The sequence below is a fragment of the Eptesicus fuscus genome, chromosome 6 (assembly GCF_027574615.1).
Source record: "Eptesicus fuscus isolate TK198812 chromosome 6, DD_ASM_mEF_20220401, whole genome shotgun sequence".
Lineage (NCBI taxonomy): Eukaryota > Metazoa > Chordata > Mammalia > Chiroptera > Vespertilionidae > Eptesicus > Eptesicus fuscus.
The window spans coordinates 3,972,958-4,044,283 of NC_072478.1; positions in this window are offsets into that span (position 1 = coordinate 3,972,958).

Here is a 71,326-nt window from a genome sequence, read left to right on the forward strand (position 1 = left end):
TGTCAGAGCAACATAAAGGGTCAGGAATTTATTTCCAGATTGCCGTGGAAGCCAAATTTTGTGAATGCAGCATCTCCCATCATTTTTTGTTTTTAATCTTTACCTGATTTTTAGAGATAGCGGAAAGGAGGGAGTGAGAACAAGAGAGAGAGAAACATCGATGTGAGAGAAATCCATTGATGGGTTGCCTTCCCAGCGCACCTGAATCTTCCCTGACCTGGGCGGGGGAACCTTGACCCAGGTACCTGCCATGACCAGGAATGGAACCCGACACCCTTCAGTCTGTGGGCCAACCCTCTAACCACTGCACCACACTGCCCAGGGCTCTTCCATCTTTTTAATTGGCTTTGAACCATGTCGAGTTCAAGCCAGGGGAACAAGTGGACTGCCTTAGAAACCTTCGTGTAGCTAATGATGACATTGGAGGAGACGCCTTTAACTTAAACTCTGAAGCCTTCTACAAAAAACGGGCAATTTATTCGGCTGGCCTCGGGTGTCACCTGCCTGGGGCCGCAGATAGGCCGCTTAGCCGGCGAGGGGCAGACACAGTTAGTATCAAAGCCGTTCCCATCGAGATAACAGCTCTCAGACCCAGGCTCCTAGACACGGATTTCATCCAGGGAGGCAGGCCGGGCCTGACCAGGTCACTAATCAGGAGATTCTTCGGAGCATCCTAATTTGATATTCTTTCCAACCGTATCTCTCCAAACACTCCCTAGCACATAGTAGGAGCTTTTCAAGTGATCGCTGCATTGATGTCGGTATAAAGTACTAAAAATTGCCCTGACCAGTTTGGCTCAGTGGATAGAGCGTCGGCCTGCGGACTGAAGGGTCCCAGGTTCGATTCCAGTCAAGGGCATGTACCTTGGTTGCAGGCACATCCCCAGTAAGAGGTGTGCAGGAGGCAGCTGATCGATGTTTCTAACGCTCTATCCCCCTTCCTTCCTCTCTGTAAAAAAAATCAATAAAATATATATTTTTTAAAATAAAGTACTAAAAATTGACAGAGAGCAGGCAGGACCCCTTCTGGGCGTCTGTGTGAGCCAGGCCTCGGAAGGTGTGAGTCCGTGTCTACCTCCTGGCCTCCTTGCTGGAGGGCTTTCTCCAGATGTTCATCCAGCTGAGAGCACGTCCTCCCAAAGCCCCCCCTCGGAAGTTTCTGTGAATCCTTCCCTCCAGTACAAGCTAATTCATTTAACATGTCACACACAGACGCAGGGCAGACACGCCACTGTCTTATTTTGGAAAGAAAGAGACTTAATTAGACTGTTGCCCAGAACCCAAGAGGCCTTTGATGTGTCATAGTGTAACTTCTGAAAAACTGACAAATTTGTTTCATGAACTTGAATATTGAAACGATTTTAAGCCTGGCTAAGAGTTCGTAACGTTTATGAGAAAAAAGCAGGCTTTCTGCCGGTCGGAAAGTTGTTGGAAGTCTTTATCCATCACTTCAAGATCCGTTTCTCTCCCACCCGACGCAGCGACAGGCAGGGACAGGAATAACCTGTCTGGGGAAGTGAGCGACGCGGACAGTACTGCGTGGACAGCAGCGCGCACCTGTCCTCCCGCCGCCTTCCCAGGACAGTTTCCCTCGGGGCCAGGAGAGAAGGCGGTTAAAAATAAAGCAGCCAAAGGGAGTGGGAAACGGCTGATGACACCATGAACGAGATCAGTTTAGCTTTGGCTGACCACACCCATACTCTTTTCCAGCAAACACATCTGCCCTCCACCCCGTAAACACCCCTCACTTCTCTTCCCTTTATGAGCAAAGCATGGGGCTTTAAGGGACGTGTAATAGCCGGCAGCTGTTTGGCTGCCAACTGCGGCATCTGAGGGCTGTGCCGTCCACAGGAAAAAGCACACTATTGTTTAATGTTCTTAAAGTGCGCCGGTGTTCTGCATAAAGACACTCGAGTGCTTTGAACACGGGGAGACAGAGGAGCTGAGGTGCGTGTGACACCGGTACCTGCTTCCCAGAAGGCCATGTGTGAGGGAGGCTGCGTTTGATCCTGTTTCACGCATCAGTTTAGCGAGACGGAGCGTTAACGCCAGGCGAAGGCGTGCTTCCTGAGAATCGCACATTCATCTGGCTCTCCTGGGACAACCTCTACCTCAGGCTGTAGTGAGTCGTAATAGTTTTCCTTGCATTTCTTAAGACAAGTGTTAGGACAGGCAAACACCCGCCTTGGAAAATTAAAATACGAGCTGGCATTCTAACGGTGCTCCAAGCAAGGACTCCCCCGGGGCCACAGCCCGCAGCGTGGGGCTGCTTCTCACAGTGTGCTCTGAGATTCCGGTAACGGGGGTATAAAACCCACAACACATTGCATTTACTTTGATCCTCTCCCACTGGGACCCGTCATCTCCTCTCCTTTACTTTTACGGTGAAAAGAAGCTCGGCATTATGACAAGCATATCCGGATGTAAAAGCGCTTAACGTGACGGCAAATGGTACCCCTGCAGAACCAGAGGTGGGGGGAGTTCAGGGGCGACAGCGATGGCAGGAGGGTGAGTCTGCACTGGCTGTTCTGACCCCCCCCTTCCCCCCCGCCTCGCTCTCCCTCTTCCGGCTGCTTCTCCCCTCCTCGCACACAGCGGACATCACGCTAGGTGTGCGTGCCCTTCTCAACACGAGCAGCTAGGACGTGGGGTTCGTTTCTGATTCGTCTCCTGCGAGCAGTTAGGACAATATCTTGCCAATAAAAGGTGGCAAATAAGACGTCAAAGAAATACCGCCTGGGCCAGTGAGAGAGGGAGGCTGGAGAAAAGCAGTAAGAGGTGGAGCGTGTGGAGGGCTGAGGAAGGACTTAGTGAGTTTCTCAGCCGATGCCTGAGCTGAGGGTGAAGCGTCAGGAGAGAAGCTAGAGCAGCAGACACCTTATTCAGGCTGTTTCCTGGGAGCAAAGCTGTGCTGTTCAAGGTAAGGGACGAAGGGCCAGCCTTGTCAAGGGCAATGTACCACGTGCTTTCAAATCAGATCATCTCCGTGGCCGCCGTGGCGCCCACCCCGTGGAGAGCAATGAGAGTGTTCTGTGAGCAACAGCAACGGGAGGAGGGAAAGCAGGACAGAGTGGGCGCCAGCAGCCCGCACTGGGGGCCCCACGGCTCCTTATCGCCTCTGCGCGGTTCTGGCAGACACGCTCTCTCCTGCTGTCACGCGTCACCGGGTCCGAGAGCAGAAGGTCCCTCTCAGGGAACCCGCCTGGCCCCTGCGGAAAGTGTCACATTACCTTTCAGAGTCTGGGGGCTGGTCGGCGAGCATCGCCAGGCTCTCTCCGCGTGTCTCCTGTTTGCTTAGGAGCTGGGCACAGGGAATCTAAGAGGAAAAGCACACACAGGATGTGAGGCTTGCACGTGTCCCCAGGAAGACACTCTGTCCGTGGCGGGAGGAGAACACCGGCTGTTCCCCCGAGGCCACGTTTTTGCTCTCGACGTGTTTCCCCACCGCCTGGCGCACACAGACCAGACTGGCCTCTGCCTCGGTGCGCTCAGAGGCTCAGCAGCGCACACAGACACGCGGCCTGCCGCGCCAGGGAGCATCTCCTGACAGGGAGACACTGCCCGGCAGCGAGCGAGGGCAGCGGGACGTGCGACAGGCAGCGTGGGCTGTGGAGCTGCCAGAAGGATGTGTTTGTGGTCAGTTCGCCCCCGTCCAGGGACGCGTCCTGCAGGAGGGCCTGACCCGGTGACCCCAACCAGGAGCCTCTCTCCAGGGGAGTCAGTGATTATTTCCTCGATTGTCAGGATAAAGGGGAACGGGGAACGTGAGCATTCAAAGAGGAGGACATTTTAGAAACGGTGTTCAAGACGGGATTTTTTCACTTCCCGTGTTTTTCTAATATTGATTGCAACTTAAGCGCCAAACGGTGCTCAAACATTGCACAGACCTCAGGGGACCTGGTGGGGCGTGCGGCGGACGGAGGCCTCTGAAGACCTGTGTATGTCTAAAGAGGCCGAGGCCTGCAGGCACTCCACGCGTTTTCGGCGGGTCTGGAGACCACTCATTGCCACGATCCTGTTAGAAAACGCGGGCGCGTCCCATCTGTGGGAAGCATGAAGCCAGCTCGCCTCGAGTTTTATGAGTTTCTCTCTAATTGTTACAGCAGCTCCCTAAAAGCTGGCTTGGGAAGGTGCGCGGGCCGGGATCTTTTCCAGCGATGGGCACGCTTGCTGTGCGGAGTGTGGGAGGGTGGCTCTTTAATTCTGCCTTGTTGTCGCTGTGGCGGCTGTTTAAAGCCACCCTTTGCCACCATGGTAGCCAGTGACCAGATGAACACAAATGCTTTTCGGGCCTGTGGCGGGACCACCGGCCACCACGGCCGCCGTTCAGCTGGGCCGAACGCAGTGTCCGCTGCTGGTGTGGCCCCGGGAGAGGCCCCGGGTCTGCAACCGCGTCCGAGAGGCAGGCGTGCGAGGCGCTTGCCCCGCAGGGCGTGGCCGGAAGTACGCGCCCACCCTGTGGTTTTAGACGATGAGGGGTTAGCATTTAGTGAACTGATTGCAATCAACGTGTGGTGTGATTTTTAAAAATGTCTCCCATGGCTTCCTTGTGCCTGAAATGACGTTTTAAACAATGCCAACTTCCCAGCAGACCTGCAGGGGCGCGGGCGTCTGGCGGGTGGGGGATCCCAGAGTCGGAGACCTTGGGGAATGCTCTTGAGTTGGGACGCCCTCATCTTCCACGCGAGGAAGCAGAGGCCCAGAGGACCCCGGTTTGGCTGATTCCGGGCTGATCTAGGGTTAGACGGCCAGACACTGGCCTCTTAGCCCCTGACTTGTATTGTTGTCCCGAAACAACATTATACAGATGAAGTTTCAAATTTGAAATAAGGTGAGCTCTAATTTTAATACTAAAACACTGAAAAAGTAATATACACCATTTTTACATTATACATGAAACCTCCTAAGAATATCTGTCTTAGGCAATGACACGGTATTACCTGAGCTCTGGTGGTAAACAACGCCCAAAGCAGTGTGCGGAGAGAGAAACTTCCAGAATTAACCTTCGTTTTACAGTGTAAGACTCACAGATAGTACTTCCTAGACACTGCAAACAGGCAAGACGGGGATCAGTTTACCTAACATTGTGTTCCCTTCCCGAGTGGCTTTGATAGGCTGGAACTCAACACTTGTTAGTATTCTCTCCAGGACGTCAAAATAGCAGCCAGTGATGATGACAAGGGCCACTATCGCAGGCAGAGTTATAATTTCCCATCGTTGGTCCATTTCCGCAAGGCAGGCGAGCGGACAGAGGCACTCGGCGTTAAAGGGCTCTTCTCTCCAGAGGAAGCGAATAAGCCAACCCTGGGGAGAGGCGTTCCAGGCCCGTGACTGCGTCTTTCCTCTCCTTTCCTCTTTTTAGTGTTGGGGATGAACAGCTCAGACGTGTCCTGGGGCGTTGAACTGCCCCGCCACTGATTACACGTCTGAGGACGTTAAACCTCAGATAAGGAATTCTCCGAAGCGCCATCCCTGGGGCTTTTCACCGAGTCCTCCCTGGGGGGCGGCATGGACCCCTGACTTCTCAGTGGTTCAGAGGAATGAAAGCCGGCGAGTGCCTCTGGCCAGACCTGGAGACGCCATCAGGCCCGGGCTCCAGCCGCACACCCCAATGGGCTCACTGATCCCTATACCGTGCCACTCGGACGTTTTTACCTTGCTTGACATTTTAAATATTTGAAACAGATCCTAAATATTTAAAACAGATCCTACCTGGGCAACCACGGCAGGTAAAGGACACTGGACTCCCGTGAGAGCAAGTCGTAGCTGAGCAGGGCTGAGCGAATGATCCGGGAAGAGGGGTCCCTGGCCCCGTGCCACCTGTGCCCAGGAGGGGACGTCCCCTGCTTCATCCTCCAGGGCTTAAACTACAACTCATTGGGCTTCACTGCCTGACTACGGTGTCGGCTGGCCACACTCCCATTGCTGCTGGCTTCGGGTAAAAGTCAGAGGCCCTCGTTTCGCTAATGTCTGCGGCATTTATCGGCAGGGTCCCCGAGAAGCGGTGAGGCCCCGCACGTGGCCCAGGGACCCGGAGCCTTTGCCTGCTGTCACCACTGATCTGAGGTGTGGCTGTAACACAACCACTCTATGCCGACACGGCTACTGCGACAGCCACGGAGGTCCCCCTTCTGAAATTACTTCTAGGGCCCATGCCTCAGAAGTTCTTTTGAAAAACTTGGGAAAGAACTACATGATCAGGTGAGAGTTTGGTACGAGAGGGGAAGAGAGGAAGCTAAGCACTAGCAGTGGCTTCCCGCCATCGCGGGGTGGAAAGTATCAGAGCGGCTTCCCTCTCCTGCTGCAAACCTTCCACATCCCCTCTCTGCATCCGTGGGCGGAGCGGTGTGGCCGGGGAGCGAGGCGCCCCTGCTCCCCAGTGACTCTCCCCTGGGGCGAGGGGTGACAGCCCTTCCGTGCCTCTGCTTCCAATTCGGTAAGATGGGGATGATAATACCAGCCGCCACACTAGGGCTGAATGGTGACTTCAATATGTCACATGTATTAAACATGTATGTAAAATCCATACAGTAGAGCTTGGCATGTGGTTAGTACAATATACATGTCAATGGGTGTCGTTTGAGTGGCGTCTTAGGGGGTAAATAACTGTGGTCAGTGCGCCACCTAGACTGAGGCTGGGGGGTGCCCCCACTGGCATATGGGGGGCAGGTTGGTAGGATATGACTGCTAAGGCCGCTTTCGACTCTAAAACTCCATGGTTCTAAGATTCCAAGTAAAGAAATAGGTGTTTGCCTTCAGAGAATGCATCCCCCTGTTGAGAAAGGTGCCCCTCTGGCCCTCATCCAGGGGTTTTCATTTTCCTGTCCCAGGCCCGGCGTGGCACCTGCCCACCGTGCAGGCCTGATGTGCTGGGAGTAGCAGAGTGCAGGAACGGTGCCTAACTGTAGAGACAAGATGTCAAATGAAAAACACGTGGTATTGACAGCCACGTGTGAGGAGAACAGGACTTACCGTGGCCAGCAGCCTGAAGGCACACACCTGTGTCTTCCCGGGAACCGTGGAATCAGTTTCCCTAACCCCTACACCAAGGCTCAGATACTTTTAGTAGATTTTTATTTTTGCATTATTTTATTTTTGCCTTTTTATATCAAAAATATGAAACCAAGAGGGCTTAAGTTTTTACTTAAAGATGTTTTATAATTTTGTTTTCCTGGGGAAAGACCCGCGTACACCACATCAAATTTGTGGGAGCCAAAGACCTCAGAAGTTAGAGCGCCTAGCTTCTAAGCTGAGAGCAAACACATTTCTTTGTTTCCGTGGTTCCTTTCTTCCTCCTCTTCTTCTCCCCCTGCCTCCCGCTCCTCTTCCTAAGGCTTTCTGACTGCCAAGGAGCAGCTGTTGCTGTTCACTTCACCAAAAGATGGCCCGGAGTGGGGGATGAGCGGCAGTACGGCAGTGAGGATCACAGGCCGTTTGGTGGTTTAAGCAGATGTCTGCACCATCCACAGCCCGGAGCACCCCCACTTTACAGCACAAACTCACTGCGAAGCCAAGTTTCATGAGCTTTCGCCACGCCTGGGGCAGCTTTGCATACACTCGGATTCTGACGTCAGGTTCAAGGGTGAGGGCGTACTACCCATCATAGTCGACACCACAAAAACAGGTTTTACAGACCTTGAGAATGTCCCGTTAAACACCGCCAAAGAATGCTTCTCCCACTGTGTGCGCGTGTTACGTTGGCCAAGGCTGGGGGCTACAGCATGGGAATGTACCAGAACATGCGTGGTCGAAGGCTTGAGGAAGCTTTGCCTAAGCCAGGCACACCCTGGAGCCGAGAGTGCTTTCAGATCAAATGCTCTGCCCTCTGGGGCTTACAATTTAGAACTCGTCTTCCTTATCTGGAAACCCTGTTTCAGTCCAGTGTCCACCTTGACAGAATTCAAAATCAGATGTCAACCAGGTTCGATGCATTGAGGATGAAATGTCTTAGGTAAGTACTGAAAATTATCATCCTTCTGTCTTCATAATGACAAATGTGTTATAAGGTGATATGATCTACACTCACACTTATATATACATAGAGAGAGGCACTCATATTGATTTTGGGGGGGATATTTTGGTGTGTAAATATATAATGGGCTCTGATGGATCACATGAGACCTACAGGTAGTAGGCTGATAAAAAATAAACTGGTTAGAACTGGGACTCGTGAAGAAGAATACATTAATAATCACACTGACGTATGGAAACTTAAAACCCAGAGAGGCCCCCCAGTTGCCACGCCCCTTGTCCAGGTGGGATGTGCCAAGTCCTGCACAGGCTTTGGGGCCAGAGCGAGTCCCCTGGGGATTCTGCTCTCAGCCTCTCTACAGGGAACGCGCATCTGAAGCCGTTTAGGAAGCTGCCCGGCCACAGAGGCTTTTAGAGCTTCGTGATATTTTCCCAGACTTGCACATTTGCCCTCCCACATCCAGTTTAAATTCAGCAATTCACCTTGATTACTCAAGGTAGGCTGGATAGGAAACACAATTCCTCTAGCTTTCTTTGTCCTCATGGGTCATGGGCTTATATCAATTTCATTTAACTTATGTTATTGCCAAAAACAAGTTGATAAGAGTTGGGGGCGGGAGGGCGCGGGGAACAAGACTGACTCTTGGTAAACACACCACTCAGCTCTCCGAGGCAGGAGCAGGCGCCTGAGGCGGGCTGTGGGCGCTCAGCACGCCCTGAGAGCCCGTCTGCGTGCCCAGGCAGCAGGGTTGGTGGAGGGGGAGTGGAAGGTGGGGGAAGAGCGATCCTTTGGGTCAGGCGCCGGAAAGCGCCTGCAGAGTCGGGATCTAACCCAAATTGGTGGCATTAGGTGGCGGCGAGGCCTGCGGTGAACAAATAAATGAAGGCCCTGCCGAAAGGCTTTAAAATTCAATTTAAAGATAAATGAAGGGAACAAACCACAGTGTTCTTTAAGACAAACCCTGGGCCCCGAAGCAGCTGGCGGTGTATTTCCACAGCCTTTGGAACTTCCGAAGCCTGGGCCTGTTGAGAAAGCTGAACAGTCTGAGATCCTGGCTGTTATCAGGGAGAAAGGCAGGCGGAGGGAAAAACCGCTAGATGAGATGTTTGCATGTTTCTGGTCCCAGCTCGTGAATTAAAGAAATGTGTGACCTTCAGCATATTAGTCACTTTCTCTAGATTCCAGCCCTCCTCTGACGGGAGATGAGGGCCTGGCTGGGTTATCTCTGATGCCCCTTGACTTCTAAGCTGTTATGACTATTGCCCTAGCCAGGTGGCTCCGTTGATTGGAGTGTTGTCCTGTACACCAAAAGGTTGCAGGTTCGATTTCTGGTCAGGGCACATACCTAGGTTCCAGATTCAGTCTCTAGTCGGGCACATATAGAAGGCCACCGATTAATGTTTCTCTCTCACATCAATGTTTCTCACACTCTCTCTCCCTTCCTCTCTCTAAAACCAATGAACATATCCTTGGGTGAGGGTTTTTTTAAACAACACACACCTAAGCATATGTTCTAAGTTTTCATTCACTTATTTCCTCTAGCGAATAAGACCCCTCCATCCTGCAGGTACGTCTGGCCCTTTCATCGGGTCTAGGAAGAACGGGAGCCGAGAGGAGTTACGCACCACTCTCACAGTCATGGCTCGAGGGAAACTGAGAGTGAGAAGGAGATTTTGGCCACACGTTGTTTGGCTGAACCGAAAGAAAGAAATACCCAAAGAGCTGCTGTTGGTTTTGTTTTGTGTGGGTTTTCTTTTTTTTTCCATTTCATATTTCTGAGAAAGGTGTCAAGTCAGGGGACTTTTATTGTCTCTTTCCTTCTAGGAAGTCCTTCTGTTTTATGGCAGTGAGGTGACATCCTTTGCCATCCCAGATTCTCTCTTGCTCAGTCACATCTGGGCACCTGCATGACTTCTGTGTGAAAACCTTACGTCTGGGGACCTAAATGAGAAAAGTCCCTGCCCTAGCCGGTGTTGCTCAATGGATAGAGCATCAGCCCTTGAACTGAGGGGTCCTGGGTTCGATTCCGGTCAAGGGTATGTGCCTGGGTTGTAGGCTCAATACCCGGCCCTGGTTGGGGTGGGTGCAGGAGGCAGTCAATCGAAGTGTCTCTCTCACATGGATGTTTTTCTCTCTCTGTCTGTCCCTTTCCCTTCAACTCTCTCTAAAAAATCAATGGAATCCTCAGGTGATGATTAACAACATCAAAAAAACCCGAAAAGTTCCTAAACCCAGAGTCAGGAGACCAAGCTCTGTCCCCGCAGCTGTCACTAACCCTGCGTGCCCCTGGATAAGATATCACCACCATCTCGGAAACCAGATGAGATTGGGCAAAAGAACGGCTGGGGCCCTTTCGACCGTTGGAGGCTGTGACATTGGTCATCTGGGATACAGATCCTGCAACGTGGCTCAGGACATGGGCGTCTCAGGATCTCACTGAAATATGAGCAGTGGCCAGTCCGTACCCTGTGGAGGGTCTTGTCCAGAGAACGCCCCTCATTCCGCAGTAAGGCAGGCAGGAGCTGGCCCGGGGTCTTTGTGTGGCTCTATTTGGGGAGCTATTCTTGAACTGAGGTTTCCACTGAAGAACCCCATTGAGGTCCCCCAAGCTCTAAACTCACCTTCCTGAACATGTGTATTGGAAAGATAACTGGAATAAGGATAAAAAATGTGGGTCCCAGTCCGTCTCTGGCTCTCAGCAAGCCTTGTGACCTTTGGCGGATTATTTAAACTGTCTGGCCCGGCCGGCGTGACTCAGTGGCTGAGCATCAACCTATGAACCAGGCGGTCACGGCTCGATTCCCAATCAGGGGCACATGCCTGGGTTTCGGACTCGATCCCCAATAGGGGGCGTGTAGGAGGCAGCCAATCAATGATTCTCTCATCATCGATGTGTTTATTTCTCTCTCCCTCTCCCTTCCTCTCTGAAATCAATAAAATATAAAAAAAATAAAATGAAATAAAGTGCCTGCGTCCCCGTCTCCTCGCCGGTGAACGGCTGGTGCTCCCTGACCTCAGGGGAAGACAGGAGGACTAAGCAGACTGCACCGAGCACCCTAACCTCCTGCCTGCACACTGGCCTGGCAGGCCGTGGGCGCTGAACGAACGCGGGGGATTTAAGTCTTCCCCTTTCAAACTCACCGGGAGGCCTGGAGAGAAGAGGGCTCTGTGGGAGGTGCCTGTTATTATGTATGTTATTGTTGTCAATGTCGATTGTTTTGCTGATAATCATGAAAATGTGGGATTTAGGATGTGTTGCTTGTTTTATGGGAATATGCTTCAGGTATTAACAACAGAAGCCATATCAGAGACTGAACTTTGAAAAATGATAATGCCAATAATGATCATCAATATACTCACATAAATAACGTAAATTATCCTATATAATAAAATGATAATATGCAAATTGACCCTAACGGCAGAAAGACCAGAAAAACCACTCGACCAGTCACTTTGAGGCACACTGACCCCCTCTTGGTCCCTTTTCCTGGCTGGCAGGCTCCCATCGCCCGATGGCAAACGGGGAACTGGGGGTGGGGTGGCGGGGGATATGGGTGGCCCCAGGCCAAGGCCCCCTGCCCCACCAGTCGCCCCCAAACAGAGGGCGACCCGCAGCAAAGGCAGGGCCGGTGAGCAGGCGGGAACGGCCTACCTCTTGGTCCCTCCTCCCGGCCAGCAGGCTCTGATCACCCGGGGAACTGGGGGTGGGTGTTGGTGGGGGGGTGGGGCCGGCTGCTGGCAGCGGGGAAGATGGCCCTGATCGCAGGCCAGGCCTAGGGACCATACCCATGCATACATTCCGTGCACCAGGCCTCTAGTATGTATAATAATAACATAGTCTTATTAAAATCGAGCCGTTGGGTAAACCTAAATGCCCATGACTGCACAGAAATGACCTTGCAGCTTTGATGCCCAGGTGGCTACTCCAGGTTAATGAACATATATGTGAGGAACTGTGCCATCTCAATCTGACTCAGATGAGAGATGTTTCATTATAGTAATAGTTAGTAATGAGTGGCCTCAGCCTTGGGGTTTTCACAAGTGCTTTCTGTTGGTAACGAAACGTCGAGATGAAACTTGACCCCTGGACCTGGGATTTCAGTTACAAAACCTGTCCTTTGGTTTTTACACATGAAATTCAAGATCTTCTCAGACTAATTGTAGAGTCTCTGCCTTCATCCTATCTTCATGTTTACCGTTATATTTTTTCTTGTTTATAAGCAAGCAGTAGAACAATCTCTAATTAGAAGCTAATCTCCCTTTCTGGCCCAATCTAGGCAGGATTAAATCTGTCCCTGCCAAACACTTTAAAGTGGGGAATCTTCCAACCCACTCTTTCTCAGCTAGAAACCAAAGCTGGCCTTGTTGGTCCCGCCCTGCATTTACCTCCTCCCGACGAGGACCGCTCAAGGGAAGCACTTTGGCCGGCTGCTTTAGCCGGACAATGTTTTGCTGATTTTAACATCGCCACTTGTTTCGCCTTTTGTACTCCAGGGGCTGCAAGCGCTATTCAGAAGAGGTTCGAGTGAAGTGAGTGGGAATGGTCACGTGTTCTCTAACCCTGAGGGGGACCGTGACCGAGGCAGCCCCCCGCAGGCCCCACTGATGGCCTACCTGGCAAGCATATAGTCGCCTGGACATAACGCCTCTTTATCAATATCTATCCACAACAGAAGGACACAGTTCTCCATGCCTGTAATTTAAGATGCTACTTCAAACTGCAAAAAGGGGTAATTTGCCTTCCAATGTATGTTATGAATTGCACTGCTTAACCTATTTCCCCCTGCAGAATTTATACATGGCAGATTCACAAAAGTATAGAATAATTAATTTTGATTGTTAGAGAGTGGGAATTTTTGAGCATTCCAGAGAGGCCATGGACTATGCCCCAGATAGAGTTGTCAGTGCTGACACCAGGCCAAGCCTTGAGATATGGTCTCATGGCCCCTTCCCAGCACGTAGGCCTTCTTTCATAGAACACTGTCAGCTTTCTGAAGAACAGGATGACCCTGTGAATAACATGGTCGTCATTGGCATGATCCTGACGTTGCTTGGGAAAAACTGTTTTGTCTTGGGTTACTTGTTCTGCAAAAACCGGATGTGGTTAATGTGCTTAAAAGCAGTCCTACACAAAGGGTCGCTGCTGCTCTCTGGTCTCCCTGCGTGGAGAATGGCAGAGCAGTCGCCGGGTCATCCGGCCGCCCGGCTAATAAAGGCTCCCTAAATTTTAATTTGGTCTGGGCTCCAGTGGTCATTCACTCGCATCCGCTCCACAACATTGATAACTTACTATTCTAATCTACAAAGTGGGTACCACCTGCCCCCCTGTGACCATTTCTCTGTCATCCAGGGCGATTTTCACATTCTTAGATTCATCGAGGGTCCAGTTGTGGGGCTGTGCTTTGTTGCCACCAGAATAATTTTTGCCCACACGTTGTTTTCATTTTAAATTGTGGGGATAGTTCATCTTGGCAAGGTTTAATACAAAACTATTTTTGTACTCAAGCCGAGCGCAGTTTCAGTAGGAAGACGTTTTTTATTCCTCCTCTTTCTTACAGGCGTGAGTGTGGAGAGTGTGTTTCTTTTATTCTGAGTCCTTCCTCCTTCGTGGAAACAATAGTTGAAAGGCTCAAACTGCCCCAGCTCCCCACAGATGTGAGAACAGCTGTGAGGCAAGCTTCCCTTGAGGGGTCTGCTTATCTAATCTTAATGAGGAAGTGAAAGCTCTAGGGAGTAAAACATTAAAGAGTAATTTTTAAAGATAACAGTGAAAGGAGGCAGGGGTGGGGGTGTCCTCCGTAGGAAGGAGCCGGAGGACTGAGACCTTGTGAGCATCTTGCTGGCCCCATGCCCCCACCTGTGTGAGAGGCCCAACCCCCGGGACAGGGGCAGCCAGGAGCCAGGGAGCTGAGGGATGGGGCATTGGGACTGCGGCCTGTCCCTCACACCTCGTTCCACAGCCCCGTGAGCACCCTTCACAGGGAAATTAAGTTTAATGCTCACTTTCCCAGGTTTAAAACTATTCTTTTTTCCTCATCCAGACCTCATGTATCTCAACAGTGGGAAATGGCACAGTGGCTGCCAATTTCATTGGAAAAGCTGTACGGGAAGCCAATGCCATACTAACTAAACGGTGGATTTAGCCGAGAGAGGGAGCAGGAGCAAGCTGAGGAGAGAGAGGGGGAGAGAGGGCTGGGGAAAGGGAAATGAGAAAATGGGGGGGAGGGGGGGCGTTCTTCTGATATTTTGGACTTTAAAAATATATCACAATTCTGAGGGTTTTTAAAAATAGCCTCAGATAATGGAGGGGAGCATATGATCTGAAACGGCCTGCTGACACGGACCCTCCCACCAAGACCTGCGGGGGCCCATCCATCAGCCTCCGAGCAGCGGCTGGTGCCGGCATTGCTGGGTGCCCCCATTGCTGGGTGCCCCCGGGAGGACCGTCCCTCACGCCTCACGGCAGGCGGGGTGCGGCTGAGCCAGAAGCAGGGTTGCTAGATTCCTGAAACACCACAGCCCTGCACACAGGCCCCTGCCCACGCGTGTCCGTTTGATTGCTTCCACCTGAATTCTACCCCGGGCGCTTACTGTTGCTCTCCTGTGGGAAGTGTGACTGTTTAAATCCAGGCTTTCTATTTAGAAACACAATCTTTCCGGACTTCCCATCCTTCCCATCGCCTTGGCTCTGTCGGCGCAGGAGGGCGGCAGGAGGGAGACACACACCCCGCTTCTCATCGCATCGCGCGCCGCCCCCTCGGCGCACACACGGCCGAGCCCGGACCAGCCTCAGAGGCGAGCGTGGAAACGGCTCACGTGACTCACGTTTAGTCAGCCAGCGGTTTCAGAATTGTTCGAAATCATGAAGCCAACAGGACAACATTCCCATCGTCACATGTGTCATTTCAAAAGCGAGAAGCGGCACACGCTGCACAGGAGAGCAGCACGCAGTTACCGGCTGGGGTCTGGCTCCCCGCGCCTGCGGGAGCCGAAGCATTGCTTGGCCCCTGGTGTCAGCAGGTGTGCACCCATCGCACATGCATGTTCACATGGAAGCGCCAGGCAGGGTGAAAGGAAGGGAGGTCAGAGAGCGGAGGCCCGGGTACTCACCGCGCTCCTCGCTGAGGCTCTGGGAACCGGGCGTCCCACAAGGTCTGGCAGGGACGGGAGAGGGCACCTTTATGGCTTTTGAATCAAACAGACACTCCGTGGTTTCAGCAGAAACATACTTTGAAAGGTTAATCCACCCCTGACAGGGAAACCCCTGCTCCGCTCCAGCGCCTTCACACTCACCTCTGGGCCAGGGGCGCAGCCACAGAGGAAGGCTGGGGGCGGGAGGCCGAGGGGTTCCCTGGGGCTCTGCGGTGATGGAACGGAGGAAGCCCCGAGGGTGGAAAAGGCGTGGGGCGCACCACACAAACGGGGCCGAACCTACGTTTACTGTCAGCACCTCGTCGCCCCCACACTCACTTCTAGGAATGCCCCCCCCCCCCTTTCTTCTGCTGTTCTTTCCCTGAGAGAACCCGCCCAGGTCAGCATGTGCGCGGCCGGCCCTCAGTGACGAGAGGGAAGCCGCCCCTTAGAGGGGCTGCTCGGGGTTCCTTCTGCGGAAACGGGGCTTAGAGCGGCTGTGGCTTCCCTGGCTTCGGGGGGCGGAAGCACAGGTGTTCCTCTCATCACCCTCAGAAACAGCCGATCACCATGAGCAGTGGGAACCCTCCCCGAGGTGACGCAGGAAAGTACCTGCCCGGGAAGGCAGCCATTGCTGAGGGTCCCCAGCAGCCACCTCAGTGGCTGTGTCCACTGCTGTTCCCACTGGAGAGTTCGATGTCAGGAGCTGGTGAGAGTGCGTGCCCGGCAGGCCGCCCATGACACGTCTGGAGCCGGCGAGCCACACAGGGACCCTGCACGTACCCTCCCGTGACAGAGTGACGCGTGTCAGCCCTGGGTGTGCGGTCACGGGCCTTGGTTCTATTTTCCTTTCCGCCTTTATGGATTGTCAGCAATGTCTCAGAAGAGAAAACAATCCATAATGCAACATGGCTGGCACAGGCCGTCAACCTAAAAGATACAAAATCCGCATGGAAGGGCGGAAGGGAACAGTCTCCCATTTGGATGTGAAGGTGCCAGCATCTCAGGTCTCCCTGCGCCCGTTCAGCACGGCTCTGAGGAGTCTTTGGAGCCCCCTTCCCCGGCGGGGCTCAGTGGTTGAGCGTCAACCTATGAACCAGGAGGTCACAGTTCGATTCCCGGTCAGGGCACATGCCCGGGTTGCGGGCTCCATCCCCAGTGTGGGGCGTGCGGGAGGCAGCCGACCAATGATTCTCTCTCATCATTGATGTTTCTCTCTCTCTCTCCCCCTCTCCCTTCCTCTCTGAAGTCAATAAAAATATATTTTAAAGTCTTTTGAATTAACACAAAAATGACATTTACTCTGTTAGTTTTTTCCACGTGAGAAAAGAATTCGTGTTCCACAGGAGGGTGCCATGCTAGTGACAACAAAGGAGCAAGGAGGAAGTCCCCAGCCAAAGGCAGGAAGGCGGAGAGGTAGCCATTTGTAGCGACCGGGGTCTTTAGATCTAAATAACGTCGCCCGTCTCTGGAATTTCTTTTAAAGCTGCCGAGCGCTCTACACATGCTGGATGCCATTGCCCTCGTGAGAGCTTTGACGTGTCCCCGGGGACCAGCCCCGCCTCCCGATTGGAGGATCAGGACAGATACAGGGAGCAGCCTCAGGGGCCAGTGGAGGGGAAGCGGGGAGATAGTCCCCCTAAACACCGTGGGTGGGCAGGGGTGGGGGTGCTCACCCTTGAAAAGTGGAACAAGACAGCCTTTCCATTTCCATCGTGAAAATGGAGAAGGGAGAGTAGACGACAAACAGGACGTTTATTCTCCCCGCCTCCCCCCGTGGAGCCCGCAGAGCCCCATCCGGAGGCAGGGCCTCGCTGGCCCGCGGAGCGCGGACTCAGGGCTCCGTGCACACCCGCGCCCCGCCCAGCGACGCCGGCCAGCGCTGGCCGTCCACCCACCAAGTGTGACTGTTCCCGAAAGGGCGTTTTGTTTAGCGATTTTCCTTCAGGGAAAAAGAAGGAAGTGAGTTGAAAACAAATGTAATAACACTTGAAGGCTGCGGCCTGAAGCGCCGGGTCCACATTAATTTCACGTGGCTCGGGGTCCACGTGTCCCAGGACGAGAGCCTGGCGCAGTGAGACAGGCCATGGGGCTGTGAGTGTGAAAACGTCCGGGTCCATGTTTCTTCTTTTATCCGGAAGTGACAGCGAGGGATTAAAGAGGCGAAGGCCCGAGTTTCCCAGCTCCGGGGTTGGGAGAGGGCGATCCCGCCGTCTCTGCGAGGCGCGGTGTCCCTCACAGCCCCTGTGCTCCAGTGTGGAGGCGTCCTGGGGATGGGCACAGGGCAGGCGCAGCCTGCTCCCCCCACCCCCGCCCTCTCAGCCCCAGCACCCCAGCTTCCAGCCGCGGGCCAGAGCATCAGTACCGCAGCCAAGGAACTTGCTCTCCAAGGCTTCTCCACCGAGAGGTTTTCTAAGCACCGCCGGCGCCCACCTGGCTGGCCGTGCGCCCAAGGCCGGGCCCTGGAGAACCGTCCAGGTGAGCCTGTCTGACGGGTGAGCGCTTTCAGAGGCGTGGGGACCCTGGATGGCCCTCCAAGGCATTCCAGAGGCCTGGCCCCTCGCCCACGTTGGTTCTTATTGTCCGCATCAGAGATTCAAACCAGAGAGTGTTTCCATTGCAACCTCAGCCACCACCTGCCGTGTCACCACAGGAGGGAGGGGGCCGTCCGGAGGGTAGCGTGACCCCGTGCCAGCATCTCCCCCGTTCACTGCGCAGCCTCAGTGTGAACGTGGCGCTGTCCTTCCTTTAAAATATGGCTCTCTCTTTTCTCCCATCTCAGCTTCAAACGCCACAGTCACCAGGCACGCAGCTGATTCCACTATTTGGTGCGATTCCCCTGGATGGAAATCGACAGAGAGGTGGATAATCTGTTATCATTTTGCGAAATTCTAGACTTGTTGCACTCGTGGCATAGTGGCTATGTTTGATTCTGCATCCGTTTTTCCTAATAGAACTATCGTTTTATGGAACTGAGTAGTTCTATGCATTTTTGCTGCGTTCTCTCTCATTCCTGGGTGTGATAACCACATGCATATTTTTTTAAACTCTAGCATGGATTACCAAGGGCTAAATAGCACGTGATTTAAACCATTAAAATATCACAGTTCTGCTTTTCCCTAAGGACTTGCATGGACTTTTGACCTAAAAATTCTGCCAAAGAGAGGCGATATCAGGCAAACATTTGGGAAGGAGTTAGCACACATCTCCTTTCTAAACAGGATGAACGGAAGGATGAAGGTAAATCAGACATGCAGCCAGCTCAGCCACGCCCAGTTATGGCTGAGCCCAGCCCCCTGACGCCGTGGTCTCCAGAGCTCAGCGCAGGTGCTGATGGGCGGAGTGGCCCGGGAGACACGGCCCCACCCCGCCCTCTCCCGCACCCGCCCTTCCTGCCCAGCACAGGAACACGTGCTTGCGTCCACGTCCAGGAACAGCGCCTGTTTTCAACAACCGTTTTGCTTTTGATGATTTCCATCTTAAAAGGAAATCATCCCCTTGGAAGGCAGGCCTTTTGGGCCCGATTCTACAAGACCAACACTGAATGGTGTACACTTCTCCAGCCCCGAGAGAGAGAGAGAGCTGGGCATTGGAAGCCCCTCCCATCCATCTGAAGGGTTGTTGTTGTTTTGTTTGTTTTCCTGGTGGTTTCTTTTGTTCAATGGAAGTTCTGAAACAGAAAAAGAACTTCTGGCCGGAAGCTGTGGTTCCCACCCTCTCTGACCCCCACCAGCCAACCGCCTTCACGCGGGCGCCGTCGGCTCCTGCTCTTGGGAATACGGGACCTTTAAGCCGGGGAACAGGTGTGAAATGACTCACTGGTGGGTATTTTAAGGAAAAGACATTGACCACGCTAGACTTTGCGAGGGGACCGCACCTTTTCATCCCAAGGGACTCAGAAGATTACGTAGCGAATGGAAAACATCCCCCCACTTTGAAACTCACACAAACAATGTTAAAACTTGCATTGGAAACCATGTGCTACACCAGGGAGAAGAGACTGCCAGGCCCGTTTGCAGGACTTTCGTGTTAAACTAGTCAGTCATCCTCCCGTTGACATTCATTCTGACCTCACCGCCTACCCCATTCCTGGACCCCCGGAGCGGCCGTTCCCTCCCCTCAAAACGAGGTTGGGACAGAGGATACCTGAAATCCCATCCAGGTAGAAGATTCCAGAATTTGGTATCACCCCCAAATAGCAAACAGCACAGTTCGATTTTGATTGGTTTTGTGTTTTTTAAGGTCCCTCATAGAGTTGAGAAAAAAATATCTCAAAAATATGACTCACCTTGTTCCCCCCTGTGTCTACTCCAGGTGTGAACTCTCTCAGCTCTCAACCCCAAACACCAAAGACGTGGCCGAGTTGGACTTTGGTGCAAGTGAAAGTGGCCTTCACGGATGCGTGGTTCACCGGGAGGAGTGACTGGGCCGCGGGGAATCCCGCGGCGCCCCGTGCTCCCCGTGCTCCCCGAGCTGTAGGAACGTGGACAGGAAGGGGGAATGCACTCCTAAGGGAATTATCTGTCACAGAGACTCACAGGCTCCATAAAGCCAAGAGTAGCCAAAAACCCAAAATGGTAAGTATGTTCTAGTTAATGTTCGAATTACAAATGTCAAACATTGGACCTATGCAAAATTTAAGAGCATAAAACTATATTACAGGGTAAGAAAAAGTGGAGAGGTAAGTTCTGATACTAGGATGTGATTCCCAAAGATAACACCATTTTTAGTTGATGTGGTGTATGTTTCTATAAGCTTTTTCCTTCTCGATCCACATCATAGCTGGTATCATTGTGAGGCATGCTATTTTGTTACTGGATGAAGCTAACAATAATAATAATATTTCTGACTGGTTGAAACTAAGGATACTTCTCGCAGTCTAATAAGTGACAGTGTCTCCTTTAACTACTGAAATGGACAGAGAGCATAAAAATAATGTCACGGATTAAAGGGCTCTCACGGTCATTCTCTCCGGTGTTTAAAATTGTGAGTAAATGAGCCATGAAATAGCAAGAATAAACACACACGGACAGAGCCCATTGCTGAAATTAAGCCAAGTCTGTAATAAAAATTAGCTTAGATGTAATGACCGCTGCTATTACTGTGTGCCATGGTAACTACCCAGCAGTGGAAACCAGGCACATATGTGAGTCTGATGACAATGGTGATTGGGAAGAGTGACCAGCAGTCACTTCTGATAACCTATCAGGTACTTTGCACACATCACCTCCTTGCTGCTGCAGGGGAGGTCTCTGGACCAGCAGGAAACTTGGAGAAAGAAGTGAAAGTCTGCATTTTGCCAAGACCTCCAGATGAGAGGGACTCTCATGAATGGGCATTGAGGTTTGGGGAGCATTGCATTCGCTCATTTATTCTTTACAGTAACTAGTAGCTAAGGTGTCACTACCCATACTCCAACAAGGAAAACAAAGCTCAGAGCGGCGGGGTGATATTCAAAATATTTGGCAACTGGTTCAGCACGGGATCAGCCAGTAGGAGGGGAGGGCTGCGCCAGAGCAGGTACCTGTCCCAGGCCAGCCCTGCCCAGACCTGAAGGGCCGGTAGGGAGCCACCTGGTCTCAGCAGCAAGCAGCACAGCGGGGAATCAGAACCGGTGCTCCCCCACCACACCGTGCTTACGGGCCTGCCCCACGTAACCCAGCAATGTCTCAGGCCCCTCTTCCTTCCGGCAGGCCTCCCTCTGCTCTGGGGAGCACGCGGTCAGGTTCCTCCCGACGCTACGTTTTCCGGTTCCCAAACCGTTGGCCCAGAGCCAGCCTCTCCTTTCCCCGCCCCCCAGATTGGGGACCCCTGTTGGCATCAGATTGGTGGCAGCAACCTTCCGTTGACAAATTTAATTCTAGTTTTATTTTTTGGAAAACAAAGGGTCTCCAGTTCCCAGTCCCAGCCCCACATCTGAGAAACAGACAAAAGGAACAAAGCGTCCCATCCTCTGCTCCGTGGCCCCATCCTCTGCTCCGTGGCCCCATCCTCTGCTCCGTGGCCCCATCCTCTGCTCCGTGGTCCCATCCTCTGCTCCGTGGTCCCATCCTCTGCTCCGTGGCCCCATCCTCTGCTCCGTGGCCCCATCCTCTGCTCCGTGGCCCCATCCTCTGCTCCGTGGCCCCATCCTCTGCTCCGTGGCCCCATCCTCTGCTCCGTGGCCCCATCCTCTGCTCCTCTCCGTGGCCCCATCCTCTGCTCTGTGGTCCCATCCTCTGCTCCGTGGTCCCATCCTCTGCTCCGTGGTCCCATCCTCTGCTCCGTGGTCCCATCCTCTGCTCCGTGGCCCCATCCTCTGCTCTGTGGTTTCATCCTCTGCTCCATGGCCCCATCCTCTGCTCTGTGGCCCCATCCTCTGCTCCGTGGCCCCATCCTCTGCTCCGTGGTCCCATCCTCTGCTCCGTGGCCCCATCCTCTGCTCCGTGGCCCCATCCTCTGCTCCGTGGCCCCATCCTCTGCTCCGTGGTGCCATCCTCTGCTCTGTGGCCCCATCCTCTGCTCCGTGGCCCCATCCTCTGCTCTGTGGCCCCATCCTCTGCTCCGTGGCCCCATCCTCTGCTCCGTGGTCCCATCCTCTGCTCCGTGGCCCCATCCTCTGCTCCGTGGCCCCATCCTCTGCTCTGTGGCCCCATCCTCTGCTCCTCTCCATGGTGCCATCCTCTGCTCCGTGGCCCCATCCTCTGCTCCGTGGTGCCATCCTCTGCTCCGTGGCCCCATCCTCTGCTCCGTGGCCCCATCCTCTGCTCCGTGGTCCCATCCTCTGCTCCGTGGCCCCATCCTCTGCTCCGTGGCCCCATCCTCTGCTCTGTGGTCCCATCCTCTGCTCCGTGGCCCCATCCTCTGCTCTGTGGTCCCATCCTCTGCTCTGTGGTCCCATCCTCTGCTCTGTGGTCCCATTCTCTGCTCCTCTCCGTGGTGCCATCCTCTGCTCCGTGGCCCCATTCTTTGCTCCATGGTCCCATCCTCTGCTCCTCTCCGTGGTGCCATCCTCTGCTCCTCTCCATGGTCCCATCCTCTGCTCTGTGGCCCCATCCTCTGCTCCGTGGCCCCATCTTCTGCTCCGTGGCCCCATCCTCTGCTCTGTGGCCCCATCCTCTGCTCCGTGGCCCCATCCTCTGCTCCGTGGCCCCATCCTCTGCTCCGTGGCCCCATCCTCTGCTCCGTGGTCCCATCCTCTGCTCTGTGGTCCCATCCTCTGCTCTGTGGTCCCTCTAGCAGGTCGAATCTTCTCACCTCACTCTGAAGTCAGGCCTCAAAATTCTGCAAACATCCTGCCCACCCAGACTCCTCACCCAGTGCCCATGCTTCACCGCCCCAGGGACTATTGGGGCACTGGTCCCTGCGCAAGGCAGCCTGCTTGCTCACTGACACAGCTGTGGTCTCGCTCCTGGAACACTGGGCTCTTTCTCGCTGGGATTGCCTTTTTTTTTTTTTTTACAAGGAAACCTCTCAAAAACCTCCAAAGAAAAACCTAAGCAAGTTCTTTTGAGCATGAAATGTGGAAGCAATGAAGCCTCAGAGCGTGAGGCTCAGTGGGTCCTTCCCTTGGGGTCCTGTCTACACGCTCTCCCCAACACGTCCTCCCTGAGGAGCGCGCCCACATCGGCGTGCGGCTGGAGGGAAGCAGTGAGGCGGGGCTTTGTGCGAACCAGGTTTGCAACCAGAAGATGACTGTCCGTAGAGTCGCTTTCTCAGCTGAGCTGTGGGAATGGGCACAACAGAGTACGTACTCTCCAGGCCTAGGAGGCAGCCCCCACAGAGTCATGCTGGGGGGAGGGGGGGGCTCAGAGGACCACCAGCTCGGAGGGTCCCGCAGCCACAGCAGCTGGAAGCGGAAACCGGAGGCCTCTGTCCCAGGAACTCTGTGCACGTGGTTCCCTCCCGTGGGCTCGGAAAGAACGGGGTGAGCATCTGAGAGGAGCTCCTTCTGGAGACTGGGCCCAACTTGTGGCTAAAGAGGAAGTGGCCTGGCTGTGGCGGAGACGGCAGTGAGGCAGAGGGGGGGTGAGCCCGCGCTCCTGGCTGTGAGACTGGGCAGAGCTCCTAGGGGACTGGGAGTCCGGCTTCCGCACAATCCCAGAGCCCCCCGGGACGCCAGGGGCTGCGGGTTCAGATCAGCCCACAGACGCCTTCTCCGGTGCCGGAGGGACCCGGACCTCAGAGGAAGCCTGTGAAACGGGCTGTGCTGCGGGGACTTCTCTTTCGGTTTCATTTCAGTTGCCTCCCGAAGCGGTATGTGTGGTCATACATGCACACCGTGCACAGAAAGACAAGACATGTATACATACATGTACACACAGCCTGCAGAGCATGGAGGTTTGAGGAGGTCCTTTGGTCCTTAACAGCATGAAAACGAAGTTAAATTTTCCAATAAAGATCGGAAAGTGAATTCACTCCATTTTAAGAAAAAGAGAGAAAGTTAAATCTCAATTCCTGTTCGGTAAGTGCCTCGGGCGGGGGAGGGGGCGCAGGCGCCACTGAGGTGGTTGTGAGCTGGGATCTTAGACTGAGTTCCTCTCTTGGAGGAGTTTGACCGAATGGCCAGCAGAGCTCTGGGTCTCCCCCGGGGGTGTGTTCCGGACGCTAGGCGACCCCTTCATCCGGAAAGTGCTATGATGTGGCTGATGCAAAGATAGACATCACTCCCCCGAGGAAAGCTGTGAGCAGGAAGGCCCTGGGCCGTGGAAATGAGATGGTGAATGGCATGCACGGAATGACACAGCACCTTGGCGTGTAAATGGAACCACCAGGGAGGTACTTACAGGAACACACGGCTTGAATGTGTTGATATGTGTGAATAAGATCTTAATCATTTATTCCATTTGCTGATGCAAGTTGATACAAACTCAGGTTGTTTTTAATGAGCACTATAAGCTGGTTTTTGCATATATGTGTTGGACTTGAGGGAGAGGAAGAAAGAGAGAGGTAGAGAGAGAGAGAGAGAGACTCAAAAGCAGCTGGTGAGTGGGGGCCACCCTGCCAATGTGCTTCCCCACAGCCCACGGCTTCCCACGCGGACGGTAACCTCCTCCTCGCGCCCCCGCCGCGGGGGAGGGCTTCTTTGTAGCCATCACCAGGGGAAGGTAGAAACGACTGGTATGAAAACTGCCTCCGTGGTTACTGAACGCTGAGGAGGGAAACGTCACTGACAATGGGCCGTGACTCACAGTCGAAGGGCTGACTACAGGCCTTCAGAGGGCCGTTGGGGCTAGGTTTCCCCCATTGCACAGGGATTGCTTTTGTTGCGTTTCATCCACATCATAGCAGCACTTTCCGGATGAAGGGGTCACCTAGCGTCCTGAATACAGCCCCCGGAGGAGACCCAGCGCTCTGCTGGCCATTCGGTCAAACTCCTCCAAGAGAGGATTTCAGAGGAAAAGGTCTTTCAAAACGGGCCGCGGTGTGGAAACACTCCCAGGAGTGGGTAGGTTGTCAGAGTCACAGAAGACGTGTAGGAGAGAGAAGGGAACCCACACAGGCCCTCAGCCCCAGGTAACCAGTGACGTAGCAAGCACAGCTCTAGAACTGGGAGGCCTGGACGAGGCTGCCACTCCCAACCGATGCCCGAAAACATTCATATTAGATGACGACTCTGGGAAACTTTCCAGTATGACTGCTTTCCTAACCCTTTCCTCTGGGCGGGCAATTTATTCAAACCTGGCAGGAGGAAGAAGCCTGCTGGTTAGATGGGAGAGTACCTGTGTCCACCCCGGTGGTTAGATGGGAGAGTACCTGTGTCCACCCCGGTGGTTAGATGAGGGAACACCTGTGTCCACCTGGTGGTTAGATGAGGTAACACCTGTGTCCACTCCCGGTGGTTAGATGAAGGAACACCTGTGTTCACCCTGGTGGTTAGATGAGGGAACACCTGTGTCCACTCCTGGTGGTTAGATGAGGTAACACCTGTGTTCACCCCGGTGGTTAGATGAGGGAACACCTGTGTCCACTCCGGTGGCTAGATGAGGGAACACCTGTGTTCACTCCGGTGGTTAGATGAGGGAACACCTGTGTCCACCCCGGTGGTTAGATGAGGGAACACCTATGTCCACTCCGGTTGTTAGATGAGGGAACACCTGTGTCCACCCCGGTTGTTAGATGAGGGAACACCTGTGTCCACCCCAGTGGTTAGATGAGGGAACACCTGTGTCCACCTCGGTGGTTAGATGAGGGAACACCTATGTCCACTCCGGTGGTTAGATGAGGGAACACCTGTGTCCACCCCGGTTGTTAGATGAGGGAACACCTGTGTCCACCCCGGTTGTTAGATGAGGGAACACCTGTGTCCACCCCAGTGGTTAGATGAGGGAACACCTGTGTCCACTTCGGTGGTTAGATGAGGGAACACCTATGTCCACTCCGGTGGTTAGATGAGGGAACACCTGTGTCCACCCCGGTTGTTAGATGAGGGAACACCTATGTCCACTCCCGGTGGTTAGATGAGGGAACACCTATGTCCACTCCGGTTGTTAGATGAGGGAACACCTGTGTCCACTCCGGTGGTTAGATGAGGGAACACCTGTGTCCACTCCAGTGGTCAGATGAGGAAACACCTGTGTCCACTCCGGTGGTTAGATGAGGGAACACCTGTGTCCACCCCGGTGGTTAGATGAGGGAACACCTGTGTCCACTCTCGATGGTTAGAGGTGGGAACACCTATGTCCACTCCGGTGGTTAGATGAGGGAACACCTGTGTCCACCCCGGTGGTTAGATGAGGGAACACCTGTGTCCACTCTCGATGGTTAGAGGTGGGAACACCTATGTCCACTCCCGGTGGTTAGATGAGGGAACACCTGTGTCCACTCCAGTGGTTAGATGAGGGAACACCTGTGTCCACTCCAGGTGGTTAGATTAGGGAACACCTGTGTCCACTCCCGGTAGTTAGATAAGGGAACACCTGTGTCCACTCCAGTGGTTAGATGAGGGAACACCTGTGTCCACTCCCGGTGGTTAGATGAGGGAACACCTGTGTCCACTCCCGGTGGTTAGATGAGGGAACACCTGTGTCCACTCTGGTGGTTAGATGAGGGAACACCTGTGTCCACTCTGGTGGTTAGATGAGGGAACACCTGTGTCCACTCCGGTTTTTAGATGAGGAAACACCTGTGTCCACTCCCAGTGGTTAGATGAGGGAACACCTGTTTCCACTCCCGATGGTTAGATGAGAGAACACCTGTGTTCACCCCGGTGGTTAGATGAGGGAACACCTGTGTCCATCTCGGTGGTTAGATGAGGGAACACCTGTGTCCACTCCCCTTAGTTAGATGAGGAAACACCTGTGTCCACCCCGGTGGTTAGATGAGGGAACACCTGTGTCCACTCCGGTGGTTAGATGAGGGAACACCTGTGTCCACTCCGGTTTTTAGATGAGGAAACACCTGTGTCCACTCCCAGTGGTTAGATGAGGGAACACCTGTTTCCACTCCCGATGGTTAGATGAGAGAACACCTGTGTTCACCCCGGTGGTTAGATGAGGGAACACCTGTGTCCATCTCGGTGGTTAGATGAGGGAACACCTGTGTCCACTCCCCTTAGTTAGATGAGGGAACACCTGTGTCCACTCCCCTTAGTTAGATGAGGGAACACCTGTGTCCACTCCCCTTAGTTAGATGAGGGAACACCTGTGTCCACTCTTGATCGTTAGATGAGGGAACACCTATGTCCACTCCCAATGGTTAGATGAGGGAACACCTGTGTCCACTCCCGGTGGTTAGATGAGGGAACACCTGTGTCCACTCCCAATGGTTAGATGAGGGAACACCTGTGTCCTCGCCCTCTGCAGGTGCTGATGCTGGTCCCAGGTCTGGCTCCACAGCCCCGGGGCCAATTACAGGAGCAGAGGCCCCTGTGCTGATCTTCCTGGAAACCTCCCCTGATCCTCCCCTTTCTTCACCTGCTACCTGCTCCCCAGCCCTGGTGTGCTAACAGGTCGGTTAAGGCATTAATTGCTACAGTTTCCAGGAGGCAGAGGACACAGTCAAAGGAAGTGAAGGGAAAAAATCCATTAACCAAGTTAACAAGAGAATGAAATGTATTCCCTCTAGAAAAATACTTTCAACAAATAACATTCTCCAGCAAATTATAGTCAACCACTTATTTTTATGTCCCCATATTATAGGAACATGTATTTAATGATTTTGCAACAATAAGTTGTACATAATTTAAAACCATGACTTGATTGATTAACTTTTTCATCTGAAATTTAGGTTGTTTTCTTCAGCTTTTTGAGGTATAGTTTACAAATAAAATTGTAATGTGCCAATTTACTATTTCATTTTCAGCATCTGCCAATGTTGATCTTAGGGTCTATAAACTAGTTTATAGGCACTGATGTTTATCCTATCTAATAAAAGGGTAATATGCAAATTAACCATCACTCTGTCACAAAGATGGCGACACCCATAGCCACAAGATGGCGGTGCCCAGTCTCCTCAGTCTCGCCGGAGTCGCCCAGTTCTGGGAGCACTGCCACTGAGAGCGGGCAGCATGAGCAGTCCGGCAGAATGCTTGTTTCATCTCCACAGTGACAAAGGGCCTCTGGGCAGCAGGTGTGGGGCAGCCGGGGCGGGAAGCTTGCTTCATGGCTGCAGCAAAACCCAGGCCGAGGAGGGCCTTTGGGAAACAGGGGGGCCAGCCCACAGCCTCCGAAGCCGAGCGCAGGCCCAGAGAGGAGATGGTGGGCCCGCCTCCCATGGAAGCAGTGCAGCTCCCAGCGGCACACTGCCGTTCCCACTGGCTCCCACGGAAGTGGTGGGCGGCCTACTGTGTGCAATATCACGCAATGGGTTACTAGTCCTACCCAATAATAGAGTAATATGCAAATTGACCGCACCTTCGCTACGCCTAAGCCACGCCCACCAGCCAAGCCACGCCTGCCAGCCAATCAGGAGCAAATATGCAAATAAACCCAACCAAGATGGCTACAGCCACCGAGAGCGGGAGGGAGGCTTGGGTTTCCGCGGTAACAAAAGAAGCCATCCTGTTGCCGGCCTAAGCCTCCACTCAAGGCTACAAAGTTTCAATTATAGAAGGTGAATAAATTCCAGATACCAGGGCCTCTGCTTGGGTTGCCAGGGGGCGTGGCCGGCCTGCAAACCACCACAGGCCCCTCGCTCAGGCCGCCCCACATCCCAAGGGAACCCCCACCTGATCCAGGACACCCTTCAGGGCAAACCAGTCAGCCCCCACCCGTGCACCAGGCCTCTATCCTATCTAATAAAAGAGTAATATGCAAATTGATCATCACTGCAACACACAATATAGCTGCCCCCATGTGGTCAAAGATCCTGCCCCCATGTGGACACAAGATGGCCACCACAAGATGGCCATCAGGGGAGGGCAGTTGGGAGGCACCAGGCCTGCAAGGGAGGGCAGTTGGAGGCGATCAATCCTGCAGGAGAGGGCAGTTAGGGGTGACCAGGCCAGCAGAGGATGGAAGTTGGGGGCAAACAGGCTGGCTGGGGAGCTGTTAGGCATCAATCAGGCTGGCAGCGGAGTGGTTAGGGGGTGATCAGGCTGGCAGGCAGAAGTGGTTAGGGCAATCAGGAAGGCAGGCAGGTGATCAGTTGGGAGCCAGCAGTCCTGGATTGTGAGAGGGATGTCCCAGATTGGAGAGGGTGCAGGCTGGGCTGAGGGACACGCCCCCCCTCTGTGCACGAATTTCATGCACTGGGCCTCTAGTACATATATAAATGTATTACTAAATGTGTAAGCATAAGATAGGATGTGTTGTGTACATGTGTGGTTGTGTGTGGGTCTATGTGGTTGTGTGTCTGGTTGTGTGTGTGTATCTGTGTGTGGTTGTCTGGGCCTGTGTGGTTGTGTGTGTGTATCTGTGTGTGGTTGTGTGTGAGGTTGTGTATGTGTCTGTGTGTGTGTGTGTGTGTGTTTGTGTGTGGTTGTGTGTGTGTCTGTGTGTGGTTGTTTGTGTAGTTGTGTGTGTGTGGTTGTGTGTGACAGACTTGTCACAGTGCCAGCCTCCCTGAGGGGACACTGGGAATGTGGCTAAGAAAACCATGTTCTCCTTCTTATTTACATTTATATTGCTGTCCTGTAGTCAGTTTCCAAATAGTGTTCTCTTATTTCCCCAGACTAACCCGGGTGGGAATGCTCATGTGCTCTTCATGCCTGAGAAACAGCCTTCCTTCTGGCTGGTGTCCAGCGGGCGGGCACCCCTCCTTGGAGACACGAGAACCTTCCTCCTGGCTGGTGTCCAGCGGGCGGGCACCCCTCCTTGGAGACACGAGAACCTTCCTCCTGGCTGGTGTCCAGTGGGCGGGCACCCCTCCTTGGAGACACGAGAACCTTCCTCCTGGCTGGGGTCCAGCAGGCGGGCACTCCTCCTTGGAGACACGAGAACCTTCCTCCTGGCTGGTGTCCAGCAGGCGGGCACTCCTCCTTGGAGACATGAGAACCTTGAGGATGCTCTTCTGAAGAGCAGCTCTGAGCCTTGAGCAATGTAGGGACCCCACTGAGCAGTTTCTTTCTACTTTTACTCCAGAGCTAAACTCTGGGCATGGTGGGCAGGACCTTTATGGTGATTATGAAAATAATTCACTGGGCCCTCGTGGAGTGCTCAGTGGGTTAGAGGTCATCCAATACGCCAAGGTTTGGGGTTCTACCTCCGGTCAGGGCACATAAAAGGGTCAGCCAATGAATGCACAAATAAGAGGAACAACCATGTCTCTCCTCGCCACTCCTCTCTCTTAAAAAACAAATAAATACATTTTAAAAGGAATTAATTAGGTCAAGAGTAGAATTAATTGGGTCAAGAATTCATTGGGTCAATAGTTTAGCACGTAAAACACAGGGTCTCTCCCAGCCAAAGCGCGACGGGCTCAGAGAAAGAGGAAGAACCCTTCTCTCTGTGTTTCATGACTTTTCACTACAGAAGACAAAACTGAGAAAACTTGTTAGGTAAATTTGCATATTTTATTAATACTTACCTCCCAGTCCAATTTCATTCAAAGGCAATAAGAGGAAATGAGCAAAAGGAATGGGGTCTGCATAGACCTTAAATTTACAGCTACTGACCTTCCCATTGGCGGCATGTGGCCTTATCTATGCGGTCCACTGGGTTCCAGGATTTCTCAATCTGCCCGCTGTGTATGCGAGGGTGCCGTGAGAAGGCAGACGTGAACATCCAAGCAAGACACACCATCTGATGTCGCTTCTCATTCAGGGGAACATGGCGGACTCATACTTCTGATTTTCCTGGACTATAATTGACAGGTAACATTGTATCCGTTTAAGGCTGTGACACAGTGATCTGATGTGTCTATATCCTGGGCAGTGATCATCACCATAAGTCAAGTTAACATGCCTCCCTTCACATGGTTACAGTTCTTTTCTCTCTTTTTTTTTTTTTTTGGTATAAAAATACCAATTTATTTTATAAGCTTTTCTTGCTTTATTATTTTTTTTAATTTAATAAATCTTTATTGTTCAGATTATTACATTTTCCCCCCCATAGCTCCCCTCCACCCGGTTCCCACCCCACCCTCTGCCCTTACCTCCCCCCCCCCCCGTCCTCATCCGTAGGTGTACGATTTTTGTCCAGTCTCTTCCTGCAGCCCCCACACCCCTTCCCCCACCCCCGAGAATTGTCAGTCCACTCCCTTTCTATGCCCCTGATTCTATTATATTCACCAGTTTATTCTGTTCTTCAGATTTTTTTATTCACTTGACTTTTAGATTCACTTGTTGATAGACATGTATTTGTTGTTCATAATTTTTATCTTTACCTTTTTCTTATTCTTCCTCTTCTTAAAGAATACCTTTCAGCATTTCATATAATACTGGTGGTGATGAACTTCTTTAGCTTTTTCTTATTTGTGAAGCTCTTTATCTGACCTTCAATTCTGAATGATAGTTTTGCTGGGTAGAGTAATTTTGGTTGTAGGTTCTTGCTATTCATCACTTTGAATATTTCTTGCCACTCCATTCTGGCCTGCATAGTTTCTGTTGAGAAATCAGCTGACAATCATATGGGTGCTCCCTTATAGGTAACTAACTGTTTTTCTCTTGCTGCTTTTAATATTCTCTCTTTGTCTTTTGCTCTTGGTATTTTACTTATGATGTGTCTTGGTGTGGTCCTCTTTGGATTCTTTTTGTTTGGGGTTCTGTGCACTACCTGGACTTGTAAGTCTATTTCTTTCACCAGGTGGGGGAAGTTTTCAGTCATTATTTCTTCAAATAGGTTTTCAGTATCTTGCTCCCTCTCTTCTTCTGGCACTCCCATAATTCGGATGTTGGTACACTTGAAGTTGTCCCAGAGGCTCCTTACACTATCTTCATATTTTTGGATTCTTTTTGCTTTTTGCTTTTCCAGTTGAGTGTTTTCTGCTTCTTTGTATTTCAAATCTTTGACTTGATTCTTACGGTCCTGTAGTCTGCTGTTAGGTCTCTGTATAATATTTTTCATTTCAGTCAGTGTATGTTTAATTTCTAGTTGATCCTTTTTCATATCCTCGAGGATCTCACTAAATTTATCAGCCTTTTCTAGGAAATTCTTGAAAAACCTCATAACCGTGGTTTTGAACTCTATATCCAGTTGTTTGTTTTCCTCCATTTCTTTCATTTGTGATCTCACAGCGGCAGTCAGGTGAAGCCAGCTCAAGTTCTCTAATGGACGAATGTAAATTCTCACCTGGTTTAATGGAGTCGCCGTTCTGAACAGATCCTCTGGGCTAGAGGAGAGAGCTGTGACTTAGGTTACCAGTATCGCTGTGGCTCTGGAGCGGGGTGTTAAATCGAGATTAAAATGTGGGGTTGAGTGGCGGGCCATCTGTGAATTGCCCTTTGCACCTTCCCATCCATTTGGCAAGAGTTTGGGAGACTTAACCCAAATGCATCCTGGTCCCAACTTCCCTTTGGCGCCATCTGGTGGCAGCTATCTGTAGCAAGTTCATAGGGGCTGGGATTCCAGAACCTTCTGTTTCCCTGGCTCTCACTGGGGGAGGTCGGCTTAGGATTCCGAGGATGGCGGGCGACACTGTTCATGGTATCACCTGCTTTGCCTGTCACTCCCAAGGGGAGAACCATGACCTGTTCTTGGAGAAAGTAAGAGGAAGCTATCGTCAATTATTGCTGTGTAACCAATACCTCCTGGTGCCATATGTTAACAGATACTTTAATTTGAAACGTATGAAGAGTAACCGGACAAAAGCAAGATTCCGGGCCATGGCTCTGGAGGAGTCTCCCATGTGTCCTCCGTGTTAGTAGAAGGTTAGGGGCATGGGAGCCGCACAATCCACACAGGAGTGGAGGCCCCCCACTCCTCTTTGTGTGAAATACTCGTGTGAGCCCCGCAGCTCGCAGACCGAGGCCGGAGCTCCGGCCCCTTGGCTACTTGAACTGAGCCTCCTCTTCCCGTCTCCTCCAGCTCCCGACAGAGCGGCCATCCTCCAGTCGTTAACACCCCTGCTTTCAAAGCACTCCTCTGCTTCCACACATAAAATCACAGAGACACGGAAAATCACCCGCACTCACCACACCGACAATCGTGATTTTTTAAAGTAATACACAAATAGGTTTCAAAACTGAAAAAGGATTAAAAATAATGAAATGAAAATTAACAAGCCTTTCTCTCCCCCGAATAGCCACTATGAACCATTAAGGTCGTTTACATTCTCCCAGTCCTATGCGTCTACCCCAACAGTTGTGCATTTTGCTTTTTGCATTCAATTTATATAGGAAACCTTTCTGTACCAATACGTGCACATAGAGGTCCACCTCATTAAAAAAATAACAGAGAAAAACATTCATTGCCTTGGCCTGTCTCCGCCTGAGAGCAGGCCTGGGATAAAGGTTTCTGCACAAGTGGTTTGTCGGAGGTGCCTCCAGAGGCCATGACCCAGGGGAGAGGAAGTATGGACCTGCCTCCGAGGGCGCGTGCTGCTCCCACTCCCAGGGGCCCCACTGCTCCCACTCCCAGGGACCCACTGCTCCCACTCCCAGGGGCCCACTGCTCCCACTCCCAGGGGCCCACTGCTCCCACTCCCAGGGGGGTCGCTGCTCCCACTCCCAGGGGCCCACTGCTCCCACTCCCAGGGCGCCCACTGCTCCCACTCCCAGGGGGGTCACTGCTCCCACTCCCAGGGACCCACTGTTCCCATTCCCAGGGACCCCACTGCTCCCACTCCCAGGGGGGTCGCTGCTCCCACTCCCAGGGCACCCACTGCTCCCAGGGGGGTCACTGCTCCCACTCCCAGGGACCCCACTGCTCCCACTCCCAGGGCACCCACTGCTCCCACTCCCAGGGCGCCCACTGCTCCCACTCCCAGGGGGCCCACTGCTCCCACTCCCAGGGGGCCCACTGCTCCCACTCCCAGGGGCCCACTGCTCCCACTCCCAGGGGCCCACTGCTCCCACTCCCAGGGGCCCCACTGCTCCCACTCCCAGGGGCCCGCTGCTCCCACTCCCAGGGGCCCACTGCTCCCACTCCCAGGGGCCCACTGCTCCCACTCCCAGGGGCCCACTGCTCCCACACCCAGGGGGGTCGCTGCTCCCACTCTCAGGGGCCCACTGCTCCCACACCCAGGGGGGTCACTGCTCCCACTCCCAGGGGGGTCACTGCTCCCACTCCCAGGGACCCACTGTTCCCATTCCCAGGGACCCCACTGCTCCCACTCCCAGGGGGGTCGCTGCTCCCACTCCCAGGGCACCCACTGCTCCCAGGGGGGTCACTGCTCCCACTCCCAGGGACCCCACTGCTCCCACTCCCAGGGCACCCACTGCTCCCACTCCCAGGGGGCCCACTGCTCCCACTCCCAGGGGGCCCACTGCTCCCACTCCCAGGGGGCCCACTGCTCCCACACCCAGGGGGTCGCTGCTCCCACTCCCAGGGGCCCACTGCTCCCACTCCCAGGGGGCCCCACTGCTCCCACTCCCAGGGGGCCCGCTGCTCCCACTCCCAGGGGGCCCGCTGCTCCCACTCCCAGGGGGCCCGCTGCTCCCACTCCCAGGGGGGCCACTGCTCCTACTCCCAGGGCGCCCACTGCTCCCACACCGAGGGGGTCGCTGCTCCCACTCCCAGGGGGCCCACTGCTCCTACTCCCAGAGCACCCACTTCTCCCTCCTCCTGGTCAGCCACTCCTGTGTCGTCTCTGTGGGGCACCGGGTCGGTCTGTCTGAGAACTTGCAGTGGAAGTGATGGGATTACCCTCCCAAACCTCAGTCACAAAGACACCAGCCTTCCTGCCTGCACTCTCGGTCCCTCTATGGCTCTCCTGGACACTCACCCTGGGAACACAGAGGCCAGGAGGTGAGCAGCCATTAGTTGTGAACTAAGTCCCCTGCTCACAATCCTGCAAGAACCCGGGGGGTTGGGGGCCTCCAGCCCCAGTTGAGCCTTCTGATGACTGCAGCCCTGGCTGCCATGCGAGCTATTTCCTCAGAAGGGACCCGAGCAGAACCCCCAGAGAAGCTGCTTCTGATTTGTTGACAGAGAACCTTGTGAGAACAAATATTTATCGTTTGAGGTCCCTGAGGTTTGAGGTCAATTGCTACACAGCAATAGATAGTAATACAGGAAGCCAGTCAGGGAGAGGGAAAGTGAGCACAAGGAGGAGTTGGTTGCTATGATGACTGGTGCTCCCTCCATCAGCAGGACCTTCTGAACTGTGGTCCAGGGGAGCCGCTCTTTCCATCGGCCCTTCCTTTCACGGTCGGGCAGGCTCCACAGTGTTACCCTCCGGCACTTCCAGGACACAAGAGTGTGTGCCCTTCCCCAGGGCCTCCCCGCGGGAGGCACCGGGTATCTCAGAGCCAGGCTGCAGATGGGGCCCATGCAAACACGGCTGGTCCAGACCCGGACCTCAGCAGCCACCAGAATAGGCGAGGGTGCGGATATAATCTCACACGTCCATCCGTGATCTTCTCTCCATAAATCCATTTTTAATGTAGCAATGCTTTGGGGTGCTTTTTAATATTGAAACTGAATACGTTCACCACAATTAACTTTTTACTTCATGTAACAAGTCTAATTCCATCATTAATGTGTGTGTTGTTTCATTCTCTATGAACTTATAAATTAACTAGAGGCTTGGTGCACAAAATTTGTGCACAATAGTGGGGGTGTCCCTCAGCCCAGCCTGCACCCTCTCCAATCTGGGACTCCTCTCACAATCCAGGACTGCTGGGTCCCAACTGCTCACATGCCTGCCTGCCTGCCTGATTGCCCCTAACTGCTTTGGCCTGCCAGCCTGTTCACCCCCTAACCACTTGCCTGCCAGCCTGATCAACGCCTAACTGCTCCCCTGCCAGCCCTATTGCCCCTAACTGCCCTCCCCTGCCAACCTGGTCACCCATAACTGCCCTCCCCTGTCGGCCTGATCACCCCTAACTGCCCTCCCCCTGCAGGCCTGGGTCCCCCTCCCAACTGTCCTCCCCTGCAGGCCTGGTTGCCCCTAAATGCCCTCCTCTGCTGGTCCAGTCACCCCTAACTGCCCTCCCTTGTAGGCCTGGTCACCGCTAACTGCCCTCCTCTGCCACTCCAGTCACCCCCAACTGCCCTCACCTGCAGGCCTGATCGCCCCCAACTGCCCTCGCCTGCAGGCCTGGTCCCTCCAACTGCCCTTCCCAGCAGGCCTGGTCCCCCCCAACTGCCCTCCCCTGCCAACCTGGTCACCCCTAACTGCCCTCCCCTTCCGGCCATCTTTGACCAAATGGGGGCGGCCATCTTGTGTGTTGGAGTGATGATCAATTTGTCTACTACCTCTTTATTATATAGGATTATTTTAACTAAACAGATTATCTTTATTTTCAATCTGCAATCCACTAAATTAATAAAGGGTCATATATTCTAATTGATAGACCTGTCCGGTGTCCACACTGTCACCTCGCCCCTCGGGTCCCCTGGCATCTGATCACAAGAAAAGCTGAGCCCTTTGAGGGCCCGGGCACACCAAGCTGCCTCACCACTTCCTCCTGCACCTCCCAAAGGGCAGCTGACCCGGCTGTGAGGATGGTGACATGTGGGTACTTTCTTTTGGTTTGAATTCCGAACTTCTCTTTGATGATATGACATCAAAGTCACCTTTCTTTATTTATTTTGTTTTTTTTGTTTTGTTTTTTTTTGTTTGTTTGTTTGTTTTTAGGCTGACCTTAAACCTCTGAGGGCATTCTATCTGCCCCAGGGAAGCAAGGCTCTGGCCAGCAGTGACCTGACCTTGTGAATCTCTCCTGAACTTGGAGGGAAAGCCTGTTGGCAGGAACAGCCGGTGAGCGACAGGCAGTGAGGCAGCCTCTGAAGGAGCAGGGACCTCCGTGCTGGGGGCAGGGGGCGGGGGCATTCATTTCCTGAGATGCAGGAAGTTCCTTAGTGCTGCTTATGAGTCAGAAGGGGGGGGGGCAGGTGGGGAGTACCGCTTAAGACTGAACTCTCTTATCAAGTTGCATGTCTTGCAGAGACTGCAGTGTGTGTGTGAAATATGTATGTGTGAATTTTATTCATGTGTGTTCTATGTTTTGCTTTCATAGGAGCCCCCATTCTGCTGCCTATTGCTTTGAAAGTGTGGATGTGCTGGGTGAGAGGTTTTTAAAAATATATTTCCCTGGGCGTTCCCCTTCATCAGTGCCGCAGAGGGGCCATCTCCAAGGGCATGCGGTTCCCAGCGCTTGATTGGGGAAAGGCAAAGGTCATCTATGTTCACAGCCCATGTGCTCTGTGCCAGGCACTGCGTACACTGTCATTCCCCCCTCCCCCCCCCATACACAGGGAATGTGTACACTGTCATCCCCACACACACAGGGAATGTGTACACTGTCATCCCCACACACACAGGGAATGTGTACACTGTCAGCCCCACACACACAGGGAACTGCGCCCCTGGAGAGTGTGGGAACGCTACAGGAGCTTCGTGGTGTGGAGAGACTGCTCCAACATCAGCTGGGAAGGGGCCACGTGGAGCTGGAGCCAGGGTTTGCCTGGCCACATACCACGGTGTGTCACCACATCAGACTTCCTCCAAGTCTTTGCCAAGGCCCAGTGCTGTGGCATCGGCCGGGCCACCACCTCTTCTGAAAAATTAGGTTCTTCGAGAGCCTGAAAGACAGAAATCGATTCTTAAAGAGCCCAGCATTATCTCACTGCCTCGGCTTACATCGGGGCTCGCAGGTAATCACGTGCTGAGTAATATTCATAACCCGTGACTGGGCAACCGGCTCCGCCCGACTCAGACAGTGCTCATTACTCCTATTTGTTTGGATGTTTAGAAAGATTTTCTGCGAACAGAGAGGAGCCTCAAAGAACCTACACTGAGCTGGGGACCAATTCAGGTTCCTTATCCGCCTGGGGGCCTTCCCATGTTGGCAGGCTAGAGCAGCTTGGGAAAACTTAGCGAATTCTGCTAAATAAAATTATTCCAGTGGTGAGAATGGAGGAGGATGGGGGCCTCTCGCCTGCTGCTTGCATCTTTGGGAGCAAGAGGAACTAACACAGCTGGGGGAGCAGGGGTCATTGAACACCTGACAGCAACCCCTGCAGCTGTAAACGGGGCCACCGTCAGGCCAGAAGGTGCTCCCCGGGGCAGGAGGTGCTCCTTGGTGCAGAAGGTGCTCCCCAGGGCAGGAGATGCTCCCCGGGGCAGGAGATGCTCCCCGGGGCAGGAGGTGCTCCCCAGAGCAGGAGATGCTCATGGTACAGGAGATGCTCCCCGGGGCAGGAGGTGCTCCTTCGTGCAGAAGGTGCTCCCCGGGGCAGGAGGTGCTCCTGGTGCAGAAGGTGCTCCCCAGGGCAGGAGGTGCTCCTGGGGCAGGAGGTGCTCCCCGGGGAAGGAGGTGCTCCCCGGGACAGGAAGTGCTCTCAAGTGCAGGAGATGCTCCTGGGGCAGGAGGTGCTCCCCGGGGCAGGAGGTGCTCCTGGGGCAGGAGGTGCTCCTTCGTGCAGAAGGTGCTCCCCGGGGAAGGAGGTGCTCCTGGTGCAGAAGGTGCTCCCCGGGGCAGGAGGTGCTCCTGGGGCAGGAGGTGCTCCTGGGGCAGGAGGTGCTCCCCGGGGCAGGAGGTGCTCCCCGGGACAGGAGGTGCTCTCAAGTGCAGGAGATGCTCCTGGGGCAGGAGGTGCTCCCTGGGGCAGGAGGTGCTCCTGGGGCAGGAGGTGCTCCTTCGTGCAGAAGGTGCTCCCCGGGGCAGGAGGTGCTCCTGGGGCAGAAGGTGCTCCCCGGGGCAGGAGGTGCTCCTGGGGCAGGAGGTGCTCCCCGGGGCAGGAGGTGCTCCCCGGGGCAGGAGTGCTCCCCGGGGAAGGAGGTGCTCCCCGGGGCAGGAGTGCTCCATGGGGCAGAAGCTGGCCAATATTCCCAGCAGTGTCAAGAGAGGCTATTTCGTTGGTGTTGGTTTCTGATAGTGTATTAAAGGATATATTTCTAGATACCGTGACTGCTTTAATAGCGCTTTCATAATCCTGTCTCCTTCCTGGAAAAGAAAGATCCCAACTGGCAAGAGACACCAGGCAACAGAAACCTTCCTGCAGTTGTTGGTATGAAGCGCTGGTGTAGGAATTCTGAGCTACTCCATTCCTTTTGGTCTATCAGTCCATTACATTTTTCTTTAAAAATCTGTTTTGAAAATCAAAGAAATCAGAAATGCGATTACTGCCCACTTCTGTTTGATAAGCCAGTGGACAGTGTTAACAGGGCAGATGGCAATGAAGGGAATTTAACCCAGGATAGCTGAGTGCAAAGGTCACTTCTTCAGGTTCCACGCATGACACTCCCAGCGTGTTTGCACTGAGCCAGATGCAGTAGGTGCCAGGCCCTGCATGAATGTCCGCTTTGCAGTTACATTTATCTTCCTGGAGGTAAAAGCCAACATTCAGCATTCAGGTTGGGAGGGCAACGGGGCTTAAAACTTATTGGAGTTAAAGATAACATTTTTCAAAACAGACTCGGTTAGATTCTAACAAAAAATCTCTTCTGGCCGAGACCGGTTTGGCTCAGTGGATAGAGCGTCGGCCTGCGGACTGGGGGGTCCCAGGTTCAATTCCGGTCAAGGGCATGTACCTTGGTTGCGGGCACGTCCCCAGTAGGGGGTGTGCAGGAGGCAGCTGGCCGATGTTTCTCTCTCATCGATGTTTCTAGCTTTCTATCCCTCTCTCTTCCTCACTGTAATAAATCAATAATATATATATATATTTTTTAAAAAATCTCTTCTGTTAAGTGGGACAGTGGCTGAGACTACAGTCATCAACTCTCTCACCTTGTCATTGGACTTTTAGGAACTTAATTGGGTCAAAACCTGGGAGGGATTGAATAGGCTCTGTTTATTTAAATTAGACCCAAATAATTACTCAGAGCAAAGAAATAACCAGAGTCACAAAATTTTTTTAAAAAGCATTAATGCTACTGTAATTAATAAAATAAACCTTATTAACACTACAAATACTACTAGTAACCATTACTACGATGATGATGATGATGATGATGATGATAACAACTTACTTTCCCCCGACCAGGTGTCGGGCGCCTGCACAGTGAGGGGTGCTCCTGGCAGGGCAGTGTCCGTGGCTTCCTGCTCTGTGCTCACGTTTGTGCTGCTGGAGATATTTACAAATCATCCAGGTGTTCTCAATCACGGCCCATGACCGGTGAGTAACACGCCACAACATTAAACAATTCATATTCATGCGTAAAATTCAATATTGGGACTATACATTGCCAACTCGCTGAACACTGAACTCTAGAATTGTAATTTTTTTCCTATAAGAAAATTGAATTATCTTTTCAAAAAAACAAATAAAAGATTCAGCCTGATTAAAGTCATTTTGATTTGAAAATGTGACAGTCATTCATTTTATTTTGCATTTTAAGTCTCATGGTTGCAAATATTTAGAACAGTGATGGGCAACCTTTTGAGCTTGGTGTGTCAAACTTCGCCAAAAAACTGAGCATAACTCGGGTAGTGTGTCACTTTGAGGAAAAAACATTATTTCGCAAATGTTTCATCCTCAGGAGCAGCAAATGTTTCATCCTCGGCATGCGGCCGCCTCAGCGGCCGCGTGTCATCAGAAAGGGCTACGCGTGTCAGTGCTGACACGCGTGTCATAGGTTCGCCATCACTGATTTAGAAGAATATTAACTGAAACCATTTATGAAAAATAATTTTTTTATTCTTTACATTTACTGTCATTTATATTTGTATACAATTTATACAGGGTGGAGCAAACATAGGCTTACAGTTGTTCATATGGAAAATAATACAGTAATTAATAAATAATAAAAATACAAGAATAAACTGTCGTGTAGTTTCAACTATAACCCTATTCTTGTGACACTCTGTATTTACATATAAAATTTTGGACTCTTTGAATATCTTATATTTATTTTTTATAATTTAGATCCTGCCAGGGCACTGTGGGGGCCCTGGACTTTGGGGGCCACTCCTCCTTGGGGGGCCCTTCTAGCACCTGGGGCAGTGGGGGCCACGGGGCCATCGGGCAGGGGGTCCAAGGCCATGGGGACCTGCAGGGACTGGTCTCTGCGTCTCCCCACAGGGCACTCGGAGGCTCTGAGGAATTGGCCCAGCTCCGGAGGACGGCCTGCGGGCGGACCCCTCCTCTGACGCTGCATTCTTATGGGATCACGTGAAATTGGGCCCCAGTGTGGAGGCGACATAGGGACTGGAGGTGACGCTCACTCAGGGCAGACACAGGTGAGTTCAGGACTGAACTGCTGCTGGCCTTGGGCCTCACGCTGCATGTGTGACTGCGTGTGGGCCTCACGTGTCTGGGTCCAACCAGGGTGGTGGGGGTGGCAGGAGGCATCCTTCAGCTTGTGTCCCCTCCAGTGCTGGTACCCAGGGCGGCCACCCCTCCCTCTGCAGCCCCAGAGCAGGGCACCTCCCTGCTGAGGGAGCCCAGACCGTGAGGCAGTGCCCGGGGGCCTCTCTCCCTGCCTTCCCTCGTCTGTGCTGGGCGCTCCGATGTCGGCGCTCGGTCTGCCCTCGATCATGCCAGGTAAGCGTGATCCTTGCCCGACGGGCACGCCCTTCTCATCCACTCACTGGCCTCTTGTCACCTCTGACAGTGACAGCGCGTGGGAGGCCAAGCGCAGGTGACATTGAAAGGGAACGTTGCAGGAATACGATTACGGCCCGAGGAGAGCAAGAGGCGGCCTGCGTGGAAACGGGCTCGGGATTGAAGCTGCGCACTCCTGGGTAAGCGCCACGTCAGCATGAAGCAAACGACTGTCCTCGTGCTCCTGCCTAGACGGGAAGACCTGATCCACTCGCGAGCTCCTTCGGCAACGCGCAGGGACAGCCTTTCGGGGTCCCGGAAGCTGCGTTCACGGGCAACCTGTGGGTCGCAGTCGGGGCGACGACGTCACGGGCCAGCAGCGGGCGGCATTGGGCACAGCAGAGGCAGGAGCGGTTCCTCGCCATGGACACAGGTTAGGGAGAGCCATGGCACTGTGAGTTACAGCAGCATGGCTGCCGCGTCCTCGTGCTGAGAGACGTGAAATTAGCCAGAAACCGCGCATTTGTCCATCAAGAAGATGAGAAGACGTTTCCTGGATCAGGACAGGAGCCGGCGCCTGGACACCACCAGGGCCCTTCTGCGCCGCGTAGACAGCGAGCAAACCCGGGAACACCTCGACTGCGCCCAGCATTCTGAGCTCCTCCGTGCAGCCTGCACCTCGCCCGGCCCACCACGCTTCCTGACGAGTGTTCATGAGACAGGGACCCACAAACAGCATCTGCAGGGGCCTGCACCTCCTAGAAGGAGCTCCGCCCCAGGCGCCTGAGAGCAGTGACAAGGCTAACCTAATTACTCAGGGAGTGTGGCCTTGATGCCCAAGGTCGCTGGCCCGGAAGAAAGAATCCCGGGTTCCAGCCTGGGTTTTACTTCTTGCTGGCTGTGTGGCCTTCCGTGGGTGAATGTGACATTACAAATGCTCAGATTCTCTTGTAAACTGAGCCAACAGTGTGTGCCCTACTTGCCACAGAGGGTTATTGTACTGATCCAAGAAATCCACGTTTATGAACAGGCTGGGTAAACTGTAAAGTGATTGGAAATAGGTATTTTGCAATATCAAGTTTCTATAAAAACAATAAAAGTTTTGTGCCCTTAAAAGTATTTAATAACAATCACATGGGGTTTATTTTATTCTTTTTTTATCCTCACCTGAAGTTTATTAATTTTAGAGAGAGAAGGAGGGAGACCTAGAGGGAGAGAGAGAAACATCAATGAGAGAGAAACATCAATCTATTGCCTCCCGTACCCACTTCAACCAGGGATTGAACCTGCATCCTGGGTAGGGGCCCTGACTGGGAATCGAACCCGCAACCGTTTGGTGTACAGTATGATAGTCCAACCAACTGAGCCACTCAGCCAGGGTTATTTTATTCTTGTTATACAGTGAAAAATAGTCTCTCCAAGGTCACCTTTTCCTTTCAGTGGTTCTAAGCAGCATTAATTAGGCCTCTTCGTGTAATGGAACCAGGAAAAATTACATGAAAATTATTAAAAAGCCATTTCCCCTCCGGGGCCTTTGGTTTGGCTTTCCAAGTCACAGGCGATCTTGCTGCCCTGTATTTCCACCACCCTCGACACTTAAAGCTCAGCCTTAGGCTGAAGCCCCCAGGACCTGTGTGAGGATGAGTAATTCTTGACATTTCAGAACTGGAAGCTTCGGCCTCCACTCGCTGTGACTTCAAAGGGTAGATAAGAGCCAAGGGGCCGAGGGGTCATTTTTTCTGCCTCTGACACCCAGTTTCCCCCCAGCCAGGGCTCCTGACCCAGCAGAGGGCAGAGACAAAGGCTGCGGCCTGAACAGAAGGTCAAGTGGAGAAACAGGCGGCTGTTTCCGTGACTTGGCTGAGTAAATGCACCCTCCCCACGCCTCTGTCTCCAGTTCATCACAGCGCTCGCTGCAAAGGTTTTCAGAGGTGCCGCCCACGGTCCATTTGTCATGCAGAGTCAGGCGCCTTGGCCCCACCTCCTGGGCATCTGGGCATCTGGCTTCAACATCACGTCCGCCATCACGACCCTCTAACCATGACCTCCGGGGGAAGTCCTGGTGCCTGGGTCCCGGAGATCCTAACTAACAACCCCCAAATCCTTGCACCTGGTGGAATCGCACGCGATCCAGTCGGGGGGACGACCCTCGCCGTAGCGTGGACGGAAGCAGACACACCGTGGCTTCCCAGTGGACACAGTTCTCCCTGTGTGGCCTCAGTGGGGACATTACTAGAGGCTGGGCAGCGGGCTCCTCGGAGATGCGGTCGCTGAAGACAAGAAGCCTAGGAAGTATTCAGATGGCAGAGGGCGCATGCGTCACTGGGCCCGGGCCCAGGAGAACTGAGAGGCACTGAGCCCCGTCACCTCCCTCTGGCCTGCCTCCATCCCAGCCCCGCCCCTCCCAACCTGCTCTCCCAGCTCAACCAGCGGGTTTCTCGCTAAAGCACGGATGTGACGATGTTACTGCCCGGTGTCCTTCCTACGGGGCCTCCAAATGGAATCTCCTAGGGCCCCCAGATCAGTCAGGGCCCCCATCTCCAGTCTCTCTCTCAGCGCGTCTTCATTCTATTGTGTTGTGTGTGTGTGTTTTAAAAAGCCAAACAAACAAGGAATGAACATGGGCCTTTTGTTCCTGACGATGCTACAATGTCTTCCTTCCATGATTAGGACACACAATGATTTCTCGTGAAACGGCCTCCTCAGCCCGCCCCTAGGTGCCCCCAACATCCCCCCTCCCCGCCCAGCACACACCTGCTGTCTGCCTCCCCTCCTGCCGCAGGAGGGACTCAGTCCCCAGTCCCCAAAGCCCTCCGGGAACCAGCCCTCCGGAAGCAGCCCTCCGGGAACAGGGCGAGCTCTGTCCTCTGGGAGCTCACAGGCCCCGCCCCGCACCCCGGCCCCCTCTATCGCTCTGCACTGAGACGGTCTATAGATGTGTTTCTCCTCCAGACACAGGATTCCTGCTGCCGGGGACGGCGCCCTGTTCAGGACGGTGACCCGAGTGTCTGGCACAGCCTGACAGTGAGAGGGACCGGATATTGGTTGTTTTAAACCAGGCCCGGGACACTGCAGCGTGACTTACAACAGCCAAGGCTTGGACGCAGCCTGCGTGCCCAGCGAGAGACGCGTGGGCAGAAGCGCGGTGTGTGTGCGGTGAATACGACTCGGCCACAGGAAACAGTGAACTCCTGCATCTGCAACAACACGAGGGCCCGAGGGTCCTGTGCTGAGTGAAACAAGTCAGACAGAGAAAGACAAATCCCATTCGATTTCACTTGTATGTGGGGTCTAAACAAACCAAGTAAAGGAGCACACAAAACAGAAACAAACTCAGAGGTTCAGAGGACATTTTGATGGTTGTCAAATCAGGGGGTGGGGACGGGTCAAAAAGGGGGAGGAGTTAAGAAGTACAAATGGCGGTTATGAAACAGTCGCGGGATGGAAAGTGCAGCGCAGGGAGTACAGTCAACAGCGACGCAACAACGGCGTGTGCTGCCAGGCGGCCCGGGGCCCGGCGGGCCAGCACTCCGTAAGTTATGTAATGTCTAATGTGTCTGCTGTCATTGAAAAGTAACAATTATTTTTAAAATAAAAAAGAAAGAAGACCCTAAAGATTTAAAAAATAAGTAATCTAGGCACCAGCCGAGGAGAATAGGGACAACGGGTGTTTATATCGTGGTAACCAGAGACGGCCCGCGTTTAGTGAGGGGAGTCAGTGCTGCCCCCAACCTCCCCGCTTAGCCGTCACCTTCCCGTGTTGCACCACAGAGACCACAGGCCCCCAGGGCTCCAAAGCAGAGGGGACACGCCGGGCCTTCCTCACGCCCAGGACACAGAGGTACAGAGGCCTGCTGTCTGCAATGCCATCTTTGTCCGGGTCCTCCTTCACACACCATCAGCTGGGCATGCCCTCAGGGGGCCTTTGGCTGTGAGTCGCCAAGGCCTAGTCATAGCCCCGGGGCACGCCATCCTCTCAGCCGCCTGTCCCTGGAACCCATCCTGTGCTGGTCCTGCTTCTGTGGCTGACTTGTTTAGATCCAGGTTTAAGTAATTACAAACACTAGAACATACGTGTGTGCACGAGAAAGGGTGGGTGAGAGCAAGAAAGAGCAGGCACAGAGGGAAAGATGAGATACATGCCTCTATCCCAGCAATAGGGACACTGCTGTCCCCAGATGCGGGTGAGGATGTGAGTTCCTGTTCCTGATGCTGGGCAATGAGCCACCGGACACGCTGTTCACACCGCGGCACCGGAACCCGGCTCCCCTGTCTGCCCAGGACGCGGCAGGTCGCTGTGCTCGCGCCACTCTCTCCTGCACGTCCCCCCATCCCTGGCAGGCGGGGACAGGCCACCTGGGTGTGGCCTCTGCAGGTGGCAGCATGGTGGCCTCACAAGATGATGGGGTGCCCCACAAGTATTCGGAGGGAGAGGCAGCGAGGCAGAGCCGTAACCCCTTTCAGAGACCGGTTCCCTTCGACCTCTCACGGTGCCCCCTCCAAGGAAGACTTCGAATGAAGCCCGGCAGATAGGAATGTGATGAATGGATTTGCTACTTGTTGCTCCCTTTTCCCAACGTGGTTTCTTTCATGTCACTTGATATGTTTCTGTACAAGATGAAATTTCCAACGTTACCTGAATTTTTAAAAAGATAATGGCTCTAAAACACGGAACGGCCGGGCGCTGTGGGAGGTCCACGTCCCACCCTGGGCTGGGCCTTCCAGAGGCCGCTGACCCGGCTTCAACAGAGCCGGCACCTGGAGCTCCGGGAACCCGGGAAACCCTGGCCTGTGGTGGGAGCTGAAGGAGCCCCCTCCCCCTCGCCCACCTTCACCAGTGACACCACAAGCCCCCACCTCTAGGAGCGGGGGACAAATCTGTGACCCCCAGGTCCATATAGGTGTGCGGGCACGAACACCGGACCCCAGCCTCTGCCGCAGACTCGGCGCTTTCTCAGCTGCAGCCCCACGTCACTGGATGGACCGCATGCGTGACCCGCCGTGGGGCCCAGGGGACCCCAGGCCTCTGTCCTGGGAGAGACACTCGTGGCCGCGTGCTGGGTGCTGCGCCCGGAGGCTGTGTGTGGCTTCTGTGCGGGAGCGCGCCATCGCACAGGAGGGCGCGCATGCCAGGACTGGTTTCATGATAAAGGAGCGGTGTGTCCTGCAGCCGGTGAAGACACTGCCTTCCTCCTTTTGGACTCACTGGCCTGGCCGTGGCGCTGGCTCCCTCCTTGCCCTGCGCTGGCTGCTTTCTTCTGCGGGTGCCCCTGTCCCTGTGCGTAGTCAGCACTGCTGTGCACTGGCCAACAGTCCATGGCAGCCCCGTTGGGCCAGAGCGGAGTGGATTCTTCCCAGACACCGAGGGACGAGGACAGACGTAAAGGGTCGCGCTGGCCTTCACGTCCTGCGAACTGTCTGTCCTTCAAGCGCCGGCCGTGCTGCACTCGCGTCCTCTCGGTAACGCCCAGCGCCCCCCGCCCAGCGCCGAGGAGGTTCTGCGGGAGGGGACAGGTGCACAGCGAGGCCCGACCAGCCGTCCCTACGGACCGGGCCAGCTCAGAGCGGATGTGGCGGGAGGGGTACTGGCCCTTTTGCTTCTCCTCTCCCTGGGGCACAGCTCAGGGCTGCTTTTACCTGCCGATGTGGCTGGGCCCCGGATGCCTGGGTGTTTGCCAGATGTTATTCCGGGTGTTCCCGTGAGGGTGTTTGCGGGGAGAGTCACATTTGACTAAAGCAGTTTGCGCTCCCAGAGAGCGGGGGTAACTACTTCTGCTTCATGTGTCACACGTGTAGGCTCCTGTGTGCAGTCAAAATACAAGACAGCCCCTCCCCTCAACGTCCCTCGATGGCCCTCTGGGACCTCGGCCACCTCCTCCTGGCCCTGCCCCGTCCACCTGCTCTCCTCCCCTGATGCTCTGTCTCGTCATAAATGTTAGCCACGAGCGGCTCTGTTCACTCAGCAGACCTCCCTGCAGAGCCCTGCGCGGGTCCTGTGTGTGATGCACACAGTGCGGGGCGGCGGCGTTCCTCATTGTGATGGTGTTTGCGTGAGCGCCACAGACGGCCCTGCACTCCCCGGGGCCTGGAGACCCAGTGGGATCTTTCTCCCTTTCTGTAATGAATGACAGATAGATAGATAGATAGATAGACCGATGAATAGATAGAGATAGATAGATGATAGATAGATAGATATAGATAGATAGATAGATAGATAGATAGATAGATAGATAGATAGAGATAGATAGAGATAGATAGATAGATAGATAGATAGATAGATAGATAGATAGATAGATAGAGATAGATAGAGAGAGAGAGAGAGATAGATAGATAGATAGATAGATAGATAGATAGATAGATAGATAGATGGATGATAGGTGTATGTGTGTATGTGTGTGTGTGTTGGTCTGGGTCTGTCCGTCTCTGTCTGTTTCTGGCTCCGTCTGTCAAAGATCGACGCCATCTTTTTCCAGAATGCATGGACGTATAGGTTATCTTAGAAAGAGACGCACAGAACCGAAGAGACCAGGCGTTAGAAGGTGATGTACTAAAGGGACAAGAAGGCAGTGGCGTATAGCGGAGCCGGAGGTGAGGTTCCATCTTCTGCACGCACCTTCGTGGGTTCGGAATACTTATAAGCTGGGGACTCGAGTGTGGCTTTAATTTTTATGTGTGAAAAAGAAGAAAGGGAGCCTGCTGGCGTAGCTCAGTGGTTGAGCAGCGACCTATGAACCAGGAGGTCATGGTCTGATTCCCGATCCCTAGTAGGGGTGTGCAGGAGGCAGCCGATCCATGATTCTCTCTCATCGTTGATGTTTCTCTCTTCCTCTCCCTCTCCCTTCCTCTCTGAAGCCAATAAAAATATATTAAAAAGAGGAAGAAAGGGAAGCGTGATCAGGCCCGTGGGGGATCTGACCCCTCCATTCTCAGGAGCACGCCTGGTCCGCGGGGACGCCAAAGTGTGTCCCCAGGCCTCCTGTTAGGATGAGATGCAGATGCGATACAGCTTCTCCCAGTGGGTGGGCCCTTACTCCCGGTGGCCACCAGCGGTTAATTCCTGGGATCCCATCCGCTCTGTCACGTCCTGTAACACCCTCCAGGCTCAGACCCGGGAAAGAGCCGCAGTAAAGGCCCAGGACCGCCAGGGAGGGTCACTGACGCGGAGGAACGTCATCCCGGAACCTACACGTGGAAACTGCCACGTCCACGTGAGCTCACTGAGGAATCGGTGCTTCAGGCCGTGGCACCAGCTGTGACAACATCCCTGTCTTCTTACTAAGGAAACAGAACTTGTTTCTGACACGTAGCAAAATGTCTACTCATCAGAAATAAAATTTTCTGAAAACACACTCTCTGTAAGTTGCATAAGAATAAAAACACTTGCTATTTAATATGTAAAAAATGTAGCATTCTTAGTAGAAAATGAGATACTTTTATCTCTTATTATATGTGCTTCTTAAGCCCAGCTCCATAGATGAAATGTCAAATTACCAACCCAGCATATTAAAAATCATAATGTATTAATGACAGAACCGGTTTCCCTGGCGGAGAGAATGAAATTTTACCGATGCTGAGCAAAGCCATTGGAATGGGCCGCCCTGGGCCCGGAGGGTGGGGGGGTCCTTGTGACCAAGAGAAAGGACCTGGCAAACCCTCGCCCTGCCGCTGGCACACACTGCTTCCTGGGGCGTCCATGGCCGACGCCCACCAGCCGGTGCCTGCTCTTCACTGCCAGCTGCCCTGACGCCAGTCGCTGGATTCATGCGGTTGGGGGACAGGCTCCAGGCTGCTGGCAGGGAGAGAGCCTTGGGCCTCTCACTCCACAACTCGCTTCCCAGTCCCAGCTCAGCCCCCTTGGTCTTCCCAGGACCCCCACCCAGAAGTGGGGCGTGGAAGGGTTTCTGAAGGATTCCTGTGTGTCCTGGTCCAGCCTCAGACAAAACCCCACGTTCTAGCTCCTTCTGTGGTTATCTCACTGAGAGTCCCTGAGCATTCTACTTTTCCTAGGCTTGACCTTGGAGAGTGCCCCTGCGGGCAGTGGGGAGGGAGTTGTGAGAAGACTCCCAGGCCCCCCCAAAGCTAGCGCGGGCCTCACTCTCATTGCCGGGGAGCCGCCTGCTCATGTAGGAGAGTGTGACCCTCCTACGCGTCAGGAAGGAGCCCTTTAGTTCCCGGGTGCCCCTGGGGAATGGAAGGGTGTCTCCCCAAGGAGAGAGTCAGGGATGGACTGTGCCTTGTCTCATCGCAGCCTCCAGGCTCCGCAGCCAGCCACCCCTGGAATCGTCTGGAGCCCTGGTTCTCAGCCAGGCCTCTTTCCAATATTGGGATGACGTCTGCAGGCTTCACAAGGTTCCAGTGCGATGCGAACTTCCATCTCACACGCTTGGGTCAATATAATGTCACTGTTCGCCCTTGGCGTGGCCACCTCAGCGGGAAGGAGGGAGGCCTGTTTCCTGCTGCCTGTCCAGCTGGGTGCGCCCCGTCTCGCCGCTGGCCTGGCACGTCACAAGCAGGAGGCAGGGGTGGGGAGGGCTGGTGCTCCAGCAGGTACAGCCTCGGAGGGCCAGCAGGTCCTGGGAGGCAGGTCCTGGGGAGTCAGGTCCTGGGCAGGCAGAGGTCCCGAGCAGGCAGGGGTCCTGGGAGGCAGGGGTCCTGGGAGGCAGGGGTCCTGGGCAAGCAGAGGTCTCGGGGGGGTGGGGGGGCGGGGCAGGTCTGGGAGATAGGTCCCAGGGAGGCAGGTCCTGGGGAGACAGGTCCTGGGGAGGCAGGTCCTGGGGAGGCAGGTCCTGGGGAGGCAGGTCCCGGGGAGACAGGGGTCCCGGGGAGGCAGGGGTCCCGGGGAGGCAGGGGTCCCGGGGAGGCAGGTCCTGGGGAGGCAGGGGTCCTGGGGAGGCAGGGGTCCTGGGGAGGCAGGTCCTGGGGAGGCAGGGGTCCCGGGGAGGCAGGGGTCCCGGGGAGGCAGGTCCTGGGGAGGCAGGGGTCCCGGGGAGGCAGGTCCTGGGGAGGCAGGGGTCCTGGGGAGGCAGGGGTCCCGGGGAGGCAGGTCCTGGGGAGGCAGGGGTCCCGGGGAGGCAGGGGTCCCGGGGAGGCAGGTCCTGGGGAGGCAGGGGTCCCGGGGAGGCAGGTCCTGGGGAGGCAGGGGTCCCGGGGAGGCAGGTCCCGGGGAGGCAGGTCCCGGGGAGGCAGGGGTCCCGGGGAGGCAGGCAGAGCCAGGCCCAGGAGCAGTGTGGCCAGTTTCCCAGGCAGCTAGCTTCCCGAAGAGGCGAACCCTCTGGGTCGGTTCCAAACAAGGCAAAGGACAGCCTTCCCTTTATTCACTCCATGGCTGCCTTCCTGACAAGTCAGAGCATGATAACACGCTGCCCCAACCCCGGGGGAGGGGGGACAGTGGAGGTTCTGTTCTGGGTTCAGAGAATTCTAGGGGGTCTCACTGTGGGGTGTGAAGTTCCTGGGGTTGTTAGCGGCTCTCTGTGTGGGATTGAGCCATCCACCGAGATGCAGAGCGGCCCGCCTCCTCCCACTAAATGTCAGAGCAACACCCCGACCCCCCATCACCACCCTCACCCCCTCATCACCATCCTCACCCCTCATCAACACCCTCACCCCCTCATCACCACCCTCACCCCTCATCACCACCCTCACCCCCTCATCACCATCCTCACCCCTCATCAACACCCTCACCCCCTCATCACCACCCTCACCCCTCATCACCACCCTCACCACTCATCACCACCCTCACCCCTCATAGCCACCCTCACCCCCCCATCACCACCCCCACCCCTCATCACCACCCTCACCCCCCATCACCACCCCCACCCCTCATCACCACCCTCACCCCCTCATCACCACCCTCACCCCTCATCACCACCCTCACCCCCTCATCACCACCCTCACCCCCCATCACCACCCTCACCCCCTCATCACCACCCTCACCCCCCATCACCACCCTCACCCCTCATCACCACCCTCACCCTCTCATCACCACCCTCACCCCTCATCACCACCCTCACCCCTCATCACCACCCACACCCCTCATCACCACCCTCATCCCCTCATCACCACCCTCACCCCCTCATCACCACCCTCACCCCCATCACCACCCCCAACCCTCATCACCACCCTCACCCCTCATCACCACCCTCACCCTCATCACCACCCTCACCCCCTCATCACCACCCTCACCCCTCATCACCACCCTCACCCTCATCACCACCCTCACCCTCATCACCACCCCACCACTCATCACCACCCTCACCCTCATCACCACCCCATCACTCATCACCACCCTCACCCCCTCATCACCACCCTCACCCCCTCATCACCACCCTCACCCCCTCATCACCACCCTCACCCTCATCACCACCCTCACCCCCTCATCACCACCCTCACCCCTCATCACCACCCTCACCCTCATCACCACCCTCACCCTCATCACCACCCTCACCCCTCATCACCACCCTCACCCCATCACCACCCTCACCCCTCATCACCACCCTCACCCCATCACCACCCTCACCCCTCATCACCACCCTCACCCCTCATCGCCACCCTCACCCCTCATCACCACCCTCACCCCCTCATCACCACCCTCACCCCTCATCACCACCCTCACCCCCTCATCACCACCCTCACCCCCTCATCACCACCCTCACCCCTCATCACCACCCTCACCCCCTCATCACCACCCTCACCCCTCATCACCACCCTCACCCCCCCATCACCACCCTCACCCCTCATCACCACCCTCACCCCCTCATCACCACCCTCACCCCTCATCACCACCCTCACCCCTCATCACCACCCTCACCCCCTCATCACCACCCTCACCCCCTCATCACCACCCTCACCCCTCATCACCACCCTCACCCCTCATCACCACCCTCACCCCTCATCACCACCCTCACCCCTCATTGCTGTCACAGGCAAAATTCCCTCCAGTTTCCAGACATGCCCGTGGGGAGTGGCAGTGCCCAGTGAAGACCTCTGACAGTGGCTACTTGTTGGCCATGAGGACACGTCACCTCCTCCGCTCTGGGCCTTCAGCTGAGTCTCAGAAAAGCCGCCCTCTGTGTCAGGTGTGGGTCTCAGACCCAACCGCTGTGCTCTGCGCTGAAAGCAGACCTTCTCACCACATCGCGTCAGGTCGGACTTCTCCAAATGAGGAAACAGAGCAGCTACTTCACCGGAGGGCATTCGGCTAATAACGGCCGCATGGAGCCTGAATCAGGGCGTTCTCACACCAGTGCATTGAGCAGCTAACTCAGACTTCCGGGGAGAAACAGGGCCAGGGAGCAGAGACCGCACCCTGCAAGGGAGCCGGGAGCGCCCGCCAGGAAGGTCAGTGTGCTGTCTGCGCTTGGACCTCAAATTCTGCTCTGAAATCCAAGGAGGGAGCTTTTCAGGCACATGATTCAGGAATTCTAAAAGATGAGCTGAGGAGGCTCCCTCTCTACCTTTAACCCCGCCTTTCTCTCCAGAAGCTGTGGCCCTGGGTCCACGGCCCTCACTCCCCGGTTAGTATGTGGGCTGGCAGTTACTTCTCTTGTGGTCCCCCCCTCACCTAGGTTCCCGGGGCACAAGCGATTTCTTGCCGCTTTGTGTTTTCTGGGGTGTACATACCACCAGGTCCCCAATCCAAGGAGCCCCTTCACACTTTGTTGTTGCTCTAAGGAACATGTGTAACCCAAAGAAATAATGAAGCTGTCCTGTCAAAACAGAGGCAGGGCCCAAGCCCCTCCTCACCTGCCTGCACACACACACACATACACACATGTGTGTGTGAACATGTGCATGCACGCACTCATACAAACATGTGTGGTGCACACACGTGTGTATGAACATGTGCATGCACACTCATACAAACACGTGCATGCACACATAGACACACATACATATACATATAGATACATGCGTGTGGATGTGTGCAGTGCATACATATGCACAAATGTGTGTGGACACATGCACACACGTGCATGCACACACATAGGCACATAGACACAGATGCGTGCACACCCCTGCTCTCGGCCCCTGTTGCAAGCACATCAAGCTCCATGGAGCTCACCCTCGGGAGGGCCCGGTCTCAGCAGGAAGATGGGCGGCTCCACCCACCGCCGGCATGCTCCTCCGGCTCCTCAGGCAGAGGAACCCTTGATGGCTCATCCGACCCCGTGGTGCCCACTCTGCCCCCTCCTCTCTAAACTGTCCCTTCGTTGGCGTGTCGCCAGTCTGCCCCCTGCATGGGCCACTTGCTTCATGAGGGGCACCGACCGATAAACAGCAACTCACCCAAAATCAGTGAATGCCAGGTTGCCCAAAGCCAATTGGTTGGCTCATTAAGGTTGTTTCCTGAAGATTTTCTCCTTGTGGCTCCCCTACCCCCACCCCTGCCGCCCCCTGTGCCTGCCCCTTCCCTCCCTCTTCTCATCGTCACAGTGGCCTGTACTCCTTCGTGTTATGCCCGATGGGTCAGGGGACCGTGACCCATTCAGCCACCGGCTCTGATGGAGGCGCCTTTGCTCGTTGGCGCAGTGAGGTGGCCGTTCAGAGCGTTGCTTGTTCTCAGAGGCTGTCAGGGAGTGTGACTTTGAGGACTTGCCCTGCGCTCGCTCAGAAGTGTGACCGAAGGCTGACCTTGGGAAGGGGTGACGTGGGTGAAAGGGGCCTCCCTCCTGACCCCCCTGGGCTGACTTCTCCTGAACCCTGGCCGCCCCTCGGCTCCACCAGCTCCCCGCCGTCCCCCACATTCCTGCTAAAGTTCTCCTTTCTACAATTCAGATGCAGCTCTGTCCCTGCCTGCTTACACTATTCTAATTCCTCAGTACCCATAGGGTTAAGGCTAAACCTTCACGCTGTGGCGACAAACTCCCCTGTGACATCAGTTCCTGAGGATTTAGTCTGACCTGAGCCCTCACACCTGACGTGGCCACCTGCAGGGCCGCGCACACCCAGCCGTCCCTCCTGCTAAAACGCCTCCACACCCAGCCTCCTGTACCAGGTCCTGCTCTGAGGATCATGGGAGCCGTGCGGTTCCGGTTGCCTGTGCCAGGTAATAACGAATCCCCATCGTGGTGGGTCGGACCATCCTCATGGAGCTCGTGCCCAGGGTTGCAGGTCAGCTGGGCAGCTCCGTGCCAGGCCGCAGGTCGGTTTCCTTCTGCTCCTCGTGTCTCTCACTGTGGATCGTGGTGTCTAGGGCCATTTTCTCCTGGTGATGGGCAGGTCCAGAGAAGCAGCCCAGCCACCAAGGCGCATACAGCCCTTCACCACCCACGAGCTCCAAATTTAACCAGGCCTCAGCCAGGGCCACTCTGGTGCTCACTGAGCAGCCGGCATGGCTCTGAATCGGGCAGGGCTGTTATTGGCTTCTCATATAACTTAATTTATATAAGACCTTGATTATATTTTAAAAAGCTAATTTATTAAGTAATTAAAGTAGGCATTTTTATTGAAAAAGCAAAGCAAGTAAATTTAGTAAACTTATACATCTGATTCATAAGGCACAAATAGCCATCTCCAGCCTAATTAAAGTGCAGGTGGCTAGAGGCTTTTGTTATTAAAATTCCATCTTAAAATTCTGCTGTTGGATTTTAAGAAATATTTTGTTACTTTATTTTGCCCTCCTTAGAGGCCAAAACCTTATAACATTTAAAGTACAATATAGTTATTAATTTTTATTTGATAAAGCTATCCATGTGATTTCAAGTATATTAAATCAGCTAAATTTAAAATATTTCCTTTAAGAAGAGAGAACAAACTCTTTGAATCACTCCGGGCCCTTGGAATTTTCCAAAAATCATCCCTTGATTATAGCCTTGAAATTTAACTTGGAAAGACCATCAAATATATATAATTATTTTAAGGCATTTTCTTTGGCAAATTTTTGTAACAGAGATAATTTACTGATTTTCTTGGCGGCCTTAAATTTAACTTTGAATGCGGCTCATTAGCATTTTAAAAACTACTCTTATAAAGATTATATGCTTTTTATAAGTATCTTAAGATATCAATTAAATTTAAACTGGTTTTAGTATTAAAAATTTAGTATTAAAAACTTCAGTTGGAATCACAGAATTAATCCTCTTTTTTAATTAGACCAATGTTGAAATTTTACTACATGGACTATAATATATTTTGAATTATTAATTTTCCTTACACTTCTAGCTGGTCCCCAACATTCTATTTCTGCCCCTGTCAGGTCCTCAGTGACATCACTGTGCCAGCACCTTTGCACACTTGGTGGCCTTCCTCCTGTGCACACCTCTCTTCCTCTATCAGGTGGCAACGTCGTGTCCCATTCATCCTGCCTGAAAGGAAAATCACGGACCCTGGCACACACGGATACGGCACACATGGATACGGCACACACGTATATGGCACACACAGATACGGCACACACAGATATGGCACACACGGATATGGAACACATGGATATGGCACACACAGACCCTGGCACACACAGACCCTGGCACACACGGATATGGCACACACGGATACGGCACACACGGATACAGCACACACGGATACGGCACACACAGACCCTGGCACACACGGATACGGCACACACAAATACGGCACACACGGATATGGCACACATGGATACAGCACACACAGATACGGCACACACGGATACGGCACACACGGATACGGCACACACGGATATGGCACACACAGACCCTGGCACACATGGATATGGCACACACGGATACAGCACACATGGATATGGCACACACAGACCCTGGCACACACGGATACGGCACACACGGATACGTAGTTACTGGATCGTTTCATTTTGCCACCAAGTACATTGAGCGAAAGAGCACATGTGTGTTTAAAGAGTCTACGTGAGTCCTGTGACCCCTCGACCATGAGTAGAAAGACAAGTTGTTGCTCATTAATCAAGTTCATAAAGGAGGGCCCTCGTTGCCACCTGTCCTTGAAAGCATAAAATGAGGTCACCACGGCGATGACGGGACGAAGGGCTTGGCTTCCTGTGAGCCAGTGGCAGGTGCTCAGGGTGGCTGAACGCCCCCGGGCGGGGGGTCGGGGAGAAGGGAGGTCGGTAAACGGCTGTGAGGAAGAGGAAACTCCAATGAAAACACCCTGAGGCTGTCCTGAGGACAACCTTCCGTGAAGTCCCTGAAACGGGGACGCAGCTACTTTTTAAACAACAACCAGTCTGCTGGGGAACCGGGGCCTGGGTTATATATTTTGTAGAAAATGCCACAAACAAAAATATCCCTGAAAGATTGCGTGGTCTTTGTTTACAGATGGGATGGAGACATTTGTGAAAGTTCATTTTTTAATCTAACTTACCATTTCCAACAGTCCATGCTATGTCTTCATGTGAATGCAATCACCAATGTTTCTCCAACTCTTTTTGTAAATATCGATTATGATTTCTGCTTTTATACCAAGTAATTATTTAACATCTTTCATTATGCTGAAGTGGATTATGCAAGATGGGGGGAAAGATTATTGAATCAAAAAGAAGCAAACATTTAGATGTTAAACTCCTCTAAATTCTTTGTTCTTCACAGACTTATTTTTCACTGCCTCGTGGGCCCAGCAAAGGAGGGAGATGGGTGGGGAGAATACTCTCCTGCAACCCTTGGGATCAGGGACCATCCTTAAACCTGAAAACTTTTCTCCATAGAGTTAGGTCTGGACACCAAAAAGACTTCAGAGTAAGAGCTCAGGTTGTCTAACCAAGTCCCATTTCCCTTGGGGTTCAGCTTTTATCTTTCCTGTTGGGAAAAAACTGCCTTGACCTCCCCAGATCTCCAGATTTCTAGCCATGTGCTTATGTCTGGTTGGCGTGACTATGCTGATGGGGGCTGACCTACCCCTCCCAGGAGGCCCCAGACCACAGCAGATTACAACTCTTCATATGCACAAGCGACACTCAAATGTCAGACTCAGTTAGCACCGACGTCCCACTGAAGTAAGTCCTGCTCCATAGGAGTGTCTCCTGCACAGCAGCTCTGTAGTCGCAGCTGGTCCTCAGCCAATTGGCCTGGACATCAATTGCTCCCAATGACGCCAACAGCAATCAAGGCTCAACTACAGCAACACTGTGCACACAGCCCACACAGGGGGGCACCTAGAGTGCCCAGCTCAGGTGACTGGGGAGGCTGAGCCACTGGGCCCTACAGGTCACCTACTATACAAGGCCACTCTGCCAATTCCAGGAGACATAGCAGCTCTACCCAATACATAGAAACAAAGACAGGGAAACAGCTAAAATGCAGAGACAAAGAAACAGGTCACAAATGAAAGAACAGAAGAAGAAATCTCCAGAAAAAGACCTAAGTGAAATGGAGGCAAAAAAAAAAAAAAAAACCACCAAAAAACTGCTAGATACGGAGTTCAAAACAATGGTTATAAGGATACTCAAGGATCTTAATAAAATCCTCAAGAGGCTTTAGTGAGAATTTCAAGGATCTTGGTGAGAATTTCAAAGACGTGAAAAAGGGCTGTCAGAAACGAAGCGTACACTAACGGAAACAAAGAATAATTCCCAAAGAAGCTCAGGTTCAGTTTGTTCCTCATCATGTAGTGATGTCCCCGTCACACGCCTGAGCAGGTCAGAAACTGGAACGCCTTCTTCGAGCCTTCGCCCGTTACTTCCCGATGGCGGCGGCTGCTTTTCTTTCCTGAGCCTCTGAGTCGGTCTGTGTCTCCGTCTCACTCTGCCCTCGGAGGGCAACGTCGAACCCTCCCACCTGACTCATTGCAACCCCCCAGACCTGGTCGGCGCACTGTCTCAGCAGCCCCCAACCACTGTCCATGTGGTAACGAGGCTGCTTTCCTTTCACACAGCTCTGAATTTGTCACCGCCTGCATTACGTCTCCATAGCTCTCTAGCTCTCTGCTGTCCTCCAATAGATTCAGCATCTTAACTTGGTATAAAAGACCTCATGGCCAAGTCCATGTGCCCCTGGTTTCATCAGACACCATGCCCCGCCCCCAGCCACCTCCCACACAGAATCCAACTCAGAGACCCACCGAATGGCTTCCATCACCTACAGGGCACAGGCTGTCTCCCGCCAGGACACTGCACGTGCCCCTTCCCTTGTCTTCCACGCCCTCCCCGAGCCCAAGACAGCTACTATCGCCTCCTTAGATACCTCTTCCCGACCCCCACCGCCTGGGCGCCTCCCACCCTGGGCGCCACCATTCCCTGGAGCATTGCATCTCCACATGATTCTGATTGCTGTCGTCAGCATCCCTCTTCATCGTCACGGTCCTTGGAGGCGAGGAGGGTCCCTCTTTGGTTATTGACCCGCCAGGGCTTGTTAAACACTTGCTGAGTGGATGTGAACCTGAGGACAGAAGATAAAGGTGGAGACGAAGTTAGCTGTGTGAAATGGAGGGAGCCCTTTGGTTATCCCTGGAGAGCGTGGTGTTTGCCATCCTTGTGGCTTTTATAAAAGTTCTCTACTTCCCCGCTGCCATCGGGTAGCTTAGATGCCAGCCTGCCTTTGGGGGAACAACACACCTGGTACTATGTTCTTATCATATTGCTTTACTTTGCTCGCTTCTCTGTGAAGTGTAATTGTCGCCTTGATTCTAGGGGCTAAATTGGTCGCGTGCATTTATGGAGAGCACCTGGGTCTGGCTGTGGTCCCGTGCCAGAGGCTGTGCAGTGTGGTTAGTCAGGAGGACAGATGCCTGAGTGGGGCTGAGGGTTTACGTCTGGCCTCCTCCAGGTACTGCTGTGTGACCTTTGGAAAGTTACTTACCTTCTCTGTGCTTAGTGTCCTCAACTGTGACCTGATGATCATGGGATCGCCGTGACGTTTAAGTGAGCTGCTGCATGAGAAGTGCTGGGAGCAGGAGCTGGTCCCCGTAGGCACTGCGATTATTACACACGCATGGCTATTGCTTATGCACGAGGCATGCCTTCCACACCCTCCTGCTCCAGCTGCAGTTGCCGCTCTAATACTCGGCAGGAGCTCCTTGTGCGGGTGCCGTGGGCTAAACGTCTTACACTCCCCACAGCACCCAGTGGGTCCACGGGGCTCACTGCGTCTCGCCTGTGGGTTGACTGTACCTGGGTGAACACCTTCACCTGCTCAGGATACGGATGTGCCCACACCTCTCAGGGTGCCTCACCCCCGGCCCGCCACTCGCCCGTGGGCCTTCTGTGTTCTGAGCACGCCAGCTCCACTTCCAAGCACCCGGCAGTGGTCTGTGGTGGCTGCGGTAACACAGAGTGTCCTTGCTACCCAGGTCCCCACCCTTGCCCCCTGGTGCCCATGCTGGGCTCCCATTCGCCCTGCAAACCCCGTCCTGTTCTCGAGCCCTGAATTCTCGCTGTGTCCAGAGGGGCTTCCTGGCCTGGGCAGGCCTCGCGCCAGCATCAGTCAGGCTGTGACCTTGGCCATCGGCTTTCATCCTTCCTCTTCCCCTTAAGGGCAAAGACGTCCTTGCCTCAGCTTCTGCTGGGGCCACCTCCTCCCACCACCGCCTGTGCCCCTCACTTCAAACTGCAGGAGCGGATGGGAGGGGCTTTCTCTGTTCTTCCGGAAGGTCCCGGGCTGCTATGCACACGTACCCAACCCTTCCCTAAGCTGCACAGCAGAGGACAGGGCCACCTTAAAAAATAATTAAAAAAAAAAACCCGAGTCTGAATCACACCCTCCAAGGGCAAGATGTGCCCGTGGCCTTCTCACTCCCCCCACCCCCTCCCGCAGCCGTGCCCTGCCCCAGCGTGCCGGGGTTCTTGTCCCAGCCTTACAAAGGGTTCAGCAATCTGGAGAAAGGGGCTGATGCATAGATTCAATAAGGAGTCCAAGGACGAAAGATAATTTTGAAAGGCATTGGGGGTCATAGGATCTTCAGCTAAAGGAACTGGAGACTACCCCTTGTCTAAGGACCCCGCTTTTATTAACACAATTTGTCCTAAGGCAAGGTGGAGACATACACTTCAAAGGGTAAGGTTTCAAAGGGAATTGTCAGATTGGGGAATAGCCTACAGCAGCTGTTCAGGTGTTTGGCCAACAGGAGGCAATAAAGATTAAGACGCCCTGAGCTGTCAGGCAGCAGACATTATCCTATTCAGGTTTGGGGGAAGGGCCGTAGAGCCGTTCCAACAGGTAAACTACATTTGACTCAACCCTTGTTGAGCTCCCAAGCTTCACTAACCTTTTGATGAAACTCTTGTAATTATATGACATGTTGGAATTGGTTCCCAGCATCGGGCACTCTGTTGGGGAGACTGGGCGGGTCTGGAGCAGAGGCTGTTTCAGGGGTGCACACCCCCTCCCAGGGTTATTTTTAACAGCCCCCTTCAGGGTGCAGATGGTCCTGACTCTTTCATACTGTTTCTCATTTAGTCTGCCATGCACCACAAAAGCGCAAGATTAGAAGCCTAGAGCATGCTAGAAGGCAGTGACTAGAACGCTGTAAGGACACGCTAGACCCGCAGGGAGGGCGCATTCCCACAGGGTCAGCTGCCAACTGGGTGACACTGACACCCAGTAGTTTTGCCTCTATTCTGAGTTGTACGTCGCTCAGGGCGTACACACGTGAGAATCACGGGGGAAATGTGCCAAGTGGGGGCTTTGCCCCCAGCGGCTCCTCAGGGGAGGTCAGGGGAGTCCTTGGTGCAGACAGGCACTGCGAGGGGGCGTGGGGGGGGGGTCCTCTGTCCCTCCAGAGCTGCTGTTGCAATGGCGGTGGCTGTGTGTGCACCGCTCAGCGCTGTCAGGCTGCACGGAACACGGGGGTTCTGCACACGAGGAAGAGGCGTGCGGCTTGACGTCATGGAAATGGAAACCCCTCCTTCATTGCCGGGCCTTCCGTCCCGGCACCGCCCCAGCCCCTTCCCGCAGCTGTGGCAGTCGCTGGAGGGGTGGCACCTTCTCCTGCCACCCCGTGAGCCAGGAAGGGAGCAGAGCAGGCCCTGAGCGGGCGGGCTGCCCACAGCACCCCGCTGGACCCCACGGCCCCCGCACGCTTTCTCTGTGACACACCCCCTATGCAGCGGGACCTCCTAGCCTGTTTCTGCCTTCACTCTGCAGACAGTAAGACGCCTGGCCAGCATGGGACCGCAGACCAAACTGGGAAACACTTAGCTCTGAGCCAGTCCCAGATGCTGTCAGTCCTCTTAGGCCCAAAGCCTCTGCAAAGGTGGCAATGGCGCCACCTTCGGAGCGTGTGAAGGATGACACGCTCTCGGCTCTGGGCTCAGATTCGGGGAGGGGGACTGGGGTCACTTTTCAAGCACAGACCGTGTGCTTTCCGTGTGCACCGGGGACAGGGCAGCTCTGTGTTGTTCACCAATCACCATGTGCTTTAGTTTAAAATGTGAAAAGGGCCGAAACCGGTTTGGCTCAGTGGATAGAGCGTCGGCCTGCGGACTGAAAGGTCCCAGGTTCGATTCCGGTCAAGGGCATGTACCTTGGTTGCGGGCACATCCCCGGTGCGGGGTGTGCAGGAGGCAGCTGATGGATGTTTCTCTCTCATCGATGTTTCTAGCTCTCTGTCCCTCTCCCTTCCTCTCTGTAAAAAAATCAATAAAATATTTTTTTAAATAATAATAAAAAAAAATAAAAATAAAAATAAAATGTGAAAAGGGAGGCGTACGAAATAGGGAAAAGAGTACGTGTGGAGGAACACAGCAAATCTAGGAGTGATGCGCCCTGGCAAACGAGAGGGGGTCCAGCACCTTCAGATTGTGGCTGCGGGAGTGGCTGCATCTGGTCTCAGAAATCACCCCCGTGAGAATAATGCCTGCAAATCTAGCCCAGAGCCCGCTCCTCCCGCTCCTGCAGGAATGTGGGGGTCACCCCCAACCTGCTCACTCACCTCGTGTTGTCTAAACTGACGAGTTCCATGCAGTCTTTAGCCCAACCCTCACTCCACGGACGGAGGACAGAGACGTGCATGGACTGAGGGGGGCGGGGTCCGTGCTCCTGGTCCTGAGGCAGGCCCCCCGAGACTCAGCTCTGCTCTTAAGCCCTCATGAGGAGGCAGGCACGGAGGTAGGCAGGGAGGGGTGATGAGAGTGTCTCTCAGAGGCCGGTGGAGCCTGGTGCGAGAGCGTCATCCCCAAAGTCCTTCCTTTCCCAGGACTCACCAGGCCCCTCTGTCCTCATTCCAGGAGTTTAACTTCCTGAGGGCAGCGGGGAGTGTGCGGTGACCCAAACTCCAGTCCTTATACCACAGTCAGGCCTCATACTTGTTTAATTTATTATTTTTTTTAATCTACTGAATATTTTAACTTAAGCATTGTTCTAGGCAAGTATGTCTGAGAAACCATAAGGATATAACCATTATATGTTTTCTAGGCCACATTAAGCTACATACATGGCATTTTAGTTTTAAAATGCTCAACAGCATCCCACCCCAAAACTCACCTGCAGGCCCCTCAGAGCACCCGGGCATGTGGATGGGGCCCAGGCATTGGTGTTGGGCAGACCCCGCTTCACCCCCACGACCTCACTGCGATTCCCCTCCACCTAGGGTGGGGGGGAGGGAGACAGCCACAGACCCATGGCTCCCCAAACCGTAACCTGTGAGACACATTCTAACTGTCCAAGGTTCCTATAGTCACGTCTCTCTGGAAATGGAAGTACTTAAATGTATCTGACAGCGATTCCCAATGGGCCGGGCTGGGATTTACTTGATAAGGAACTAAAGGGCCTGGTTCATGGTCACGCCAACATTGGCAGCAGTATGAACGTAAGCCACAGGTGTAAACCTGTGGTCTGTGTGTTCCTCTGTGGCTGTAGACTCCAGTAAAAGTTTATAATGAAAACAGAGAGCTTCCAGGAGATTTCATTCCAATAAACTTGATCGTGGATGGACTAAGTTAGAGACAAGCTATTTTTAGGGACAGAATGGGCAATGGACCTGGAGTAGGTCTTCAGGTGGAAGGAAGAAAGGCCCAGACAGCCTCCTGGGACTCTCCATGCAGGTCTAAGTCTCTTAGCCCGGCCGGCGTGGCTCAGGGGTTGAGTGTCGACCTATGAACCAGGAGGTCACAGTTGAGTTCCCAGTCAGGGCACATGCCCAGGTTGAGGGCCCAATCCCCAGTGTGGGGCGTGCAGGAGGCAGCCAATCAATGATTTTCTCTCATCATTGATGTTTCTCTCTCTCTCTCCCTCTCTCTTCCTCTCTGAAATCAATAAAACTATAATTTTTCAAAAGGAGTCTCTTACTTTGCACCATAATACAAATGGATTAGAGTGAAAAGAAAATTTGTTGAAAATCACCCTTCATTCAGAGATCTAAATTGGCTACTTCCCCCACTGATTTGAATGGAGATTATAGTTGTGTGTGTTTTTTATTATACTGTCCACCCTTTGTCATATAATTTGTTTCTTTTCCTTTCAGCTTCAAATAAATATTTGTTTCGGTAGCATCATGTCATCATGGTCACAGGCATTTGAAATGTAGCTACCCTTTTCAAACACTTGGACAATGAAAGTGCTTTTCATCTCAGAAATGTCCAGTGCAGATGGAGAGAGGAAGCTGTAACACAGAAAACAGCAGACAACACTAGCTATTGTGCAGACTGAAGGTCTCTAAGGGAGAGTGTAATGAAGTCTCTAAAACAGACAAATAGACGTAACAGCTGAGAGGAACAAAGGGCACATTGACAAAGGTTTCACTGGAGACGGAGATGTTAATCTAGAGAAGACTGCTTTTAAAGTTTGCTGACATTTTTAAGTGGCTCACGTTATGGTGACTAAAATACATTATAACAAAACGCCATAACCGCTGGAAATGAATAAAACCAGGGTGGGTGCTGCCCTGGGTCCTGCTGGTAAGGGTGGGCCCGCGGCGATGGCTTTTCCGTGGCGGCTGGTAGGGTCCCGGGATCACCAGTGTTTGCCTTCTGACCCAGCTTCCATCCAGGTGAGCACACAGCTTCACAATGGAAAGGACACCTGCAACCTCCCGCCAGAAATGTCAGGAATTTCACAATCAGGGGACATGACAGGTTCGACAAGAGACCTGATTACATAACCCTGGGAAGCGGTGGTTCCACCTCACGGCTTACGTCCTTGCAATCTATCCCGCGCAGCCTTCTCTCTAATGAGTATTGCACATGCTCGGGATCTGCTGGGCTTCTGCGGGGCCGTGTGGCTCAGTTGTTTCTGAATACAGAGCCAGAACAATGGGGATTAAATAAGGAAACGTGAATTTATCCGCAATAAATATTTTACCACTGCGAATGCAAGGCACGGTGCTCTACGCATCATCAGTGTGTAGGGATACAAAGACCGCCCTTAAAGGACCCTACAGATTCGTTGGCGAGATAAGATATGAAAGCCACTCACACAGCATGGAGCATGAAATCACTCAATAGCAATTTCCTAAGCTGCTTAGTGAAGAAAATATTGACTACTGTAACCAATACATCCAACTGGATATTGAGAGCTCTCCAAAGTTTCAAAAACAAAACACCTCGACATGTCTAAGAGAAGAATCCCATTCTCCCCTCCAGCGCCTTCGGTCCCGGTACTGATACCTGCATCTACCCGTGTGTTACCCAGGGACCTGGGGTCCCCCCGAGTCACCCTCTCCCAGGCCACGGAGCAGCAAACCTCCCATCCTAACCGCTCACATCTCTGCAGTCTCTCTCGTTCCTCCCATACTGATTTCGACGTATGTCCCTCTTTACTAACGTCCAGCCTCCCCAGTAGACACTCAGCTCTACCTATTGGGACCACTTTATTTCTGGTGCGCTGTCCTCCTGTCCTCGGAACCTAGCAGGACCGCTGGTACAGAACAGGCCCTGGGCACACGGAGTGAGTGAATGGCTGGGCAGACCCAGAGAGAGGCAGGATCCAGTAGGATCCACTTTCATTCTGAACGCCAACCATAGTCATTCCATGGTTTTTGCAAACGTATGTTCACGTAAAAACCTGCACATACGTGTCCAAAGCAGCTTTATTTGTTAATGGCTTATCTTTTCTCAGTTGAAAGGAATAGAGAGAGAGAGAACATCTGGTGGCTTGAGCAAGACTGAACTGACCGCCATGCATATTGAGCATCCCAGACCATTTTCCTCAGCGAAGCCTCCTAGCGGAGCTCCATCCAGGGCTGGTTTCTCCTCCGCTTCCAGCCTGGACTCTTCAGAGGAGGCTTATTCGTAAGTCACGGTGGCGCGTGATCCCCAGGCGGCGTCTCAGTGCTCATCCTGAGCCCAGCAAGAAAGTGAAAGCTTTTCTCTTCCCAAATTGGCAAGGATGCCCTGGGCCTGGCTCTCATTGGCCATAACTGGGTCACGTGCCTATGCCTAAGCCAATCGGTGCAGCTTACACTAATCAAGGAACATTCCTGGAGCTGAGAGTACAGACAATCCCAGTCAGACGCCCTCATCTAACTTGGAGAAGAAGTGTGTTCCCAGAGGAATACTTTGCCATAGAAAGGATGAATGTTCTCAGTAGGGGAATTAAATAAACAGCCAACCACAGACGCCTTCTGGTTACTGCTGTCACCGGGGAAGATGAACACTGAGGTCTACAGAACAGCGTGTAGACATAGGGTGCTCAGATTGGAGCGAAAGAACCGTCGCACCCACCATGGCCCTGCCCTGGTGCAGGGGCTGGTTAGGGCAGGGCGCTCACATACAGAAAATATTAGAACAAATGAAGTAAAACTCCAAACCTACATGGATGAGCCTCAAAACAAGACTGGGAAGCCTCACTGGGCGAGACCGTGAGGCCAGAGCCACATGATGGAAGCGTGGGCTTCTGTCCCACCACGGATGGGGTTACTGGGACTGACTGCAAACTTGACGGCTGGTTGAAAAAGACACCCCAAGTATTCATCTAGTTATGGTTATTCAGATTGTGGGATCCAGGGTGGGCGAAGCCCGCCACTCCGCACTTTTGCAGAAATGTGCATGTATATGCGAGGTACACAAAAGCATGAAAGCAGCAAGGGCTAAGACAACAGAGCCGAGAGCGGGACTAAGTGCCAAGGACGTGCCACCGGCCACACGTGCCCCAAGTCCCGGGAGAGACACCAGTGAAGGCCAAGCTCTTCAGGGACAACGGCAGGCAGTATTTCGCCCTTCAACTCAGAGGGTGATGCAGGAATCGTTAAAATATGTGCTTTTACTTGCTTTCCTCCCCCCAGTAAATAGAAACACCTTGGAAGTGACTCAGCCCCATTTGTTAGCCGGACTCTTTGTGAGGTGAGCATGTATTGATGGAGGACCAGCTAAGGGGAAGGTTGTTCGGTGTAACCATGGAAACACAAAGCTTTAATCAGTTCCTGGACAATCTTGGAGCTAGCACTTCTCCTACCGAATTTTGAAAGCCTCAATGAAATTCCATTCTCAGAGGAGAATTCTTGTACTATAAGGCCAGACCCCATAGAAGAGTAGCATCCTCCCTCCTTCACCCAGGGGTGAGAAGGAAAGGAGGTGTGCAGAGGGTCAGGGGGTGAGAGGGAGAGGAGGTGTGCAGAGGGCCAGGGGGTGAGAGGGAGAGGAGGTGTGCAGAGGGCCAGGGGGTGAGAGGGAGAGGAGGTGTGCAGAGGGTCAGGGGGTGAGAGGGAGAGGAGGTGTGCAGAGGGTCAGGGAGTGAGAGGGAGAGGAGGTGTGCAGAGGGCCAGGGGGTGAGAGGGAGAGGAGGTGTGCAGAGGGCCAGGGGGTGATGAGGGGGAGGAGGTGTGCAGAGGGCCAGGGGGTGAGAGGGAGAGGAGGTGTGCAGAGGGCCAGGGGGTGATGAGGGGGAGGAGGTGTGCAGAGGGTAGGAGGTGAGAGGGAGAGGAGGTGTGCAGAGGGCCAGGGGGTGAGAGGGAGAGGAGGTGTGCAGAGGGCCAGGGGGTGATGAGGGAGAGGAGGTGTGCAGAGGGTAGGAGGTGAGAGGGAGAGGAGGTGTGCAGAGGGCCAGGGGGTGAGAGGGAGAGGAGGTGTGCAGAGGGCCAGGGGGTGATGAGGGAGAGGAGGTGTGCAGAGGGTAGGAGGTGAGAGGGAGAGGAGGTGTGCAGAGGGCCAGGGGGTGATGAGGGGGAGGAGGTGTGCAGAGGGCCAGGGAGTGAGAGGGAGAGGAGGTGTGCAGAGGGCCAGGAGGTGATGAGGGGGAGGAGGTGTGCAGAGGGTCAGGAGGTGATGAGGGGGAGGAGGTGTGCAGAGGGTCACGGGGTGATGAGGGGGAGGAGGTGTGCAGAGGGCCAGGAGGTGATGAGGGGGAGGAGGTGTGCAGAGGGCCAGGAGGTGATGAGGGGGAGGAGGTGTGCAGAGGGCTAGGGGGTGAGAGGGAGAGGAGGTGTGCAGAGGGACAGGGGGTGATGAGGGGGAGGAGGTGTGCAGAGGGTCAGGGGGTGATGAGGGGGAGGAGGTGTGCAGAGGGACAGGAGGTGATGAGAGGGAGGAGGTGTGCAGAGGGACAGGGGGTGATGAGGGAGAGGAGGTGTGCAGAGGGACAGGGGGTGATGAGGGGGAGGAGGTGTGCAGAGGGACAGGAGGTGATGAGGGGGAGGAGGTGTGCAGAGGGTCAGGGGGTGAGAAAGAAAGGAGGTGTGCAGAGGGCCAGGGGGTGAGAGGGAGAGGAGGTGTGCAGAGGGCCAGGAGGTGATGAGAGGGAGGAGGTGTGCAGAGGGACAGGGGGTGATGAGGGAGAGGAGGTGTGCAGAGGGACAGGGGGTGATGAGGGAGAGGAGGTGTGCAGAGGGTCAGGGGGTGATGAGGGAGAGGAGGTGTGCAGAGGGTCAGGGGGTGATGAGTGGGAGGAGGTGTGCAGAGGGTCAGAGAGTGAGAGGGAGAGGAGGTGTGCAGAGGGTCAGGGGGTGATGAGGGGGAGGAGGTGTGCAGAGGGTCAGGGGGTGAGAGGGAGAAGAGGTGTGCAGAGGGTCAGGGGGTGAGAGGGGGAGGAGGTGTGCAGAGGGCCAGGGGGTGAGAGGGAGAGGAGGTGTGCAGAGGGCCAGGGGGTGATGAGGGGGAGGAGGTGTGCAGAGGGCCAGGGGGTGATAGGGGGGAGGAGGTGTGCAGAGGGCCAGGGGGTGATGAGGGAGAGGAGGTGTGCAGAGGGCCAGGGGTGAGAGGGATAGGAGGTGTGCAGAGGGCCAGGGGGTGATAGGGGGGAGGAGGTGTGCAGAGGGCCAGGAGGTGATGAGGGGGAGGAGGTGTGCAGAGGGTCAGGGGGTGAGAAGGAGAGGAGGTGTGCAGAGGGTCAGGGGGTGATGAGGGAGAGGAGGTGTGCAGAGGGCCAGGGGGTGATAGGGGGGAGGAAGTGTGCAGAGGGCCAGGGGGTGAGAGGGGGAGGAGGTGTGCAGAGGGTCAGGGGGTGAGAAGGAGAGGAGGTGTGCAGAGGGTCAGGGGGTGATGAGGGAGAGGAGGTGTGCAGAGGGCCAGGGGGTGATAGGGGGGAGGAAGTGTGCAGAGGGCCAGGGGGTGAGAGGGGGAGGAGGTGTGCAGAGGGTAGGGGGTGAGAGGGAGAGGAGGTGTGCAGAGGGTCAGGGGGTGATGAGTGGGAGGAGGTGTGCAGAGGGTCAGGGGGTGAGAGGGAGAGGAGGTGTGCAGAGGGCCAGGGGGTGATGAGGGGGAGGAGGTGTGCAGAGGGCCAGGAGGTGATGAGGGGGAGGAGGTGTGCAGAGGGTCAGGGAGTGAGAGGGAGAGGAAGTGTGCAGAGGGTCAGGGGGTGATGAGGGGGAGAGGAGGTGTGCAGAGGGCCAGGGGGTGAGAGGGAGAGGAGGTGTGCAGAGGGCCAGGGAGTGAGAGGGAGAGGAGGTGTGCAGAGGGCCAGGAGGTGATGAGGGGGAGGAGGTGTGCAGAGGGCCAGGGGGTGAGAGGGAGAGGAGGTGTGCAGAGGGCCAGGGGGTGATGAGGGGGAGGAGGTGTGCAGAGGGCCAGGGGGTGATAGGGGGGAGGAGGTGTGCAGAGGGCCAGGGGGTGATGAGGGAGAGGAGGTGTGCAGAGGGCCAGGGGTGAGAGGGATAGGAGGTGTGCAGAGGGCCAGGGGGTGATAGGGGGGAGGAGGTGTGCAGAGGGCCAGGAGGTGATGAGGGGGAGGAGGTGTGCAGAGGGCCAGGGGGTGATGAGGGAGAGGAGGTGTGTAGAGGGCCAGGGGTGAGAGGGAGAGGAGGTGTGCAGAGGGCCAGGGAGTGAGAGGGAGAGGAGGTGTGCAGAGGGCCAGGGAATGAGAGGGAGAGGAGGTGTGCAGAGGGCCAGGGGGTGATAGGGGGGAGGAGGTGTGCAGAGGGCCAGGAGGTGATGAGGGAGAGGAGGTGTGCAGAGGGCCAGGGAGTGAGAGGGAGAGGAGGTGTGCAGAGGGCCAGGGGGTGATAGGGGGGAGGAGGTGTGCAGAGGGCCAGGAGGTGATGAGGGGGAGGAGGTGTGCAGAGGGCCAGGGAGTGAGAGGGAGAGGAGGTGTGCAGAGGGTCAGGGGGTGAGAGGGAGAGGAGGTGTGCAGAGGGCCAGGGGGTGATAGGGGGGAGGAGGTGTGCAGAGGGCCAGGGGGTGATAGGGGGGAGGAGGTGTGCAGAGGGCCAGGGGGTGATGAGGGAGAGGAGGTGTGCAGAGGGCCAGGGGTGAGAGGGAGAGGAGGTGTGCAGAGGGCCAGGGAGTGAGAGGGAGAGGAGGTGTGCAGAGGGCCAGGGAGTGAGAGGGAGAGGAGGTGTGCAGAGGGCCAGGGGGTGATAGGGGGGAGGAGGTGTGCAGAGGGCCAGGAGGTGATGAGGGAGAGGAGGTGTGCAGAGGGCCAGGGAGTGAGAGGGAGAGGAGGTGTGCAGAGGGCCAGGGAGTGAGAGGGAGAGGAGGTGTGCAGAGGGCCAGGGGGTGATAGGGGGGAGGAGGTGTGCAGAGGGCCAGGAGGTGATGAGGGAGAGGAGGTGTGCAGAGGGCCAGGGAGTGAGAGGGAGAGGAGGTGTGCAGAGGGCCAGGGAGTGAGAGGGAGAGGAGGTGTGCAGAGGGCCAGGGGGTGATAGGGGGGAGGAGGTGTGCAGAGGGCCAGGAGGTGATGAGGGAGAGGAGGTGTGCAGAGGGCCAGGGAGTGAGAGGGGGAGGAGGTGTGCAGAGGGCCAGGGGTGAGAGGGAGAGGAGGTGTGCAGAGGGCCAGGGAGTGAGAGGGAGAGGAGGTGTGCAGAGGGCCAGGGAGTGAGAGGGAGAGGAGGTGTGCAGAGGGCCAGGGGGTGATAGGGGGGAGGAGGTGTGCAGAGGGCCAGGAGGTGATGAGGGAGAGGAGGTGTGCAGAGGGCCAGGGAGTGAGAGGGAGAGGAGGTGTGCAGAGGGCCAGGGGGTGATAGGGGGGAGGAGGTGTGCAGAGGGCCAGGAGGTGATGAGGGGGAGGAGGTGTGCAGAGGGCCAGGGGGTGAGAGGGAGAGGAGGTGTGCAGAGGGCCAGGGGGTGATGAGGGGGAGGAGGTGTGCAGAGGGCCAGGGAGTGAGAGGGAGAGGAGGTGTGCAGAGGGCCAGGGGGTGATAGGGGGGAGGAGGTGTGCAGAGGGCCAGGGGCTGATGAGGGGGAGGAGGTGTGCAGAGGGCCAGGGAGTGAGAGGGAGAGGAGGTGTGCAGAGGGCCAGGGGGTGATAGGGGGGAGGAGGTGTGCAGAGGGCCAGGAGGTGATGAGGGGGAGGAGGTGTGCAGAGGGCCAGGGGGTGAGAGGGAGAGGAGGTGTGCAGAGGGCCAGGGGGTGATGAGGGGGAGGAGGTGTGCAGAGGGCCAGGGAGTGAGAGGGAGAGGAGGTGTGCAGAGGGCCAGGGGGTGATAGGGGGGAGGAGGTGTGCAGAGGGTCAGGGGGTGATGAGGGGGAGGAGGTGTGCAGAGGGTCAGGGAGTGAGAGGGAGAGGAAGTGTGCAGAGGGTCAGGGGGTGATGAGGGAGAGGAGGTGTGCAGAGGGTAGGGGGTGAGAGGGAGAGGAGGTGTGCAGAGGGCCAGGTGGTGAGAGGGAGAGGAGGTGTGCAGAGGGCCAGGGGGTGAGAGGGAGAGGAGGTGTGCAGAGGGCCAGGGGGTAAGAGGGAGAGGAGGTGTGCAGAGGGCCAGGGGGTGAGAGGGAGAGGAGGTGTGCAGAGGGTCAGGGGGTGAGAGGGAGAGGAGGTGTGCAGAGGGCCAGGTGGTGAGAGGGAGAGGAGGTGTGCAGAGGACCAGGGGGTGAGAGGGAGAGGAGGTGTGCAGAGGGCCAGGGGGTGAGAGGGAGAGGAGGTGTGCAGAGGGCCAGGTGGTGAGAGGGAGAGGAAGTGTGCAGAGGGTAGGGGGTGAGAGGGAGAGGAGGTGTGCAGAGGGTAGGGGGTGAGAGGGAGAGGAGGTGTGCAGAGGGTCAGGGGGTGAGAGGGAGAGGAGGTGTGCAGAGGGCCAGGGGGTAAGAGGGAGAGGA